The sequence below is a fragment of the Schistocerca piceifrons genome, chromosome 1 (genome assembly GCF_021461385.2).
Source record: "Schistocerca piceifrons isolate TAMUIC-IGC-003096 chromosome 1, iqSchPice1.1, whole genome shotgun sequence".
Classification (NCBI taxonomy): Eukaryota; Metazoa; Arthropoda; class Insecta; order Orthoptera; family Acrididae; genus Schistocerca; species Schistocerca piceifrons.
The window spans coordinates 689,195,459-689,267,547 of NC_060138.1; the positions used below are offsets into that span (position 1 = coordinate 689,195,459).

The 72,089-nt window shown below is 38.4% G+C and overlaps 1 protein-coding gene across 1 annotated transcript; it reads right to left on the reverse strand.

Moving 5' to 3' along the window:
• Positions 1-16,888: 16,888 nt before the first annotated feature.
• LOC124767604 (piggyBac transposable element-derived protein 4-like) lies at positions 16,889-17,790 on the reverse strand. Its single transcript, XM_047249151.1, has 4 exons — positions 17,612-17,790; positions 17,366-17,535; positions 17,209-17,302; positions 16,889-17,132 (listed from the first exon to the last, which is right to left on the reverse strand). Exons 1-4 carry the CDS (start codon positions 17,788-17,790, stop codon positions 16,889-16,891), a joined length of 687 nt encoding a protein of 228 aa, XP_047105107.1.
• Positions 17,791-72,089: the final 54,299 nt, after the last annotated feature.

A 72,089-nucleotide genomic window follows, 5' to 3' on the forward strand; every position in this document is an offset into this window, starting at 1 on the left:
TTTAATTTAATAATAATCTGTGGTCAAAGTAGACCTCTCTTTAAGTTAAGTTAAATGGATAAACCCCTTCACTCCATTTGTCATATTAATTTCAACAAGAACCACACACACGACTCATTTTTCAAGGCCATTATAATCAAATTGTTTACCTCAGTACATCTGAGTTGTGAGCGGGGGGGGGGGGGGGCGAGAGGGGGGCGAGCTGCCTATCGAGAAAATTTATTCTGTACAGACGAGAAGCACAGCATATATTTAGATTTAGCCACTGCCCAGTTTCGCTTTGCAGCTAATAAGATTCCTGACACATAGCTTAGACTTCTGCATTTAGTGTTTAAAATTTCTATTCGATGAAAAACTTCAACAGGCATTAGTAATTAAAAGAGCACTCGAACCTTTGCAAATAATAATAGAATCTTGATGCTTTGGCTGATACTATTCTAGCAATTTCCTTTGAAATGTCAATCACAATTCATAAAACTTGTAATATATACTGCTTTGTTGTTGGACAGTAGGTTACGATTTTTCAATTTCTTTCTAAGCTTTAACCTGCAGCTGTCTGAACAGAGCACTGTGCTTCAATGAATCCCATACTATATTTTCAGATCTTTCATTATTTCAGTAAACTTCGTTACACAACCAGATTAAGTTATGAGTGCTATAATGCAAAACCAGTCATGGAAACTGACAATGGCTGGGAAAGCAGAGTGCTGACCACATGCCCCTCTGTATCCGCATTTGATGATGCAGCTGGTCAGAACTGTTTTTTATTACAATTCATAAACAGTGCTCAAGACTTCTCCTTTATGTATTTGTGAATGTAATTCTGACACTTAGCCACAAATATTTAATTACTCATCATAACAATGGCCTCTGAGATTTTAGGCTGATAATTTGTGCGGGACTACAATGTATTTGATGGGATCAAAAAATGTTTCTGCCAAAGTAGCTGTCCAATAACATATTCATTCACTGTCAAATCTTCAAGACCGACTATGAGGTAAACAAAGACTTGCTTAGTTTAGGAATATACAACTAAATTGAGAAATATTCAGCTGTTTTTATCTGATCCATAATTCCTACAGTAGCCATCAGCTCTAACATTTCATTTTGATTATAGTTTTGAAGCCATTTGTAACCATCTCTTTGTAAACAAGTTTCTGATTGTGCTACATCTGCTCGAACCTATAAATATGTCATAATATTGATAACTTTCACCATTGTTGAATCTCCATATTGAGAGACCCTGTCTCGCCAAAGCCTTTAATGCGCTAATATTCTCAGTATCAGGGTTCGATAGATGAAATTTGTTTCAACCGAAATGATGACATTGATTGACCAATGACAATAGTTTCGATATTTTCTAATGCTTAAATGGAATTAATATTAGAAGCGCTTTTAACATGAGTTCACTCTTTTCCATGTTCCCAGTCTGAGGATTCATCATCAGTCAATGTTTTTCCGGTTTTATTGCCAGTCAGTCAGAAGGACTGTTTACTTTAGTTCACACACATCACCACGGATTTGACAAATTCCATTATTATGTTTGTTATGTTGATGGCATGGAATTTTGGATTGCCCATTAAAAACCATATGAAAGACATGGATGTTCTGCATTACTACAAATTTTTCATTTATATTTCAGGTACGTAATATATTTTGAAAATTCAAGGTCGTGTTTGTCAGAGGTAACAAACTGCTTATTAAAATCACTATGATCCTTTTTGTAAAGCAGAAATTTAAGCTGTTTGCTTTGGAGTATACAATTCAAGCACTACGTCCTTCGATTTGCGTTGTAGTTCTTAAGTTGGCTCAAACAAGAATAGTACTTTCACTATTCTCAATTACCGAAAATGTTTTAAAAAGCTAAAAACTAGCTGATTTTATAGTACACTTATGATTTTCATTGTGAGATGCATCGAAATGTCCATCATTGAAGACTCTAAAGTATATACGTTTCAAAGATAGTGCATGATTCTCTTATGTTTTCAGCTACCGAATTGCGCCTTTTATTTTCTCCTAATTTTCGTTTTGCTTCTCACCGCAAATCTATCCATATCTGTTTTAAGTATTACTACAATCAAATTTTCTATAATGAAAGACTCTTCCACGTATTGTAGAAAGTATCTCACTTAATTATAATATTCTTGGATAACTGAGATAAATTGCACTTGATAATACAACAATACAAGTATCGAAGGAAAGAAAAACGTTTACTAATATTCTTATGCTATAAGTGCATCAGAAAATTGGCTAGCCGCAGCTAAAGACAAACAGTCTGATGAAAATTAAGTTCACTAATTCTTTTTATACCGTAAAATTGGAGCGTGAAGTGTCAGATAATAAGGGCTTAATAGCTTTAAAACCACTTTTACTGTTTATCTGTTGTAAGGTCTCAGAATAAACATTCAATTTCCCAAAATTAAAAAAAATAAGTGTAACGCTTTTCTGTGCCATATATTCTCATTTGTGTTTCAGTTTATTTATCTGGATCATATATTTTCATAATAACAAGTGTTTGTACACTGAGAGAGCATTGGCAGAGCTGTTCCAGCCAGAACAGCTGCTACACCTTGAGTAAGCTGTTGTCCCATTTGGGACGGCAGCGTTCAAATATATATAAGGCAGCTGTTACACTAGAAGGATATGTTAGTAACGGACACAAGTACCTGACACTGCTGCCATACTTTGGATTAGCTACACAACCATTTAGGAGAGGGGGCTGCTCTCCAGTGTCGAAGCACTTGGGTAATTGTTTGGAAGAGCAGTCCTCCCAGAAGTAGAAGGAAACTTGCACTAAGACATAAGTACGCAGGGTGGGGAAAATATGGGAACACCACAAACACAGCACATCACATTGCTTCATACAGAGTAGGAAAACCGTGGGGATGCAAAGTAGCTTCCAGTCGTCTCGAAATGGATAAATACAGGTCCTATACGGTTTTCAAGAGAATCTTATACTATTCTTTCTGCAAAATAGTGACAGTTTCAGGTGATGAAGACGGAGGTAGATAGCAATCATGTACCCTTCTCTCAAAACTAGACCAGGAAGGCTCAATAATATTGACATCTGGCGAAGCAGTGGCCAGGGGGAATTTGACAGTTCATTCTCATGCTCACAGAACCAGATCTGGACGATGTGAGCTATGTGAACAGAGACTCTCTCGTCTTGGAGCACAGCATCACCATTGGAAAACAAGCATTGTCCGTGGGATGGATCTGACCAGCCAAAATGGTCACGGAAGACTCGGCATGTAACCTCTGTGTGTGACACAGTACTCATTAAAGCCTGTGCTATGGTAAGTGAGCGGGGTTCACCTTATGAGAAAGGATTTTCGTATAGTTATCGACCGCGTGTACCTGAATGGTGGCAAATCAGACTTGCATCCACTCTGTAATAACAATGATCCATCAAGCAAGTTCGAAATTCAATTACACGTCAGGATGGACCAAAAGCAACCCAGAAGATGCTACTAATGTGATAATAATACGGTCGCCTGCCTAATTAGGCATTAACTGAGTTTCTTCCCTGTACAAGTTGGTATATATTCATGCAAAACACCAAGTAGTAACACTGCATAATATAGTAGAATTTTAGAACCAGAAAATCTATTGCACTGATAGTTTCACATTCTGTACTGATATGGAAAAACCATGAATTCATAACACTACACTATAATGTATACTACAAAACTTTATACCGTCTATTAATCCAATTAAAATCGGGCATAGGTTACCCTAGAAATAGCACTTTTGTGCCATACACAAAATGTGCTTGTATCGATGCGGCGGTTGGCGGGCAGCGAGGTGGTGAGGCACAGAGCACACATACAGTCACAGCTGTGGCTCTAGATGTATCAGCACTTTAATTCTTCTTAGCATCGCAGTACTTTTCCATTTAGTGCCCATGGAATTTTGCCATGCTGTATGGGCGTTGGAACAGCATACCCGAGGTTCAGTGAAGCTATGTCTTCCAGGAGATCCTCCTTGCTCCAGAAGGTGTTGCTCAAACCAATGCCGAACACCAACTACTACTGCTGAGCCCTTTGTGCCGGGCAGTGCCCACTTGCATTTTCCTGTGCTCCCCTGCCATCCACTTTTTACCGCTCCCTTACAGACAGGGTATTCACCCAAGGTTTTGCATTCTACATATCCTAACACATTGCCTACGTATGGACCAGACGCACAGTTACAATTTTAAACATCTTACAACAGTTTAAAAATTTGTTACATTTCAATTCTATTACAATATTGCTTGACATTTGACATAAACATTAATATTCACACTGAAATTTGTTTACATATTTCTTAACACAATGGTATGAAACAAAAAAAAATGAAATCAGAAAATTAATTGAAACTTCCTGGCAGATTAAAACTGTGTGCCCGACCGAGACTCGAACTCGGGACCTTTGCCTCTCGCGGGCAAGTGCTCTACCAACTGAGCTACCGAAGCACGACTCATGCCCGGTCCTCACAGCTTTACTTCTGCCAAAGCTGTGAGGACCGGTTGTGAGTCATGCTTCGGTAGCTCAGTTGGTAGAGCACTTGCCCGCGAAAGGCAAAGGTCCCTAGTTCGAGTGTTGGTCGGGCACACAGTTTTAATCTGCCAGGAAGTTTCATATCAGTGCACACTCCGCTGCAGAGTGAAAATCTCATTCTGGAGAACATTAATTACACAAGTGTATCGAAAAATCAGAAGAAAAAATATTATTTATGTGTACAATAGTACAGCATCGTTGTTGTTACACATGCCCCTGTTTTCAGTAAATTTTACTAAGTGCAAATTTGATGGGAACACTGAACTTTATATTTATACAGGGGTTCTGAATCTTTGTGTGAGTGTACCATCATCAACTTTTATATCACAAAACTTCCTTTTACTCACATTATATAGGTCTACACTTTTTAATATATCGGGAACATTTACCTATCATTTGCTTAAGTGCATTTGGCACATTACAACCTCCTATCACAACATGATTTGAGTAGCAAATTACTTATTATTATTAAATTTCTCAGAGAAATAAAATCAAAATATGGAACACAAACACTTAACTACAAAGCATATACAAATACCTATATACACTATAAAACAATTTGTTGCTGCTTGCATTGAATGGCAGTCCATTTCCTTATCTACTAATAAACACTCAATACTATTTAGAAAAATCTCTGCATATATTTTCTGCCAATTATTCAGATTTGGGCAGTCCATTTCGCATCATTTTATCACATCACCTGTACCACACTTACAATTCTGCTTTGACTATTTATCTGACCACTTTGGTGTTTGGCAGTCCTTTATATCACGGCTCACGTACTGCCCACTTTGATTTTTGGCAGTCCCATCTTTTATTTGGCTTGGGGAATTTGCTTTTTCTTTTCAGCCCTTTTTTCCATACACCTTTACATTTATAGTACATTTGGTAATCTGAAACTTACATAAGTACATTAGCACACTGACAATGGTATACATATATTTACAAATACTGGTTACATTTAGAATAAAATAATTTCATCGTTAGATACAGCACACTTACTACAGATTGCTTTCTGAGTGGAGTTAGGTCACTCACTCCTAGGAACATACAGTTGCAGGTCCACAACGTTTCTTACACCTAAATGTCTCTTGGATTTTGGGTAGATCAGGTAGTAAGAATTATCATGTGGAATGTTCTGTATTATATATGGTCCATTATAAATATATTTAAATTTGGAAATTTCATGGTTCAGTTCACTAGTTTTTTCATGGGTTTTTAAAAGAACATAATCCCCAAATTTAAATTTTGAAACTTTCAGGTTTTTATCATGTCTTTTAGATCTAGATTCAGCTTTTTGCTTTGCCCTTTTTCTGACTGATTCTTTCTTTTGACTCAACCCCATGCTTGTACAAGGTGGAAACTCTAGTTTTTCCTCAATTAAACTTTTACTTTTGGTGCCTAACAAAATTTCTTCCGGTGGGAATCCAGTAGACTCATGATGTAAGGTGTTCATGACATTCTCAAAGTCCAATATAAATCTGCCCCAGGCTCTAAATCATGCCCCTTCCTGTTTTTTCCACAACGCACCTTGGTTGACTGTGACATTGTCCCAAGATACGTTCCTGACCTGTGAACCATTTATATCTGGTGGCTTTCTAGGTTTCTGGGGTTCAAAGTCTTTACTTACTTCAACACTTTGCAAAATAGACACTGAGTCGTCAGGTGGCTCTTTCTTTCTGGGTTGAGTCTTAACATCTGGGTTTTGCTTTGAAGCTTTGTTATCAGTAGGTAAAATATCGCAGTTAGTCGTATTTCCATTGCTTTCACTAGTACCGAAATACTCGTCATCTGAACTATCGGCAGCATCCGACCATTCTGGATCGCTTTTAGGTTCTAACATAAAAGCTTTTCTGAGACAGGCACTAAGTTCTTCCTCTGCATTTTCGTCAGGCTTTGATTTTAACTCAATATCCTCTTTTGACAAAACGGCCTCATTATCAGCTTTACTCACATCCACTGTTACTTCATATTTAGTGTAATGCTCGTGAACTTCAGTTACTCGTAGGTAATTACTTGCCCCTTCCCCACGGTGCCTTTCGGTAACAGCTTGTTCTGTTGGCGGATCGTTAACAGAAGCTACTTCCTCGTCGATGCTTAGGATTTCATCCTCCAATTCCTTCCTATCTTTAACCATCGTCCGATTGGCAGCACGCGTACTTTGCGTGGCGCTATTTACTCTCTCCTCTTTAAATTCGGGCCAGTTCATCGTATCGACGTTCCTATTATTTCCTTTTCCACTAATTAATATCCTTGCCTCATATTCCTTCTTAAAATCCTCCCACTCACATAGCTTGAGGCCCTTGTACAGATCGTCGATCTGCACACGCCAGTCAGTTACTTCTGCTAATTCATTCTTGCCATTTACTTCATTGTTAACACTGCTAACCGCACCTCTCTGTGTATTCACTGTTCCATCCACTATTTCCTTCGCCACAGAATTACCACTCGTAATGTATTCGCCAGCTCTTATGGCAATGTTCGTACCTAATTCTGCCGCCTTGTTAGCGGCTTCTCTATGAACAGCTGATCTGCTAGACTGGGCCGTTGCCCTCTGATGCTCCCCTCGCCTGTTAAGATGTAGAGCACTGCGCGGCGAAGATGAATCATCTGCGCACGCACCTGACGCTTGTTTTGCAACAACACACTGCCTCATTCCACGCCTGTCCCTAAGCTGTCTCATAACTTTACTGTCAGTCCGGTAATGTTTCTTAAATCGGGGCCGGTATGTTTTGTCCACTTCCGTTTGGCCCGCAACGTTCGCGGAAATCAGTTTTCCGCGTCGTTATTATTTTGCGCGGTGTATCCTCTACCGTGACCTGGATAACCCCCTCTTCCTCTTCCTCTGCCTCTACCTCTCTGTATCATGTTGACGCGAAAACCATCGCCGTCATTCCTCTCGTCATTATTGCGGTTATTCCTGTTACTAAAATTCTGATAATTGGCACGACTTTCGCGTCAGTGGTCTTCGTCTTCGACCCTTTCGAGAAACTCTTGGAAGCTGTGATGATTGCTTCCCACATATCTCTTCGAATCTTCTGGAAGCTTTTTATATAGCTCCCATACGATTTCAGAATCGGATCTTGTCCCTCTTAAATGTGTCAACTTTTGGTACCAATATTCGCAGAAATCTTTCAAAGAATTCCAGCCCCTGTTACCATTAAGTTTGGCCATGATAAACTCGTACCGCAAATGATCCTGTTTTTGTTTGGACCAGCATTCTTCCTTAAAATTTTGTTTAAACTCTTCGAACGTCATTAGTTCGGTATTCAAGTTAATTCCCCAGTACTTAGCGTCACCTGCTAAGGCGTTAATTACTACGTTTATCTTCTCCTGACCAGATAAGTGTTTAGGAAACATTCTCTCGCAATTTTTGATGAAATCCAACGGATGCCAGCCGTTATGTTTTTTGGCGGGATCGAAGCGCTCCTCACCTTCCAACAGTTTCGTAAGTGGCGTGCCATTACGGACAACATCAGGCCTATCTTTGATTTTACTCTCGAGATCGAAAATTTTGCCTTGAATTTTCGATGTATTTTGTTCACACTTTTGTACACATCCAGTAACTTTTTCGCCTAAATCCCTTTCAGTATCTGAAACTGCCTTTTTCAACTGTGAGTTTCCATGTTGGCATTCGTTTACGATCTCAGTTTTAAGACCGAAAACTTTTTCGTCTACTTTTGTTTCAAATACAGGCTCTACTTTCTCTTGGATGTTGAGAATTTCAACATAAAACCTACTGTTAATGTTGTCAATTTCCCCCTGCATAGTATTCATATTTTTATTAATTGTGTCAATTTCAGATTTCATAATATTTATTGCAGAATTAAAATTACCCACTTTTTGTTCTACCTGTTCTATTTGTTTACTAATTTTAATTCCTTCTTCTTCGATCTGTGCTTTAAGCTGACCATTCTGTGTTTTGAGCTGATCAACGTGTGTTGAGCTGACTATTTTGTCCTGCAATTTGTTTGGTTACTCGTTCAAATAAGTCGTTCATGCTTAAAATTTTCACACTGTCTTGTTCTACGGAATCGGTGCATTTCGATCCTACTTCAAAATTTTCTTTCAGTTCTTTCTTTATCTGTGGTGAATCAAACATGTTAGCGGATTCGTTCACATACCCACTATCGTCTACAAAGCCATCCTCTACTTCCTGTTTTATTCCTTGCTGTGTTCGAGGCGATCTCGACATTTCAATCTGTTCGTTAACATGTTCGTGGTATTGTATGTACGCCAATTGTCTACCGCTAACGCCATCTGTTATCTGCCCGCGTAAACTCCTGCCATTGCCAGCCGCATCTTCCATTACGCACGGCACATCTACTGTGTCTACGTTCTTGCCCATACTGAACGCAAATTACACCTCACTACCGTGCTTGACGTTCACTGCTATTTGCTTTACTGAGTATTATTGCAATTCGTGCCACTGAACATCCACTGTTCGGTATTCACTTTAATTTGTGACCGAAAGTAACTGGATGTCCTGCCACCTGGAAGCCACTTGTAACCTCTGCACGTGACACAGTACTCGTTAAAGCCTGTGCTATGGTAAGTGAGCGGGGTTCACCTTATGAGAAAGGTTGCTAGAGAAAAAATGAAGACCTTGGATTTCAGCGCCCAGCAATCGTTGTAGCACCATGCCTATGGTAGGGTCACACACATCAGTGGTAACAGTCAGTTGAAAATCTGGGATAGAATGTGCGAGCGTGATGCGTTAGCGAAACACTCTTTGGTGCGTTCAAAAACATTTAACATATCCTCGGTCCATTCAATCTTCATTTTACCATTTTTGTTTTGATTTTATGACGCATCTGCGAGTGATGCTTCTAATGCTGTAAGGTAACTGCTTGTATTGTGTGGCGTCGCTAGAAATTTAAAATTCCGAGGAAACGTCGGTGTTTGTGGTAAGTTAATGGTAGTGGGAGCTGTTGTATGGCGTCTTCACTGTCTGGCGTTGGTTTGATGCCTGTGACACTGCTAAGTTTCCAAGGAAGTTGACTTACTTTTGATGTAGTTGAGATTTTTCATGAGTGATCAACACAGCGCTGTTTTGTAAAGTTCTCAGAACTTGATAGAGGTGTACCTCATGTTCCTCATGGGTGACAGAATAAGGATGTCACTGACCTATATATAGTAGTGATCGGAGTGGAAGAGGATGTTGTCAATGAATAGTTTCCAAATCTGTGCTGCGTTTTCCAACCTGTAAAACATGAAAAGGTATTTGTACGGGGTGAAGACTGTGATAATTGCTACTTTCGCGATTTCATCGTCGTGCATAGGGAATTGTAAATAGGTTTTTATACATTTAACTACAATAAAGGTGGATATGCCTGCCAGTGTATGAGTAAAATCTTGTGTATTTGGTACTGAGTAAATGTCATGCAGTTTACAGATGTTGAGATCAATGTAACCGACTCAAAGGGGCTAGTGCCATCTTTCTTTTGTACTAATTTGATGAGCAATGACCACAAGCTGTCGGACAGATGGACAATGTCAGCTTCCAGTATCTCATCAGTCGCTTTTTTAGCAGCATACAAGTTAGCCAAGCTAGTCGGCCATGCTTTATACTTTACAGGTGTACCATTTGTTGTTAAGATTCGGTGCACAGTGGATTGTACGTGCTCTAGTCTTCATTATGTTGGGCTTTCAGAATAAAGTGGAGGCAGTACACAAGGTGAAGCAGATAGTGTGGTAGTAACGTTCGTGCTATGCAACAGAGTCAGTGGTGTGGACATGTGCGTGCATGTGTCCATGTGATGTTTGGTGCCGTGTGTGGTGATGACTGCCACAGCTGTTAACAAACTGATGGGTGGGCAGTCGAAGTGTTATTGATGTGGCCGAGCGGTTCTAGGCGCTACAAAAAAAATGGTTCAAATGGCTCTGAGCACTATGGGACTTATCATCTATGGTCATCAGTCCCCTAGAACTTAGAACTACTTAAACCTAACTAACCTAAGGACATCACACAACACCCAGTCATCACAAGGCAGAGAAAATCCCTGACCCCGCCGGGAATCGAACACGGGAACCCGGGCGTGGGAAGCGAGAACGCTACCTCACGACCACGAGCTGCGGACTAGGCGCTGCAGTCTGGAACCGTGCAACCGCTACGCTCGCAGGTTCAAATCCTGCCTCGGGCATGGATGTATGTGATGTCCTTAGGTTAGTTAAGTTTAAGTAGTTCTAAGTTCTAGGGGACTGATGACCTCAGGAGTTAAGTCCCATAGTGCTCAGAGCCATTTGAACCATTTGTTATCGATGTATTGGAGTAGGGAAGCATTTTTTCACACAGAATGTATCATATTCATCAGACTGTTATCAAAATGCTAATGCATTACAAGATGTTTCTGTGTCATCGTGACACACTCACGGAGTATGGAGTCATACATAGAACTGTTGTCGAGTTACCAGGCAGTTGTGATGGTAGGCGGGACTCCGAAATGACGACGAAAATCGATGCCCAACACACATTCGGTGACATTGGTGATGTAGAATATTCATGTGAGTTGGTGTTGACTTGAGAGGTATAGATTTCATGTCATGGATCACACATTCTGATTGTGGGGTTGCTAACTGCATGCTGTTGGAGTGGTTACATGCTCTCAGCTGTTGCTGTGTCATTTCATGGTACGGAGAATATCAGAACCAGTGTTGACAAGGAAGTATATACCAGAATTCAGATCGTGGAGGTATTACCTGTATCCTCGGTGAGCATTCGAGGAGGTGTGTATTTGTGACACAAGTAGCAGATGGTGGCGACTTGATGTAGTTTTGCAAGTCAGAATGCCTGTAATTCTTCACACTTGCTGTTTGAGAAATTGTAAGGGGCATGGCATTTGCTTGAAGCATTGCCGAACTGGTTGAAGTACCACTAGTCTAGTAACTTTGAATCAGCTACTGCACCCTTCGTTGCATTGTTCGGTGCTGCCACTGTGCAGTGAAGGTGGCATCACTGTCAGTGAAATTTGGCTGCGCTCAGCACTGTCCAGCACATGGAGGGGGTTGTCAATTTGTAGAGTGCTGTGTGGGTGCTGTGGCTACCTGGTTGATACTGTGCCTATCCTGTAATAACATAAACAAACTATCTGCGAGCGCCAAGCGTTTTCCAGCGGCTCTGTGTCATGTGGTATTAGTCTTATCTGTATCTGCTTCCTTAGTTTGATGATGCAGGGCGTCCATAAAGTGGATCGTAGATGGTGCCAAAGTTTCGATGGTGTCTCGTCTTTGAGCTGTTCACCATGCAGAGTTTGTTTAATTGCTGCTCTGGTGTTTGTATAATCTTTGCCAAACCATAGCACCAGCTGTTCTGTTCCATAGTACTCTCAGTTGAGACACAAGTTTGGGTGAATGCGAATGTCTGAAGGGTGGTGTTATCACTGTCGTCCAGTTCAGTGTTGAAAGCATGGGAGGTTGTGCCGAGGTAACGAATGCAGAGCCCAGTGCATCATCATGCCCAACAGTTTGTGCCTGCATGCATGAGATGGGCGTGAGTTCAGACACATCATACAACGTGGGAGGAGTGGACAATGTGTGAAATATATCACAGTCAATGGCGAGTTCCACTTCATTGGTTGGTACACGCTGATATGGATAGTAACTTATTGTTCAGGGATGCGAATGTGGGATGCATAAACGTTTGGGCAAAACATGTTTAACAGTAGACACAATTGTTTCATGAAATTGTTTGTTATTAGACTCAGTTACCACATGTTGATTCACTGCATTGGGGTGTGAATTCGCAGTGTAATATTGTTCAACGTCTAGCAATAGGCTGTCTGTTGTCAGCTATTGTTGTGACGAGCTATTTGTTGTTCCAGCAGTTGGTGTATCATTTAACTTTGTGCAGCACTTAAATTATATCACTGGATTGTTTTGAGCACAGTAATTACACTGTCAGTGCATTTCACACGAGGTTTATCCAGATGGGATGGTGTGTGCAGCTGGTGGCATTGCAAATTCAACAAAAGATGCTTGCATTGTTGATAGATAGCAGACCGTTCATGATGAAAATTCGGTTACTGCTTGTCACGGTGTATGGAAGATTACTATTTTGCTAGAATTCACTATGAGGCGGTAAGAATACACTATTAACAAGACGAGAAGGACGATATAGAAATGAAAAGTACAATACAAGAAGCACATCTGTATATACAGACACAGCCCAGAACACACTCCAGTCTTTGGTCTAGTCACAGATGTTGCAGTCCTTACTCACTAGCTGTGTTTGTAGGTTTTTATACCCTCACCCACTTAGCTCCTACATGATGCACTCATAACTGCACAGAACACTGTTCTGACTATGACCGACAAGTGCAAGCATGCCTGAATCTAAGCCAGGGCCATAAGATGTGAGTTCTTCAGACACAAGTTCTGCTCAAAACTAAGAACAAGCTGAAGCAGTACAAGTACCTAACACTGATGATTTGACAGGACCTGTAATTAGTACTAAAAATTCGTCAGTTTCATGTGTTTCTGATGCAACTACTGAAATTGCAACAATAGAAGAAACTGTAATCACGTCAATTTCGCCAGACCTTCTTGGAAACTATGTTGGAAAATGGCGTGAAAAAATAGGTTGAAACATGCAATTGCTGTTAATATGGTGAGGTCCTGGACTTCATTGAAAAGCCAACAGTTGCATACACATTTCAACCAGAGTGAGACACAGACTCCACCAAGATGATAGAATTGTCAAGGGGGCAGCTAATGGAGAAATGGTTTTGGTGCACATTAGCAAATAGTTAAAAAGTTGTACAGACTTAGTTGGCTTATTCTCCTTCTAGAGCATCATTGTTTTACGTCTGTTGTTGTTTGAGAATGCATACTCACCAAATGCGTGAAAGCTTTACTCCTTTGACAGGTTTAATATAAGTGGAAACTGAACTCCATGATCAGCAACTGTGAATCGGGTGCTATACGCAACCAAAAGGTTTGCAGACGGAAGGAATTGGAAACAATACAGCAGAAAGGACAAACTATTGATAAAAAAGAGCAAGAAGTAGTGGCAAATGAAATAGAAAAGGCTTTAAATTCTAACCAGAATGTTTGATATAATAAGATTCCTGGCAAAACAAAATTTGGCCCTATGTGGCCAAAGGGAAGATCTCGCTAGTGCCAACAGAGGCAACTTTACAGAACCGATGCATCGATGGGACAGTATGATCCTGTTCTCCTAGAATATTTTGTAAGACTAAAAGTGGGCCAAAAAATTTAAATTACATGCCACAAGAAATTCAAGACAAGTTTATTGAAATTGTAGGGAATAAAGTTCGCCAAAAATTATAGTTCAGGTTCAGAAGGCCAAGTATTATTCCATGATGTTCGACGTACCTCAGATATTTCTCACAAAGATCAAACAAGCAAGTATTACGAGCTGTGATGATAGAATCCTTAAGTATGGGTAATGGTATCTCTTATAAGTTTCATAAAAACAAAACAGCTGATGGTAAAAATGAGATGATGCTAAGTAAGCTCAACACTCTTGCACTTGACATTATGAGTTGTAGACAGCAAGCTTATGACAATGCTGCTACAGTGGCAGGAAGACAGCCAGGTGTAAAGCAAAGAATAAAATATATCTATCCTAATGCTGTATTTGTGCCCTGCTTAAACCACTCATTGAATCTAGTTTGTTTGTGGGCAGTTCTAGTGGAGATGGATTTGGTGACTTTCTTTGGCATATTAGAATGATGTTATGCTTTCTTTTCTGTTCCACATACTACTGGCAGGTCCTGTTGCTGCTTCAGGCAAGAGTTTGAAGAAGATTCAGGACACACTTTGGAGCACAAGAAGTGATGCAGCAAACATGACACGAAACATTACAACGACGTTTTGACAATGCTGCAGAAGCTAACAGAAATAGGCGAAAGCTTGATCATATGAACAGATGCAGGAACTTTGTTAGTCACAATGCGGTCATTTTCGTTTGTATGTTTCTGGGGTCTCTGGCAAATGGTGCAGTATGAAATAAATGACGAACAAAATTATTTGTAAAATGAGGTACTTAACCTTAGTAGTAGGGCAACAAGGACATCAGCACGAATTATAAGTGGGGGGTTGCCTACATTCAGGGGTAGGTATACATTCAATTCCAAACACATTGTTCTCTTTAGAGGTCTTTGACCTATTGTTCTGCTAAGAGGATTATGACCCTTAGGGATAATCTTTGGTTTTGATTGACAGGTCCTTAATTTATTTTTCCTCCACCCCTCCCCTCCCCCTCCTGCTCCCAACCCACCAAGAAACCTCCAACCCTCCCCCTTTCTCATCTCTGATACAGGTACACTTTCAGTTCAGAGTTATTTGAATAGCCCCCCCCCCACTCTATTAATCTGATTTTCTACTTAATTAAATTGGTTTGTTAACTAATCCCTCCTCCTCTGGTAAACCCCCAACCCTCCCTTTCCCTCTTCCCTTCTCCTACCTGGAAACTGGCGGAAAAAAGACTCAGCTGATTGGCTATTTGGTGGGAAATCGATTGCAGTGTATGGAATATTTCTTAAACAATTTAGACAATGTGTGGAATATTGTTTATTTATTTATAGTAGTGTATGGAATATAGTTTATTTATTTATTTAAAGAATTTGGTGGGAAATCAGTTGCAGTGTATAGAATATTGTTTAAACAATTTAGACAATGTGTGCAACATTGTTTATTTAAGTAGTTTATGGGATACAAGCGATGTTTGTAATATAATTTATTCATTTAGTTAAAGAATTTGTCGGGAAACTGACTGTAATTGGGATACTGTTTATTTGAACAGTTTGTTGTACAAGGCAGTATGGAATATTTAAACAATTGTGGCGCTTTTTTATTCCGATTGCCCTGGGAAACATTGAGTGGGCCTAGTTTATAACTGCTGCCAGAGTCAGGGATATTAAGACTCTTACTTTTTATTTCCCTCACTTTTCGAAGCACACTGGTGTATAAGCACAAATGGAAAAATCAGAACAACTGCATACCTAAAATTTCATGACATACTTCGAAACTCACTACCGCTTTCTGCAGACGGAAAAATTACGAAAATTTCAGCGGCAAACTATCCTATACAGATCGAAAGACATAAATACATACTGCACTGACAGTTAAACCCTGCAAAAGGGGTCTACTTATCATGAATGGAATGAAATGTGGTACAGTAGCCACCGTTTGAGATCTCCTGTTTGTGTGTCTATCGTCAGGACGTCGTCACGAAGGTCAAAAGAGCCTATTGTCCTAATTACAGATCATGTTACTTAATTCCACCGACCATCGACAGAATATCGGCCTCCTTTGATCTCCGCCCCCCAAACAAAGCATCAAGTGGGGTATTCGGTTGATCGGCAAATTCCAGACTCGCTTCATGTCTTTGTCTCTCTCAAGAGGCCACTCCCTGTTTGTATGTGTGAACCAACGTCTCCAAACACGAAGACGGTGGTTTTCATCTCTCCTCAGAATTCGATATTCTTTTTTTACTTTATATCACTGACCACCTGCTCCATTGACTCAATACATGTATATTTAATAGAATCACTACATATGCTCGATGCCGGCACACAGATGGTATTTGTTTTCGATACATTGGAAGAGACTGATGCGGTAAAAATCTTATTGGGTTCTCTGTCGGATGCAGTTAGTGCATCTTAATAGTCTGTAGTTTTTCTCTGTTGGATGGTACAAAATAACAATGATAGAATGTATAAGTGACAGACGTGAATGCACCCTGCGAAACGCAGATTTCCTTTGGACTGTAGTACCTGTATGTAGCTTGGAAATGCATCGAAATGCAGTAGCATTTTAGTCGTCCTTCTTCCTGTATGATGTAGAGTCTTCCTAATTTTCCCAATAAGAAACACCACCGTAATTGTTCATACTGTCTTTTATCTCTTTCATGCACAGGGGTATGAGACAAGTTTCGACCCTTATTGCACAAGACTTTTATTTGTTGAACAAATTTATAAAAAACTGGTTAAAAGTTGTATAATTACATTAGAATAAAAGTATTAATAGACATTATGATATATTTCAAAAGAGTCTTTCGAAAACAGAGGTCGTACATTATGTGTACCACCAACCTTCATGTTACATTGCAGTATTGGATGCAGTATCTGTTCTTGCATAAATAGAGGGGCCTGCCACTTCCTAAGCAGAGAAGTACTCACACTTTTGGGCACATGAGGTTTCTTTTTGCTAATCCCTACTGTATTGCTCAGGCACCTGCCTCTCTTTCTTGAAGCAACCAGGGTGTTGCTCACAAGATTCTGGACACTTCTCTCCAAACGTTCTTCATCGTCATTGTTTCAGGCTTCAGTTCCTTGTGCAGCGCAAAGGCATTCATGACACTTGCATCAATAAAGTACCAGAAGATACTAAGCCACGATACTCTTCCTATCAGTTTCATATGTTGACTTCCTTTGATCAAATTTACCAACACACTTCATAGTTTCAATGTAATCAGCTAGCAGTAGAGGGCAAGGCAGCTTTGTCACGGTTCCATCCTTTTCTTTCCACTGTACTACTGTTGTGGTTCTTGGGTCATGAAAGCTTGACAATAAATGCACTGTTCTTTTGTCCTGCAGTTTTACAATACACAACCCATTGACACTTGTAGCCCTGTCATATTCATTACATTTCAATTCTTTGTCTTGTTTCAGCTTATGTAGATTCTTTCTTCATATATTGACAGTACCACATGCATGTAATTTGTTTCCCTTTCAGATCCTCTATCAGTTGTACACTGGTAAAATAGCTGAAAACTCTATGTCTTTTTTCCCCTTCAAGACCTGTCAGAAGCTCCTTTAGTACCCTCTATCCAAGGCATTTTTCCGTTACGTTGCCCATTTTACCAGTATGAACATCGAATTTTAGTGCATAACCAGACTTGTCTGCTAACATCCACACTTTGTAGCCTCTTTTGATTGTTTTTTTTCTAGGTAAGATTTGTTTCAAGGATGACCTGCCTTTGAATTTGATCATTGACTCATCTACACCTACATATTCACTCAGATGATAGGCACTTTTGAAATTGTCATTCCGCCATAGACAAAAACGGTTGTAAGTTGTACAGCTTATCGTAACCCTCCTCACCTCACTTTGGCATGCAGCTGTTGCCATTTAGATGCAAATTAGACAAAAGCCACCCAAAACGATTAACAATCGTCATTGAACTAATGAAGGTATCATGAAGATTTGGCTCAGATCTCCAGTAATCCCTGTAACTGGCCTGTGGTTTTATGCCCATGAGAATGTTTAAGCCAAGAAAAGTTTCCATCTCCCTACATGTATTGTGCTTTTAAGGTTTCCCGTTTTTCTGGAACTCCTGTTCAGCATAAAGATTAGTCTGTATAACAATCCACTGATTTACATCATCAGATATGAGCAATTTGAACAAATTATAGGGAGTGGAATCCTCTAAGACTGTTACATGCGCAACAGCACCAGATGCTGAGGAAAAAGGTGGAAGTTGTTTGGGTTTTTCTGTTTTTCTGCACAAGCTGTTACATCTGTGGGAGTTGTATTTTAGTCACCTGCATTATGTGCTGGTACTTGCTCTGGATCAGCAGCTGAACTGGATACAGTTCCACCAGAACAGTGACATGACAAGTCCATTGTTTGATTGTGTATTTTCTCTTGAGAATCACTTTTGTCTGAAGAGCTTCTTTCAGAAATAACGATTCCTGAATGTAGTACACAGTAACCTGGGTCGTCATCACTAAAATCTGCATCTTCGTCCAACGAACTCTGACCTGAAGGTATTTCAGCATGGAGTATTGCCATTATCTCATCATCTTTCAGTACTTCCCTAAAGCATTCATTGTAAACTGACATGGAAGATAACGCCTCAAATTACATATATGAACTACAGTTACACTCGCATGCAATTTATTGCACAGACAATGAACAAAATGTGTAATACTACTTGTTATTCAAAGCAGCGTCTCAGTGGAGGAACGTTGATACTTGGCGGTACATATTTTGGATTCTGAATTATTCACGAAATACTCGTCTTCTGCAGAATATATCTAAGAACTGTGAGTTCTAGAGTGATTCTGAATGTATAACAGTCATTATCTTACCTGTAATAAACAGCTGAATTAACAATGTATCACGTAAAGGCGGAAACAATTACGCACTGAATCGCACTGAACAAAAGCCAGCAACACTGCGCACACTGCAGGAAACAACAATCGCGACAGACGGACTGCATGGAGCAACGCTACTTCTGACCTCTCTCTGTCATAGTGGGAACTACCAAATTACGTACAGTGGGTGGTTCAGAAAACATACTTTCATACTGAATGGGTCAGGATTTCACAATTAAGTGATACATTTTTTGTACCTCCACACACTGAAGCAAGGACGAATGGTGCTACACACGTTGTTCCACCTATCCTGAAAGAGTTATACTACCTCGTGTTGCAGGAGAAAGTTTCGTTTTGGCGCAGACCTTACACTTCATACACCGTTGGCGGAGACAGTACAACATGTTCCCATTTCCATCGAGTGGCCGAAACACGGTCCTGTCGCACTAACTCAGCTTACTCTGTTTTTACACAGGTTGCAGATGGTGGTAGATATGGCATTCTCTGACTTCTGCTCAGTTTCGACTTAAATTTGAACGATCACAAAGCAAAGCTACAGGGGTGGCGGAGAGAGGCTGAGAAGCAGTTACAAGATGCATAGCGACTTTCTAAAACCACTTTGGAGTTTTACTGTAGCAGATAGGTACGAAAAAGGTGACTCGTTTCGAGATATGAAAGTGCCACTAATATGATTCACTAGTGGCCGTAATCATTAAAAGACATCTCCATTGGCTCCAATGCAGGTATGTGGTTGAATGGAAAACTTGATTCCAAAGCGCCTACAGCGTTTCAACTAGAAAGCGTAACACTATCCGCGACTCTTGTGTGTACCTGTTGAACCAAGGCTGCTTTTTACACAGCGTGACCGTAACATAGTCATTGTGTTCGTGTTTTTAACATCACGGTCGTTATGGGTAAGTATGATGGCGGAGGTAGAATCCTTCCGTGGTCAGCTTCGTTGGCGGAGCTACGGCATGTTCCCATTTCCACCGAGTGGTCGAAAGTAGTTCCTGTTGCATTATCTGTTTCTATACGGATTGCAGAAGGTGGTGGACATAGCGTTCTCCGACTTCTGTTCAGTTCCGACTTAAATTGCGACGATTACATGGATGAAGCTGCAAGGAGGCGGGGCAGAGATTGAGGAAGAGTTACAGGATGCAGAGGAATTGTCTAAGACGACGTTGGAGTTTTGCTGTAGCAGGTATGTTCGAAAAAGGTTTCGAGGTACGAGAGCGGCACGAAATTATTCACCAGTGGCTGTAATAATTAAATGACGTGTCCATAGGATCCAACGCAAGTACGCGGTTGAATGAAGGGTCTTGATTCCAAATCGCTGACAGCGTTTCTACCGGAAAGCGTTACACTATCAGCGGCTCTTGTGTGTGAATGTAGAACCAAGACCACTTTTTATGCAGGGTGATGGTAACATAGTCGTTGTGATCATGTTTTTAATAGCGCGGTCCTTACGCGTAATATATGTTGCCGGCAGTAGAATCCTTCTGTGGTCAGCTTCAAATGTCGATTCTCAATAATGTTCCTCGAAAAGAACATCGTCTTCCTTCCAGGGATTCCCGTTAGGATCAATTTAATTCATTAGCCTATCAATTTGATATCAGCGACATGCCGCCTGGCGGAAGTAGCCGATGGCTAGGGCACCAGGGATATGATTCTCCACTTGATGTTTTTTTCATTGTGGCGTTATCTTTTAACATTTCAATTTTGCACCTATACAGGGAGAGCAAACCATTGTAATAAAATCAAATGTGTTACCGAATTTATAAAGTGATACGTAGTATGAAATTTATATTTACAACTTCTCTGTGCTATTACCTTAAGAGTCTTCATATGTGGTGAGACGTTTGGTTACCTTAAGAGAGAGTTCGAAAATGAGGAGGCGTCCTGTGACAGTGGTAGATCTTAGCACTCCGTCAGGAGCCGAAAATGAGTTTAATGTTCTAGTTCTGTGATGCATGACGTAACGGATAAGAAAAGATATTTTTCTACCTGATGAAAGAATACTTAGAGGGAATATAGCCTATGCCATAGTCCTGTACAGGATTTTTACAAGTAACGTTAATTTAACTACGTGAAAACGCGTGCATTGTCCGATTTCTTCTATCTTCGAAAACGACTCGTATAAACAGGAGGAAATTCATGCGAAATTCTAGGTGTATGGCCAACAACATCGTTGCCTCGGATTGGATGAAGGTGGTCTCTTAAACTGATGGGTCTATGTCGGGGTGGAATTGTTTAGAACTACTGCATATGTCCAAGCTGCAGCTGCTTGTTTCGCAGTGCACTGCGGCTGCCTGCAAGAGCGGTCACGAGGAGTCAGCGTCCGGAAGTAATGGATAACACAGCCTTTAGCGTGAACAAAGAATGCGCCTACCTGTCTGATATTGCCTATGGCAGCAAGGGCTGGCGAAATGTCGAGTGTGCTGGCTGAGTGTGACAGAAGAGGACGTGTTTGTGTTGTTTGAGAGAAAATTCAAAATGATGGATGTTTGCGTTGGATGTATTAATAACATCCGAATCCCTAGCACTCCAATTATCCCTGGATGCCCCCCTAATTCGTCAACAGAAATATGTAAAATAAATGAAGTAGTTTTATCTAATCCACCTACACATAAAGTGAAACATGTAAATGAAGTTTTTATGATTACTGGTTACAAAAAAAGAAAATATCGTGATGTACGTCTTCTAGAAAGAGTCATGAAATGAAAGATAATGTAGTTAATGTTAAATTGTTAAGTACGGGTATTACATGTAAAAGTTGGTTAAATAAAGAAAAATTTATTGATTAAAAATTTATATACAAAATTAAAAATCTAGACTTTCATTTTTTATCTCTCTGTTATCCTAAGGATATTTATCTATATTTGTAAATCAGTCAACTGATGACTGTGAATTATTCACTTCATTTAATTGGTGAACAAATGTGCATTGTTTACGATTATTTCAAAAAACAGAACGAAGTTTATTATATCACTCAATAATCGTTCTTGGGTGTGATCATTCAAAATATAGAAATAATTTTGAAAAAATACAGCATTTAAATTTTCTTCCATAATTAATTCCTAACATTTCCAAAAAATTTGGATGTATATTGTGAATATAGTGCAGTTATATTGTAATCCTTTTCATTCTGTTTAATTACATAATATTTCAGTTGACAATTACAATCAAAAGGTTTTAAAAGAACAAGTGTTACTTTTAATTTTTGGTTAAATGTTGGGGTATAAATGGGGTGGTACCGTATTTTTTCATTTTAATTAATCTTTTAAATTTTTGTATGTTCATCTTTACATTCAATCCTATCATATTTTAATTTGATTGTTTCATTTTTTATTTATTTATTTTTTGTATACAATTACCTTTGTTGTTTATTTTTCATAGAAAGTAAGTATTTCTTGTTTAATTTTATATTTGCCATATTTTATTGGTGATAAAACTTTGCTTGTAAACAATTTTTAAAAATATTTCAGCTTTGTCTTTTTAGGTGATAAAATTAATGAATATAATTTGCTTGATTGTTAAATATAGTTGACTTTTCATTTCGTTTAATATCTTCACATTGAAGGGGTCTAGTTTTTCAAAATATATTTGTGTTTTTCTCATCAATATGTTTCAAGATTTATGCATTTTATTTTGTTTTCTAAAATTTCTGCATAATTTTTACTTTAAACCTGGGATTATAATTTTCATCAATAATCATTAATACCTGTTTATCGTTATATGAAAGCTTGCTGTTGATGATATCTGTAAATAAGTTAATTTATAACCAGAAAAATTTAGTGAACAAAACTAGCTTTTCCCTTATTAAATTTTTTTCTATATTAACGGAAGCGATTCAGACTCAAAGGATTGAAACTCGTGAAATTGAGAAATCCACTGATAATTTAATTTACAGATGCCACAAAAGATGTTATAGGCCAATATGTAGACAATTTTTAAATGAATATCATAAAAAACTCTACAATAATAAGCGAATTCATTATGCATGTTGAAAATAAGATTACGCCTGTTAATGCAAGGTCATTTAAAACGAATTCCAAGTGATCAACATTAAAAGACTGTTTCTAAACTATTATTACCTATGAAAAAAGATGAGCAAAGTGAATGTGGCAACACATCTTAAAACAATTTATTAATTGTGAAATTAAAGTATGTGATAGAATTTAAATCATTCCATAGAGTAAATTACTCTGGCCGCAGTGGCCGTGCAGTTCTAGGCACAACAGTCTGTAGCCAAGTGACCGCTACTGGCGCAGGTTCGAATCCTGCCTCGGGCATGGATGTGTGTGATGTCCTTAGGTTAGTTAGGTTTAATTAGTTCTAAGTTCTAGGCGACTGATGACCTCGGAAGTTAAGTTGTATAGTGCTCAGAGCCATTTGAACCATTTTTGTAAATGAAAAAAATGGCTTATAGCACATACCAAGTATAAATAATCTCTTCAAACTTAACATCTTTAGAAAAATTATATCAAATAAATTTATAAATTCTGTTAATGTACTTTTTCTGTTATGTACCTATGATAATGTATCTATTTTATTTTCCAGAATGTATATTTTATCATCTGTGGACTAAATGCCTTTTTATTAACTGCAACTGAATAAATTTCATGTTTATTGCTTTGTATTAAATTCATGATTCTATATTGTTCCCTATTATTCAACAAACAGCATCTATTACCTTGCAAAATTGTTTAAGTTTTACAATATATTTTTTGCTACTTAAGAATTTATTGTCCTCAATATCAGCAATTTTATAAGCAAATGTATTTGATACAAAAGTTTTCTGAGTGTGGTACTATGTCATAATGTATAAAACTACTACTGGTGGAGAAAAAATACAGCATTTCGGCCATGGTTGCAGCGGCTTTCCTCTGGGGATGCTGGTGCGTTCTAGCTATGCAGTGTCCTTTATATTTTGTTGTTACTGTTCACTGCACATGCCATTATGTCGTAATATTAAAAAGATAGTTCGTTTCATTGGTCACTTAAGAAAGAAGGAGAGGAAACTTTATTTTAATAGGTTGTTGCGATGGAGGGAGAACGTAACATCTTTTGTCTATTGGCTCTTGTGTTATGTGCCATGGTTGGTCGTCACCATTGAATGAGAAGTTGGCTGCTGTCTACCAAATGCTAGACGTTGGTTGTCTGGTGGCAGTTACTCGCCGATAGTGCTCGTGCCCCATGTTCACAGTTCGTTCTGTTGGGCTCTGATTGCTGGCAGCCAAGATGGGACAATCCTGAGCCCATCCTCCCTGTTCTTGTTATTAGGGTGTTTAAGTATTTCGATGGCGTCTCTGGTTTTGCGATTCGTCATAACCGGCTCCTTGGCCAACACACAGGGTTCGCTGAATTTTATTTCACTTCCACAGTCTTGCTGATGTTCTGCCACTGCAGATTTGTTGTGTTGCCCTAGATGAGTATAGCACTTGTGTCCCTGAATGCGCTTTGTTATTGGCCTGCCAGTCTCTCCACATTCACATTCCACATTTTACATGCCTGCAGTGTGTAATGCATCCATCTTGTCCTTAGTGGAGCCTAGCACGTCCTGGATCCTGCGACCACTATAGAAGACAGGCTGCACCCCAACCTGGTGAATATGTTTGCCTATTCGATCAGTAACATTTTTCACATAAGGTCAGCGCATTGTTGGCTGCGGTTTGTCTATTTCTTGCTTATCTTTCTTGCTTGTGTTTGTCGACAAGGCTGTGTGGATCGACTTACGGCTGTCGCCATTGGCTAGAAACATTGTGCGTAGCCTTTTAAGCTCAGGTGCTATGTTTTGAGCATCACTTAGGCACTGCGCATGGATTGCCAAAGAACAGATGACCGAGTTCTTCTGCGCTGGGTAGTGGTAGGATTGGGCTTTCAGATATCTGTCTGTATGTGTAGGTTTGCAATATACTCTGTGCCCCAGTGTACCCTCCATTGTCCTGTATACTTCGATGTCTAGAAATGGAATTGCACCATTCTCCTCTAATTCGAGTGTGAACTGTATCTTTCCATGCATGTTGTTCAAATATTCTTGAAACTTGCGTAGCTCCATTTCACCATGAGGCCAAACAGCGAACGCGTTGCCCATGTATCTGAACCAGCGAGGTGGGCGTAAAGGAGCTGAACCAAGGGCCATTGCTTCAAAGGCTTCCATGAATATGTTGGCTGCCTGTGGAGGCAGGGGAGACCCCATTACTATTTCATCTGTCTGCTAATAATATTTTCCTTGCCATTTGAAGTACGTTAAGTCAGGCACAACTCAACCAGGTCGCATATGTCTGGTGGGACATGCTCCTGAAGGATGTAGATAGTTTCATCTACTGGTACGTTCGTAAATAGTGATTTCGCGTCAAAACTGACCGTGATGTGCATAGGTAGTAGTTTTATACTTATGATGCGGTACCACACCCAGAAATTTTTATGTAGACTGACTCTGGCCACGGAATCCTACATAATTACAAATGTATTTGATCTCAAACCACAAAATTCTTCCTTTTTTTCCATGATATTCCTCTTTCATTTTGCCTTAAACTTTTTTATTTACTTGTGGAATGTTAGATACATATTATATGTTGGATAATCACTTTATCAAATTTATAAGTCACTTTTTCATATCCTGAGAAGAAACTTCAATTTATATATTATACATATAACTGACAATATCTTGATAAGAAAGCTCAATATTTTTTGTATAATTTGGTTTTGTAAAATAGTGGTGAAAACTGCATGTTAATTCTTTAGTTTAATAAAGTATATTATACCAATATAAATTGGTTTGTTGAACATAATTCTGGATTTATTCAACTAAATTTTTGATTAAGTATTGCTCTTCCTCTAAAATTTAATTTTGCTCTAAGTTTCTCATACTAATTTTCATTTGAATCCAAGTTTATCTCAAGTACAGCAGCTGTTTACCTTCAGTAAGTGATATTAGCACTTCATTTCAGCAGATTAGGAAACATTCACACCAAATGTGTTGAGTCCTGTCTACTTGTCCGCTTAGCTTTTCTGAAAGTACTAGCCGGGCTGTATGTCTTCAGTTTCTTACTGCTATTCAGGATCAGCCAATTTTGTGCCCATCTGATAAGAGGGGGCATAGTCTAAAAAAAGTAAATCAAATGTTCTGTCACTTACATGTAGGGTAGAATCTGATATTGTGCACATTGCATTTATACAACCTTTTGCACTCTACATGTTTTCTGAGGATAAATAATTTATTGTAATTGTGATTTGTTCTAGTAGGATCCTAGTAAAAATGATTAGTTTGACATGTTAAACTGACTTGAAGCAAAACAACACAATACTTCATTTTATGGAAAACCCTTAAGTGTAGGTTGTCAATGAGAGGGTCATTTTAAACTTTTGTAGGTGTGAGAATTCCATTGTGGAAATAACATTAGGCTGCCACACATACACATGCTATATGGTACATGTACCATGAGGGTTTGCACTAAATGATGGTGATGCTGATCCAAGATAGTTCACAAATAGGAGTTTTTGTAAGTAGCTGGTGTCTATCTTTTCAGCATAATTTGTTGTTGACTGAGGTTGTAGGAAGACGGGACACAATCTCAATGATGAAATTAGATTTTAATCATATGGAACTACAACCATCTTTGCTAAAATCTTAATTTGCATATTGTAAATTTGTGCAGTTGAATTAATTATATATATTCTGCTATTCACTGATGTTTTCTGAGTTTCTTTAATAGTTTCTGACCCCAGACATTACTTTATCAGACATTGTTTTTGTTGTTTGTGTTGGATATTAACAGGGAATTGTATGTCCTATGCCACTAATATTAAACTATCGAATTTTGTGACCCATTATCCTGGAAACTTTTTAAGATACCATCTTACAATTTATTGAATTCACCTTTCTAGCTACACTGAACTAGAATTATTACTAAAATTGTATTGTGGGGCATGTTATCTTTTTTTCCAAACACTCAATTTTTTGACAGAGTTTTGTAAATAAGTGAACATAAAAACAAAACAACTTAGGTCATTTTAATTATTCTAGTTCCATATTGGCTGTTTATCACACTTGGCATGGTGTGAAAATTTCATGTCTCTGGCATCAGTCCTTTTTTTAGAAAATGGGTCATTTATTGCAAAAAATGTAGTTCAGAGATATTGAGGTTTAAAACTTTTTTATTTCAAATTCTTATTCAGACCTTCATTTCTGCGCCTTTTAAGAACTAGAATTGAACTGGCCCATAATCTGTATCTTCTTCAGTGTCACAACAGTCCAGTGCTTGCCTCCTCTTTTCTTTCTTGCTTCTTTTGTCATTTGGTCAGCAGCTAACTCTGCTTTCCATACATGAAGTTCATCCAGTTCCCACAGTCCTTTAGCTGCGTTCTGTCCAAATCTAACCCCTAACTTCTCCAGAACCTTACGTTTTTCATAGTTCTCACCATTAAGAGTTATTACAGAATCAGACACTGCTAATGTTAGAGTCATAAGGCCAACAAATACTTTTGTAGGCACACAGCACCACACAACATTATTTAAGGATTCATTCACATTCTGTGTCTTCCCATGTAAACACTTCTTTAGTAGCTCAGTATTTGCCAAATCTCTGTAAATAGCTTTGATTGCCTCCATTACTGCCAAAGGAAGACAATGTTTATGTGTAAATTCACAAAGGGTGCCAGAAAATTCAGCTTGCCAATAGTTACTCCAAGTGTTTGGTGGAGGTGGACACAAAGCATGGCATGGCTTTTCGTCAGTTGATATTCGATGAAAGAAAGTGCTCCACACAGCTCTTTTCATCTTCTCTAAATTGTCACAGTTATCTCTAATTGCCTTCCCATAATACTGCTGTCAGTTTACTAGAAAAATAGCCAATAATCACACTACTGTCTACGAAAACTAGTATCAGAAACAAAGGACTGATTTGATTATTTGTAACGCCAACTTCTGAGACGTTGCAGTAGGCACAAAACAAAGCAATTCACAGCCTTCTAGACTGTGTAGTTCCCAAGATATGACTACTCAACTGTGGCAGTATATGCCTAGCTGTGAAAATGTTACATGTCAACATTCAACATATTATTTGAACGTTTAACAACTGTCTGATTTTAATACGAGGGCGGTTCAGAAAGTAACCTCCGATTGGTCACAGTGCGGGTTGTGGGGGGAGTAGCGACGCCATCTGTGCGTTCACGCACTCAACAGGTCAGTCGGCATCAAGTGGTGGTCGAGTGAACGTCGTACCTGCGCTAGTTTAGTTTTTGTGGCAGTTTGAAATGTGTGCTGCAATAGAAAACCCCGCCAACTGTGAAGTGCGTGCTGTCATAAGGTTTTTCACAGCCAAAGGATATTCTGCAGCAGCTATTCATCGTGAGCTTTGTGCCGTGTACGGACCAAGAGTTATGAGTGAAGGAGTTGTCCATGAATGGGTACGTTTATTTAAAAGTGGACGAGAAAACGTTCATGATGAAGAGAGGAGTGGTAGACCATCATTGGTGACTGACGAACTCGTTCAGACAGTTGATGCAAAAGTTCGTGAAAATCGACGTTTCTCAATGTCGGAGTCGTCTACCGGTTTTCCACAGATTTCTAAGACTCTCTTGTACGAGATAGTGACAGCAAGATTGGGTTACCGTAAGTTCTGTGCACGATGGGTGCCCAAAATTCTTACCGACCACCACAAAACTCAAAGAATGGCCTCTGCATTAGACTTTCTGTCACGTTATGAGGACGAAGGAGAACCATTGTTAAACAGAATCGTGACCGGTGACGAAACCTGGATTAAGTACGTGAACCCTGAGACAAAAGAACAATCAAAGATGTGGGCACATTCAAATTCGCCTACCAAACCAAGAAAGGCCTCGCAAGATTTTTCTGCCAGAAAACTGATGGCAACGGTGTTTTGGGATGCCAAAGGGGTGTTGTTGGTTGAATTCATGGAACGTGGTACGACAATTAATCAAGACGTGTACTGTGAAACAATAAAAAAGTTACGACGGGCTATACAGAACAAACGCCGTGGTATGCTGACTTCCGGTATCGTTTTTTTGCACGATAACACCCGTCCTCACTCTGCTCGCAGAACAACGGCCCTTCTTGAGTCCTTCAAGTGGGACGTTATCAACCATCCACCTTACAGCCCAGACCTGGCGCCAAGTGATTATCACCTCTTCATGCATTTGAAGAAATGGCTCGGGTCACAGCGGTTTGATGACGACGAAGAGCTCAAAGCTGCGGTCACAGGCTGGCTCCAGGCACAAGCGGGTGATTTTTATGCAGAAGGAATTTCAAAGCTTGTGAAGAGATACGATAAGTGCCTCAATTGCTATGGAGACTATGTAGAAAAATAGTGCAAAGATGTAGTTGTAAGATGTATATATTAAAATATTTGTATTTAACTTGGTGTATTTTTTTAAATCAACTGGAGGTTACTTTCTGAACGGCCCTCGTATATTATATATACCAAAATGACCAGGAAAGTCTAAATTACATTATGGAGAAGAAAACAGAAAATGTAAAATTTTAACGAATTTCACATACAATGTCCCCTTAAGTTATTGTTTCATGCAGCTCAAGGTGATAGGAATGAGGATGCTGTAAATTGTTGATAGGATATGTGGTATTCGCTGAAACAAATGGTTTTTGGTTATATCTGGTTTTTCCCGTGCCAGTTTAACCTGGCTATTGAAACTGCTTAGAATAACCAGAGTAGAAGGACAAAGACAGCACCACCTCACTCTGCATTGTTGCCAGATTTATTCAAGATGTCGGATCCAAGATGGCCACCATAGATGCGGCAACATCAAATTGACATCATGGTGAGAAGTCCAAATTTTCACAGGAAAATAGGTCACTTGACTACCTCCACTAACCTAACTCCCCCCTACTCTCCCTTCCCCATCCCATCCCATCCCCTCCCCACCCTTGCACTCCCATCGCTTCTCCATCTGGAAATTGTCAGGAAAAGGACTCAGTCTGTGCTAGGCTGCTGGATAGGGTGCACAGCAGTCTTTATTTGGTGTGCACTGTGGTATATTGTTTACGTAAACAGCTTGAGTTACCATTGATCAAGCACTAGACAGTAGCTCCATTCACTTTGTTCACCTTGAGGTGCTTAGTCCAGCTGATCTAGTTCACAACAGCGCCATGAGAAAGTGCTGTTGGCGTTCCTCCTCCTGTACCCTTCCTTTGCCATGACATAATCCAAGAGAGCGGTCTAGGAAAAATGGTGGGTTATTCACATGTAGTTACACTGTCACAGACTGCTTCAATGTATATGAAAAACTTTCCCGTGCTTCTCCATTCGCGCAGGCTGCCCAGAGTTGGGGTGTGCTGGAGGGATTTGGAACCACCGATGTCTGTGCTGGATGCTGGAAGAACCCACACACCAGCACTAGCATGTAGTAGCCACTGGTTGGCCACGTGCTAAACACTTCCTGTCATGCTGGAAATACCCACAGCCTCCCGAGCTCAGCCCTTCTGCACAGATATCATTTATCGTTGAACACGAACTGCCTCAGGAGTTATTACGTCTAGTGTTTAACCAATGTGCGAAATATTGTCACATATATATCTCGAAGACGACACAGGAATTAAGTGTGCCACTGCACAAAAAGAGAGACAGTGACAGAGAGTTTTGCAGATGACACAAAAATATTTACACAATTTGCGATGTAAATACAAGGCTTATTTCGATGAATACTAGCACCACACTTGAACATAGACTCTAAAAAGATTGTGGTACACTTGTGAAACCTCCCTGAGACACTTCATGCGCATTTTTGGAGGTACCACATCTTTCCCTTGTCCTTGAGCATGAGCTGCTTCAGGAGTTATTAAATCCAATTGAATATGTCTCTAAATATACTTCCAAAGAGATGGCTGCACAATAGTTTCCCTCAGTTTTGTAATGCGTGCCGTCACACTTGAACAAAGACTATAAAGATCATGGCACAATTGTGAAATCTCCCAGAGGTACATCATGCACTTCTGTGGGAAATATCACATCCTTTCCTCGTCTTTGAGCAAGAGCTGCATATGATTTCAGTCCGTTGGTAGCCGTAAGATGAATAAAAGATGTTTTTAGGTGGAAAATTATGTCCAGTCATAATAACGGAATAGATTTTGATATTTCCAGAGCCACAGTTGTTAGGAAGGGGTATTACCGATACTTCCCTTATTGTTGAATGTCATCATATTGAGGTTTCAGTCGTAATATTTAATTATAAGTAGAGTTATAAGTACGTTGCTCGTTTCCTAGGACGATAATGCTTGGTGTATTGGACTGCATGGTGGAGAGTAGTATATTTATGAAAGTTCTGGGACAAAAGGCATTTTGGCTTAAAAATTGCAGGATGCAAACCAAGATTCTAATTTCACAGTTTTCCCCGACCAAAAAATCTCATTTACCTGTATCCAACAAAAAACATTCTGTATAAATACAACAAAAACAATTTGGCCAACAAAGTTGAGTTATTTAAAAACTTGGAAAATTATAGTAAAGGAAATATTAATGTAACTAAAAAGAAAAAAAGGAAATTTTTAAAATTTAAATTCTAAAACATGAATTTGGCTATCTTTATTTGTTTTTTCTTTTACAATGGTAAATAAATTGTATTCCTAAAATTTTATCTAATTTATGTCAGCCCCCAGTAGCTGAATGGTCAGTGCAACAGAATGTCAATCCTAAGGGCCCGGGTTCGATTCCCAGCTGGGTCAGAGATTTTCTCTGCTCAGGGACTGGGTGTTGTGGTGTCCTAATCATCGTCATTTAAACCCAATCGACACGCAGGTCGCCAAAGTGGCGTCAACTCGACAGAACTGCACCTGGCGAACGGTCTACCCGATGGGAGGCCCTCGCCACATGGCATTTACATTTACATTTTTCTGTCATTTATCATCATCATTGGTAAATATTTTAGTAAAATGATCTGGAAGAGTAATTTTTTATTTATCATCTAAAGGTAATAAAATTTTACCACAAAATTAAGTAGGTAAAATTTCAACTTTTGAAATAACATATGATTTATGTTTTTAAAGTTCTGATAATTTAATGAATATTTTGAATAAGCATTACTATAACTTTTAAGTTCAGATAATAGATTTTCAATGCTACCAGTCACGTTTATTTAAATTATAGGAATTATAAACTAAAACTTTTTGCAAATGTTTGGTAAACATTTGGAGAGCGTTTTAATTTTCTGAATAGCTGAAGTTCACAGTTTTTATTTTATCAAGTTTGCTGAAAATATTTCTAAAGGAAATGAAAACAAGAAATTAAAAGTTGTTTAATTTTCCTAATTTATTTTTCATTTATGTAATTAGAAATTTGCAGTAGGTATTCTGTGTTGTGAATGATAAGTAAACCTTTTTTGGAATATATAATATCAAATGCAATTGCATCATGTGAAATATTTTTATTGAAGAATGCATATAATCTCATTGTTGTTTTTTGAGTAGTTAAAACATTAATACTAATAGACACATTAATTACATAAATATCATAGTTTTGAATAAAATGGAATGGGCTTAAATTTACATCATTATTTAATTGGTTATTTTTTTTAAATCTCTACAAGAATCATAAGCTTTTAACAAGTCATTTGGTGATTCAAGATTCCATAGTTCTTTGAGGAAAACCTTCATTTCTTCCATTCTTTAGATAAAAATATTGTAATTTAACATGATCAAATAATGAAGAATCAAGTAATTGTTTATTTTTTCGATTAGCTTGAGAAACAACAAAAATTTAATAAGGCATATCAAATTCTGTGGAATTATAATAACTAGTAATATCTAGTTCAAAATTTCTTTATCCTTGTAAACCAGCAAATTCAATTGTTAGGAGTTCAAAGACAGATATTGGAATTTCTGGAGTTTTTGTCTTTCTTGCTCTATTTCAAGTGGATATTCTGGTTCATATTTAACAACAGGAACATGAATTTCCATACTTTTGACAACAAAATTTTACATTCTTTTGGAAGTGGAGAATTATCATTTTCAGTAGTACAGTGAAGAATAGAATCTTGATCCTTTCTCAAACTCCAATTAAAAATTAACAGTTAAATCACCTTCAACATTATCTTTAAGAAATACACCAAACAATTCTAAAGGAGAAAGAATTTAATGTTGTTTAGTTTCAATTTTTCCATTGTTAAGAATATGTCCTTCCATATTTAAGTCATTAGAAAGGGAAGAAGTTAATAGAGTAAGACTTGAAGAAAAAATAAATAGACATTATATTCTAGATAAAATATTATTCCCTTTTTTAATTGTAATAACATAAAACAATTTTAAAAATGTAATTAGCAATTACTTTAATATTTGATTTATCACCATATGCAAAAAAATCAGTTCCATCTGTGTGAACAACATAAAAAGTCCTATAATGTTATGAAAAATTAGAACGAATCCAACGATCACCAATAATAATATTTACTTCTGTTTCCTTGTTGGGAAGATTTAAATGATTTTACGTATTCTCATAATCGGGAAATCTGTCAAATTTATAGCTTTGGATTTGGTTCGTGATTTATTAAGGAAACAATTTATTAATTCTAAGACAACTTTTCCATAAAAACCATTACAGTAAATTATACTATCATTTTCATTAGTTATAGTTATTTCTACATTCTGAATTGTACCGAAAATTGGATTTTTATAACGTGATTTGGTTCATAAATTATTGGACCACCAAATATAGAATTAGTATAAATGAAGCAATAATATTAGTTACTCGCTGAAAATGATCATTATCTTTCACAAACTTTCCATATGCAAATAAAATGTTATATTAATTAATTCAAACAGAATGATTTGAGAAACATCTTAAGCAAAAGTTGTTTTAATTAGGTTCAATAGTTTCATTATTAAACGCTAAAACTCTTGCAATATTATTTTCTTTTATATCTATACATATTTTTATATCACTTTCGATAACAATTCTACTTAAAATTTCAATCTCCTTTAATATGAATATTTGGATTTTTCGAATGCATAACTTTTCTAAATTTTTCAAACTACATTGACCAACAGGAATTTCTATTGTTTCTATATCACAGTAAAGTTTCAAAGAGCATTGCACAAAGATAGCGATGGCATATCCACAATAAATAAGGAAGCGGGATGGGAGGAGATCAAAAACGAAATAGTTGAAATAGCAAAAGAAAATTGTCTCGTGAAAAGAGTAAGAAGACATCCATGGTGGGACAATGAATGTGATGAGAACCTGGAGAAGAGACAGAAATTGTGGCAGAAATGGAACTCCACAAAAGATCCTCAAGATCTTGACAATTTTAAAATCCAGAGAAGAGAAACAGCTAAGCTTTTCCGTAATAAAAAAAAGAAGACAATTTCAGGATAACCTAGAACAGATTGAGGAAGACTTTAAAAGAAATAATTCTAGAGGTTTCTACAAAACTTTTAGAAAACAGCTAACCAAATACCAATCCCCAAATTTATGTTTTAAAGATGAAGAGAACAAGCTAGGTTTGACAAACAAGACTAATTGTGAAATATTAGCAAAATATTTCGAGAATCTACTAAATTGTGAACCACCCAAAGATAAAATGAGTTTTGAAAACCACCGAAATACTAATACCGAGTCAAAAGCTCCAGACGCTGAAGAAATAAAACACATAATACACAGTCTAAAAAACAATAAAGCCCCAGGTGAAGACTCCATAGTACCAGAAATCCTAAAAATAATGGATACCAACCTCCCACAAGTTTTGGAACATATGTTTAAGAAGATCTGGGACGAAGAAAGAATTCCTGAAGACTGGCAGTGTGCCCTGATACACCCACTACACAAAAAGGGGGATAAGATGAATGTTAATAATTATAGAGGGATCTCGCTACTACCAGTAGGATACAAAATTTTGTCAAGGAAATTACTTCAAATCGTGGAGCCAGTTCTGGATAAAAAAATAGGTGAATATCAAGCAGGTTTTAGACAAGGTAGATCCTGTGTTGAACAAATATTTAACCTGAAAACACTAATTCGTTACAGAATCTCAAGAGGCCAGAGATTTGCAATAGTATTTGTAGATTTCAAAAAAGCATACGACTCGGTAGATAGAGAAACATTACTGAAAGTATTGGAAGAATTTGGGGTCGATACGAAAACAATTCAAATTATCAAACAGACGCTAACAAACAGTAAGGCCAAAGTTAAATTTATGGGTGAAATTTCAAGGAAGTTCGAAATTAAAACAGGTGTTAGACAAGGTGATGGTTTATCCCCAATCCTCTTCAACTGCGTACTGGAAAAGATATTGAGAATATGGAAAGAAGAACTCAAAGGCACCATGAATGACATCAGAATTGGAACAAAAAAAGAAAAAATAGAAGTGGACTGTTTAGCTTTTGCAGACGATCTGGCAATAGTTACAGAAAACGAAGAAATAGCTCAGAACTACCTGGAGAAACTACAAGAAGTTTCGGCCAGAGCTGGACTGCAGATTTCATTTGAAAAAACCGTGTATATGTCTAATCATAGAAATAACAAGAAAAATCTTATTACTAAATACGGCAATATTAAGAGAGTAGAAAAATTTAAGTATTTAGGTGAAATAATTCAAGTGAATGGTTTAGACAAGAGTGCAAACCAGGCGAGAGCAAGGAAAATGGAATTTGCTTTTCAAAAAACCAAAGACATATATAACAAAAAAAACATTTCGATTCAAGCTAAATTAAGACATTATAAAACTGTCATTAGACCAGAATGCCTGTATGCATCGGAGTGCCTAACTCTTAACAAAAAGGGGGAAATAGAAAACATGGAAAAGAAAGAAAGGAAAATTTTGAGAAAAATATTAGGACCGAGAAAGATTGGAGAAGAGTACAAGCTAAAGAGTAATAAGGAAATATACAAAACTATTGAGAAAGTGAGTGAGGCAATGCGTAAACGCAGACTAACGTTTTATGGTCACCTGTCGAGGATGGATGGAAACAGACTAACAAGAAAAGTGTTTGAACATAGTAACAGGAACGAAAAAACCAACAATAAATGGATACAGATGGTGAAAAAGGATTTGGCCTATTTTAATGTCACCCGTGAGTCAATCAGGGACAGGGAAAAGTTTAGACAAATAGTGAACGAAATTAAGTGTTTTCCAGAAGAAACGAAACTAAAGAATAATAACAGGAAATGGTCGGAAGAGCGGAGGAGGAACCACTCGAAAATGATGAGGAAATATTGGGAAGAGAGAAAAAAAGATCAAAAAGCCGGGCAAGTGAATTGTTGAACGTGGTCCAAAGATGGCCGAAATCGAAAGAAGAAGACAGTAAAGTTTATTATTTTTTGATATAATATTTGGAGTTAACTAAGATGGAGAAAAACCAACTTGTGAAATATTTTTATAAGTTTCTCTTATTGGAACACTTAATCTTTTTCTCAGAGCGCATGAATTATCACTCAATTGAAATAATTTACTCATTGATATTAGAAAAAATTATGTAAATAAATGATGGATAGAGAACCAAGAAAAAGATTTCCAGACAAGAAGTTAAAAAAATAAACATGGTAAACGTTTACCAAACACTATTCAATGTACAACCATAGAACCAGGTAGTTGTGGAAAACAAACACATAGATCGATAACTATATTCTAGCTCGAGAATGGTTAAAGTGGAAAACTTAATCATTTGTATGTTTATTCAGAAAGTTTAGTTCAATCAAAATATCAAGAATTTGTAAAAAGATGTGAAAAAATTGAAGATGAAATCATGAAAAAATTTGTGCTTTCATTGAAAATAAAGACATTATTCCATTAGATGGATCCAAAGATAAATTAGTTGTAGTTTATGATGACTTCATTCTAGAAAAACAGGAAATAGTAAGAGAATATGTTACTAGAGGAAGACATAAAGAAATATATTATTTTTTTAAGTTAGACATATCCAAATATACCAAAACAATTAGTGGGAGCTAAGTTTAATTTTTTTAAATATTTTTAGACAAGATGATACAAATTGAAATCATATTTTTCATTAATTCGTTGGTGGAAATTTAAAGTTTGATGGATTTGAAAAAATATGTAGTAAATGCTGAAATAAAGATAAATTAGGTGTTGTAACAATACATATGACAAGAAAAATTAATGAAGATAAATATTGAGAAAAGATTAAGAATTTTTGGTAAGTTGAATAACAATTGAATATAGTCTTTCAGTGTAAACATTAAATGTAAACATTGAACATAAACACTGAACAGAAATAATAAACATAAACACTGATTAAAAATATCGAACATAAATGATAAACTTAAACATAAAATGTAAAATAAAAAATTATTATCTCATTTTTTATTCTTAATAAATCGACGCAAAATACAATCCATAAAGTGTTAAAAAAGCCGAACGAAATAAAGGTAAAAGAATAATTAAAAGAATGTTTTAGGAAATGCAAAAACAACAAAGAACAGAATATGATAAATTTAAAAAAGATAAACTAGTGAAAAAGCTAACCAGGGAATTGAAGGATTAGGAGAAAATGTTTTAAAGGCAGCTGAAGGAAATAAAGAAGTTGGAAAACAACTTCTTATAACTGAAATTATTTAGAAGAGTTTCATGATATTCCACAACACTAATGGGTTGGTGATAATCCAGCTAAATAAAACTACACATTAAGCGAATCAGGAGTAAATTGTTTGTTAGAGAGTTATGAAAAAGAAAGATGATTAAAAGTAGAGATATTAAAAAAAATTCGGTGAAACAACGTTAGAGTTTTTTAATCAGAGTGAAGATAATGTTTTTAGATTAAGACCTGTTGGACAGTTTAAATAAATTGGAAAATTACAAGTACAATTCAATGGTGATACATTAATTTTTGTGAAAAGGAATCTGAAGGAACAGTTCTATTACTGAAACTTTTAACTAGAAAACAAATAACTATGTATCGTTTCGGAACAGAATTTGATTTACAAAACCATGCAAAGAATTTTTCAGCTCATGTGCTGTATATAGTGAAAGTAATCCAAATACAATAAAATCACACAAAGGTAATGAATATAGCAATTTGATTAAAACAATTGTTGAAGTATATTTTCCTAGTTTTTCAGAAAGAAATCTTAATGATATATTAGAAAGGTATATATATGAAAGGTTTCGTTAATATGTATTCAGAAAAACCAATCGAATATATATGAATGGATGATGTTCATCAATTAATCGACAGATTAGCAGTAATTCATGGAGAAGAGGTAGCTGAAAATAAAAAATTTCATAACGAAAAAGTAGGAATAACTCAAGTGTAGACAAATAAATTTAGTGATTTTATCATTAATGATCCAAAAGGAATTATTGTGTAATCCAATTTTTGAGTAATTTACCATACATGTTTTGGAAAAGGGAAACATTTGAATAAGGATTACTTAATACTTTAATTAACAAATTATCATTCAAAATGCAACTTCCAGGTTATAAATTTTGTTGTCCGGGAACCAAATTAGAAGAAAGATTTGCTAGAGGTAATAAAGGAATTAATCCATTAGATGAAGCTTGAAACGATCATGATATTTCTTATAGAGATAATAAAGACTCAGAAAAAAAGACATTGATCAGATTAAAAAACTTCAATTATTTGCAAAAGAAAGAATACATGCCAGCGATTCTTCATTAGCAGAAAAAATAGCTGCAACTGCAGTTGGAGGATTATGTATGGAAAACTAAAAAAGGAATAGTTTTCAATGTTGATAAGAATGGATGGGAATTATAAAAATTCTTTATTATTTTTTAATCTATCCAAATAAATAACTTTTCGAATGATTATACTTTGTTATCTAGTGGCAAAACTAAACCAAAATCAATTAAACTTGAACTCAATAATGATTAATGAAATATTATAGAACCATTTTTAAGTGATATCCAAATAAGAAAGAAAGAGGAAAAATTGGTGGAAATTTACTTGTTTCACAAACCATACCTGTTGTGAAAAAGATTGTTGAATATTTAACGAACAAAATAGAAATAAAACATGAAGGTAGATTTTTTACCGTTATTATTAGGTGCATTACCTTATTTAGCAATAATTGGTTCATTGCTGGTGGAACTGCAGCAATGGCAAATGCAGTTATAAATAGGAAAAAAGTTGATAAAGAATTAGAAGAACAAAAAAGATATAATTTGGGAATGGAAGAGAAAGGAAAAGGAGTAAAAATATTTCAAAGAAATAATCGAAAAATTTAATAATTATTTATCTAATTTTCACATAGAAGAATTAGTTAAACAATTAAAAATTAATTATATACATGCTATTTTTATTATTTATAAATTACTTAATGAACCAAAAAAATTTGGAATGTGGACTATTAAATTTAGAAACTTCTGATCATGTTAGAAATCATAGGATTTGTTATTATAAAAATGAAGATATAAATTTTGGTTTTTGATTCATTTGGAGGAAATAGTCCAACAACTCGTTAACTGTCTGCAAAAAATTATGTTTACTATGATATTGGGAGAAGCAAAACAGTGATGTAGTAATTTGTAGACATTTGTATTTGTTTGTTTTAAAACTATTATGTGCAAATTATAAGTTTAATCATATTTTAAATTTACTGTATGGACATTTTTGCAACTAAACTCAATAACTGTTTAGGAAAAATAAAAGATTTGCAATCATAAGATCCAATAATGAATAATGAATTAATTTCAAAGATCAAACATTTCAGTCTTCAGTAGACTCAAAGTAGTTAATGTAGTTAAATAATTACAGAAAGAATTAAATATCATTTTTAAACTAGCTAAATATTGTATTGATTTAAAAAATAAAAGAACAGTTAATGTTAACGATCCACTTGAAGATTTGAGTGCAGTTAGTAAAAGATGTTTGGAAATAAGGCTCTCAGAACCTGAACAACAGTATGTAAATGTGTCAATGGTCAAAACATGCTCCTGTTGCACTAACTCAGGTCGTTCTGTTTCTACACGGGTTGCAGAAGGTGGTGGATATATCTTTCTCATACTTCTGCTCAGTTCTGACATAATTGGAACGATCACATGTGCAAAGCTGTAGAAATGGGAACAGTTGCATAACGCGTAGGGGGTGACTAAAACCACGTTTGAATGTCACTGTAGCATTTAGGTTCAGGAAAAGTGACTCGTTTCGAGATATGGCAGAAATATGATTCACTTGTGGGTGTCATCTGATGTAGGTATGTGCTTGAATAGAGAGACCAGATTCCAAATCATTGACATCATTTCTAGCAGCTAGTGCAACACTAGAGATCTTAGAAGCTAGTGTACATTTTTCTTCTTATGACTTCAATCAGCACATCATCTACTACTACTGTTTGTGTTCCTTCTCAATCAGTCATCACCTATAACTCAGTGGATATACCACAGAACCTCTGATATAGTATTAAGACAGAATGCACTACAAATACTATTGAATTATCTAGTTTGGGTGGTGTGAGGGAGTCGCAAATACCACTTACAATCCATATTTCATAGGCGAATCACTTTCACAATGGAGTAATTTTATCACGTGGTTGCATCGTGGGCTGGTAATACGCATTCCTACGATCACCGTCACGATAACTGTTTGGAAAAAAACCCACCTTATTCAGAGTTAATGTCGTACCTTGATTTGTAAAGCAGGCATAGCGTTTAACATGGATACTTGTGTGCACCTGTACAACAAAGACCGCTTATCACAGTAACATGCAGTAGTTGCTGCGTTTGGCTTTTTCTTTAACATCTGACTGATTAGGTCTCTCTTTCTAGGACACAGTGGTAGGACTCGCAAGAGAAAACTAAGAGACATTTACACCCATCGTTGATTTTCGGTGAGTATTATTTCGTATCGCTGGCAATCAATTACTGATGAAGTATTATACTTAGTAGTAGTAGGGAACGCGTGATATGTTCGCATTTTAGCATCAGGCTTTATAAATTATTTGCTTGTGGAAAGGAAATGACCATGTCCAGTCGTACTGAGGGTATGTATTTGACTAGGAGTACTGTGATAACAAAGGGAAGAGTATGTCAAGTCGTAAGAAAGGTAGTCATTTTCTATTTCCAGAGCCACTACCAACAGCACGGTGTATTTCCGATACTTTACTGATTGTCCAATGCCGTTCAATTGATAACGAGATAGTAACATTTAATTATAAGTATAATGGTAAAAATTATATGTGACCAGTTTTCAACAATGATTCCGTGCATGCATGGTCTGTGGTGGGAATGATTCACGTTCTCCATTAACGGCAGCAGCCGACTGAATGCAGAGGCCTGTTGGAGTGTAGGAATGTATCTTTACGTCCTCTAGACGACCGAATAGCGAACTAATACTTAGCATGTGTTGGGTGACTTTCGTGGTCAAGTGGAAATTGGAGAAGATTGTGTGTGGAGATGCGTTTCCGCTGGACTGTTATTCCCTCCCATGTTAATTTGTTTGGTTGGTTGCTTCTGCACATTTCGAGCTTTTATTTGGTTGAGGGACGATCGATTGTGGTGTGTGCATCTAGCATGTGGAAGACACGTTTGTCAGTTCTCTAGACCTGGGAAAGACCTTAGTTGGCTTGTAAATTATAGGGATGATTTGGAATCTGTTACATCACCGACATCGGTATTCGAAACTGGATATAACAGTTTCCTCTACATGTTTCTAGTTACTCAGTGGTTTACAGCAAGCTACACCTCGCTAAGGTTTGGGGTTTGTAGAGAAATAATTTCCAGTCCATATGTTGGGAATTATGTTGCGCTAGCGATCGGTAGGATGCCGCGTAGTACTTGATATCGCGAAGTACCGCGAAAATGGTATAATATTATGGCCAAAATACGTGTGTTCTTGTTATCCCCAAGTCTGAAGATATGCGTAGAAAAGCGAGCAAGCGAGGGGCAGGAACAGTAATGCGTTTGTGCGGAGGGGAAACGAGTGCACGGTGATTCCCTAGGACTGAGGAGCATCATGACATATAGCCGCTGTGAGTGTAGGCATAACATAATTTTTTTTTGGGTACTGTACAGATGTAAGAGATAACTGCACTGTTTGTGTAAAATGTGTATGTATTGTATTGTAAAGTTGCTGTGGCATACGTTATGTAAAATGTGTATATATTGCATTGTAAAGTTACTATGGTTTATGTTATGGCGTGACTAGGAAGATGACTGTGTGTCTATCTTGAGGGACGTATAGATTCAACACATTGATAACCACGAGGGTATGAGCGAGATTTTTTACGTGGAAAATAATGTGCGCTATAGATACTGAGTTTCGTTCCAGAAGCACTGTCGCCAAGAGGAGACATTACCTGTACGTCGATTGGAGTCAGACTGTAGCAGCAATAGTAACATTCAATTGTAGTTACACAGATAAATAACTCCCTGGATTCTAATATTCTTGTGAGTCTCGTATGTACACTACTGGCCATTAAAATTGCTACACCACGAAGATGATGTGCTACGGACGCGAAATTTAACCGACAGGAAGAAGATGCTGCGATATGCAAATGATTAGCTTTTCAGAGCATTCATACAAGGTTGGCGCCGGTGGCGACACCTACACGTGCTGACATGACGAAGGTTTCCAAGCGATTTCTCATACACAAACAACAGTTAACCGGCGTTGCCTGGTGAAACGTTGTTGTGATGCCTCGTGTAAGGAGGAGAAATGCGTACCATCACGTTTCCGACTTTGATAAAGGTCGGATTGTAGCCTATCGCGATTGCGGTTTATCGTATCGCGACATTGCTGCTCGGGGTTGGTCGATATCCAATGGCTGTTAGCAGAATATGCAATCGGTGGGTGCAGGAGGGTTATACGGAACGCCGTGCTGCATCCCAATGGCCAGCACTAGCAGTCGAGATCACAGGCATCTTATCCGCATGGCTGTAACGGATCGTGCAGCCACTTCTTGATCCCTGAGTCAGCAGATGGGGACGTCTGCAAGTCAACAACCATCTGCACGAACAGTTCGATGACGTTTTCAGCAGCATGGACTATCAGCTTGGAGACCATGGCTGCGGTTACCCTTGACGCTGCATCACAGACAGGAGTGCCTGCAATGGTGTACTCAACGACGACCCTGGGTGCACGAATGGCAAAACGTCATTTTGTCAGATGAATCCAGGTTCTGTTTACAGCGTCATGATGGTCGCATCCATGCTTGGCATCATCGCAATGAACACACATTGAAAGCGTGTATTCGTCATCGCCATACTGGCATATCACCCAGCGTGATCTTATGGGGTGCTATTGGTTACACGTCTCGGTCACCTCTTGTTCGCATTGAGGGCACTTTGAACAGTGGACGTTACATTTGAGATGTGTTACGACCCATGGCTCTACCCTTCATTCGATCCCTGTGAAACCCTACATTTCAGCAGGATAACGCACTACCGCATGTTGCAGGTCATGTACGGGCTTTTCTGGATACAGAAAATTTCCGCCTGCTGCCCTGGCCAGCACATTCTCCAGATCTCTCACCAACTGAAAACGTCCAATACGCCAATCACTGCTTTTGATGAACTGTGGTATCGTGTTGAAGCTGTACCAGTACACGCCATACAAGCTCTGTTTGACTCAATGCCCAGGTGTATCAAGGCCGTTATTACGGCCAGAGGTGGTTGTTCTGGGTACTGATTTCTCAGGATCTATGCACCCAAATTGCATGAAAATGTGATCACATGTCAGTTCTAGTATAATATATTTGTCCAATGAATACCCGTTTATCATCTGCATTTCTTCTTGGTGTATCAACTTTAATGGTCAGTAGTGTATTTTATGACCTGTAGACAGCTTTGCTGGTTTAACTGTCAATGCCATTTAGCGATCTGTGAAAATAATTTTACCGCTGAAAGTCCCGTCGGCAGAGGGAAAGAAAAGGCGGAAGGTGCTTCGATACCAGCGGCATCAGTAATTCGGCGAGTAAACTCTATAAGAGGCAATGATAATGCTCGATTCAATGACATCCTATGTGCTGTGATGTAGGAGCCTGTACATAAAAGTGAGAACATTTGCGTATGCTGAGAGCAGGGAGACTATCATGTTAGGTCAGCGAGGAAGACTGCATTTGGTGTTATTTTCGTAAACACATTCTGTTAGGGCGAAAATTTCCGAGCATACATCAAGAAAGCGAGCGTTAACTATTTCTGGGACATTGTACAATTCCCAAGAGGTCGACTGGGCTGTTATTTTTTACAAAGCCATTTGACGTAAGAATAACGTTGAGAACGTTTTAGATGGCGAGTCGCCACGCAGACGTTACGCGGCGAGATGTAAGTGACGCTAGGTGTGCTGGCACTGCTGAACAAGTCATGCATGGTCTGTTACAAACGCCTGGGAGAAAGCAGCTTATGGTATTCTGGAATGGATTTCTGCAGCGTCGATCGGCAACTAGCTCTTTGCCGGGCCGCATGTAGGGGGAGGGTTCACGTTGTCAGCATTGACCACACGTGTGCGCGGCCCTGCTTAGAGCATCTGCACTCTGTAAATAAGTCTTCGCTCCCATCCGATTGCGACATCAACAGCACCTGGATGCAACTTTCTCCTGTGTTCAGCGGCGGCTCATGGCTGCGCTCCCGCCCCATCATGTCAGCATGTGTGTCTAGGTGAATATGTATTTGGATGGGAATTTCTCAGAAATCAAGTATGAACGAGATGTCCCCACCTCATGCGTATGGGCATTGGTGCATGGTTTGACAGCTGACGACCACATCTCTTTGCAGTTTGGTGGATGGGGTGTGGGGGGTTGGAGTTTGTACACCTTGATTGCATTATTTTATTATTTTGTGAGCGGGCCTGTAAGCTGTGCTGTTCACTATTTGGACAGTTTACGAGTACTGGGTGTGTCTACACATCACTGTGCTGCATTATTTAGGAACAAAACTGTTCAAATATGTGTGAAATCTTATGGTACTTAACTGCTAAGGTCATCAGTCCCTAAGCTTACACATTGCTTAACCTAAATTATCCGAAGGACAAACCTCACACCCATGCCTGAGGGAGGACTTGAGCCTGTGCCGGGACCAGCCGCACAGTCCATGACTGCAGCGCCTTAGACCGCTCAGCTAATCCCACGCGGCTATTTAGGATCAGTTTGCAGGTCTGTACTGAAATTATTTCGGAAAATCAGGAATTGTCTGGGTGTCTGCTGACTGTTTATTGTGGATGAAAATGCATCAGGGTGAGTGTTTTGCGTCAGAGTGATAAATATACTCCATCCCTAAACAAAATGTTCCAAACTAAATACAATGCACTCCTTCCTTACTCTCCCCAGCAGCCCCGTGCAGCCTGAGTCATTTTCGCGCCATTTTCCGCCTACAGACCACCATCTGGGATTAGGTCACAGGAGGGATGACAGTACCCTCTGGTGGTAGTAATGTGTACTGTGTCTGTTGGAATCTAGATCTCTTGATGGAGACATTACTTGCAAAATAATAAATACTTATTTTTAGCATAGCCAGAGTCATTTTCCCAACATTTCGCCCCACCATCTTGGATGACATCATGCACTGTGCACGTTAGTACACGATAGCGCGTTAGTGTACATTAGTACACGTTAGCCCGCCAACATGGGTTGGTAAGGGAATGTGGCAGTCGGTTGAGGATTGTGGTGCAGACTTTAACTATTTCCCTCCAAGTCCAGGTGGGCGTGGCACTCGCGAAAAATCATTCCGAGTCCATGGTAGCGTTCTCAGGTGGTGTCAATATGTACTAGGCCTTGTGGTGAAGACACTGTTTACCGCCATCTTGGATTATGTCAAAGATGAGAGTGTCCTCTGGTGGTGGCGATGTGTACTAAGTCAGTTGGAGTCCAGAACTCATGATGAAGACACTGGATGGTCATACTGCATGAAAATGATTAAATTAAGACTTATGTCCATGTCCTTTTCCCATGAATCCTTAGGAGGAGATGGGGGTAGGGTGACTTAGTTTGTAGAGATAACTGGTGAGATGCATTATCCAATTGGAATTTGAACTTCCCATCTTTTTTCTGGGGGAGATGGCGGTCAGGTGACTGAGGTTAGTACAAGTGTCATTCCTTCCGCTCCATTTTCTCAGATTAGCGGAGTTGTACGAAATGATCTTTGTTTACAGCCAAAATTCAAACTTGTCGCCAGTTTGTAGGAAGAGGTGGCGGTCGAGTGACTTAGGTTAGTGGAGGTAGGCCAAGTGAGCTATTTTCCAGCGATTTTCTTAGGTTAGTAGGGATAACTGTGCTGTTATGCATTATCCTGTTGGAATTCAAACTTGGCGCCAGTTTGTAGGAGAAGGTGGCGGTCGGATGACTTAGGTTATTACAAGTGACCGATCTTCCCGCAATTTTCTTAGGTTGGTAGCGAAACACCAAGTGACATTTGTTTACCACCAAAATTTAAACTTGGTGCCGGTTCGTAGGAGGAAATGGCAGTCAGTGAAGTGAGCTATCTTCTAGCGATTTTCTTTGCTTAGTGGAGATAACCATGGTGTGATGCATTACCCTCTTGAAATTTGAACATCCAGCCATTTTTTCTGGAGGAGGGGGACATGGCACTTACCCACCAGGATTCAAACTTGTCACCCAAATACCCCATCTTTAATGACGTCATGGCCGCCATGTTGGATGGTGTCATGCACTGTTGCCAAGTCTACACGACGACATTTGGATGACGTCATCGCTGCCATCTTGGATACATCTGGCAACAATGAAGAGTGACATAGAATCACACTTGCCCAAATACTTTTGTTGTTGTTGTTACTATCCTATCAAGCGGTACAGCCTTTCCTCCCTCATTCTTCATCCTGGTGTAGCTGAGAGAACCATTCAACTTAGTAATTCTTACTACTTTTAAATAAGAAAATACACTTAGCAGACCTGTAGTGGACAGGGTCTCCATAACCGTGGCAGTATAAATCCACTTCGAAATTTGAAATTCCAATTGTCATTTCATATGTCATCAGTTGCAATCGCGATGGCAAATAAGAATAGATTTGGATTATTTACTGAAATTTTGCGTAAAAACCTAACACTGTGCATGCAAACTACTGTGCAAGGTTGGGTTTTTTTTTAATTTCGAGTTTTTTTAAAGAAAGTGAAGCAAATTGTTTGGATGCCATATTAACAACTTAATTAATAATTCCCATGGCACGTCTTCTGAAGCACCATTTGTGATGTCTTCAAGGTGTGACATTCCGCTCCAGATATAATAACTCCTGAAGCAGTTAATGAAAGGTACCTAAAGAAAAGTGCACTGGAAGGCTGGAGCAGTTTAGAGTCCATGGGAGAATGAAATATCTCAGGTTAGTTCCCATGTCATCTGCGAAGCAAACTACAGATCTCTCTCTCTCTCTCTCTTTGTATGCAACGATCTTTTTTAAAAATTATTTTGAGTCAGCTGACTGGCAGTTTTGTGATTTTGTCAATTTGCGTGTGAGTGTCAGGTAGCTACCATGTCTGCCTTATATCCAATACATACGATCACGTGACCGGAAATTAATTATTTATTAATTTCAGCAATATCTCTGGATCGATTTTCAGTCAGGCATTTGCCTTGGAAGTAGTTCTCGCATGCGTTTGTATTCCACAGGCGTTTACCAGGTAAACGCTGATTTGTTTCCACATCTGTCTGACCACGACTGACGGCGCATGCAGGCCCGTCAGGACACGAGGAGAAACAGAGAAAGAGCACATATTTCTACGTACTTAGAAGTTAACTCCACCATTACCATTGTGTAGTTAAACCCTCTTGTCGTTTTTAGCATGGGGCCTATCAGGTTAGATGCAGCTGGTTGTCTCAGTTTTGTTGCCACAGTAGGGTGCATGGGCGCCTGTGTTCTAGCTGTGCTTGGTTTTGCCCTCTGACAGTCCTTACGGATAGACAGTATCTTTCGGACGCGTCTCTCCATATTTCCGAAGTGCCACAGGCTCTATGTCTTTAAGAAACACATCTTTGCACTAAAATGTGCGTAGCTAAGATGTGTATACCAATCAACTTGTTTATTAATTCTTCTGACACACATGCTGCCCATGTTTATTCTGAATAACAGGATGCCCTCCTGCAGAAGGTTATTGATATCTACTGTTACTCCACGCCGTCTCAATTTTTCTAACGGTGCTCCTACCGCCTCATTGTGTTGTGCCTGTGAAATCTCCCTAATTAGAAAATCACCCACGTAATATGTGTTTCTTTCCTTCAGTTTGTCACTCAGTATTGTGCCCAAATCTCTACTAAATACTGCTGAGGAGATTTCAAGACCGAATGGTAGTCTTTCAAACTGAAAACACCAGCCAAAAGCAATAAAGGCAGTGTACTTACGACATTTCGGCGCCTATTCTACCTACCAGAAACTTAATGTGAGGTCAATCGAAGGAAAGATTGATACTCTATGAAATTTTTGTAGAAGTTCCTGAAGCTGTTCTGATCTATCCATTTCCGCAACAATTACTGCATTAATTTGTCTGTAGTCAATGACAAACCAGATACTGCCGTCCTTTTTGTCTACTACTAGCAGTGGACTATTGTATGTCAATGAGTCTTGCTAAGTTACACCATCATCTATCATCTCCTGCAGCTCCAGAAAAATCCCTCTTCCTGTAACCTAGTGGGATTCCGTATGGTGAGGCTCGGAAAGTATGTGAGTTTTTAAATGAAACTGGTACTTGAAGTACTTAACAGAGCCAGATTTTGGCAACAATATTTCGGCATTGTGCAGCAGTATGACCTGCAGTTTCACCTTCTCTGTCTTTGTGATCAGTCCAGTTAATTTCATGTCTAATACCTGCTGAATTTCTAAAACTGCGACCTTATTCCTGTCTCTTGTATCTTTTCGCCTAATACTCCTCGGATGCTAGTCAAGTGAGTATTTAACTGTGTTCTCGATATGCAGTTTGAGACAACTCGAGGAAATCTGTCCCTTTGTAGCTTCTCCTCAAACTGAATGGTGATATCATCCTTCTCCCCTAATGTGTCCTGTCTGTGTCCCATGTCAATTTTTTTTTATTTTCACTAAAGAGTCTATGCCTATCATTATCCCTGTGGATAATTTTGGTACTATGAAGAATTTTACTTCTAGTCTGCTCTTGGCATGGAAATTCCAATCTGGTTCATCTACTGATATCGGTACATTTTCTCAACATTGTGCCATCTGTTTTGGTTTCCTGAATGTGGGTGTATTCATATTTTTTGAACATGTGTTACATTATTATTCAGAGATAACTGATAGCTGACTGCCACTATCTAAAATTGCTCCCACTTTGATCTCGCACACCAAATTTTGTATGATTGGATACAAGTCATGGTTGCTCTTTGTTGCCGTTGTCTTTACTTATAGTTCTGGAAAGCCATCATAATCTAAGTCATGTTATTAAAATAACACTGACCGCTTTTTCCCATTTTTGTAATGAAATACTTCAAAGCAACGCACATTTTACGAATAGTGTGCTCACTTGGTACACACAGTAATTTTGTGCTGTCATTGTTAGACATCCACTGTACTGCTGAATGGCACTAACCCTAATCTGGAAATATTTTTATGAAGTGACATAACAGTGAAGTACAATACTTGATTAGCTTTAAAAGATTAAAGATTTGTCAGCTATTTCTCTGAAGTAACAAAAGACAAAGGAAATTCTGGTAATGCTAATAAGTTAAAAACATAACAACAATTAATTTGTAGTATACAATAAAATAGAAAGTAGCTGATATGTTGTATTTGTGTACATAATATGTTTTTATCTGTGTATAGCCCTTGAAAGTGGACAAATTAACACCAAAAACAGAATTCTTCGACCTTAGTTTTCACCCTTTAGCACTGACTCGTGGTAATGCCCAAATCCTGGTACACTCCCCAATTACAACATAATTTTTGAGCAGGGATTCAAAAATGTAGAATCATTAAGAGGATACTGGTGATTTTTTATAATATTCAACCACTTACCAGTTTTTGAGAAAAGTAATCAATGGTGGACAGACTAAGTTTTCTTTATTTGCTTGTTTAATTTACTATTTCGATAGTATGTATCTTGAAATTCAGAGAGTGAAAAATCTTCAGCCTTTGTTCGATTTTTAGTTTTATTACAGGAAATACTAAGAAAAAAAGAGTTATTTCAGAAACTGGTTAGTATTGGGATAAAGAAAGGGCCACCCCACTCTGCATTGTTGCCAAATTAATTCAAGATGGTGGATCCAAGATGGTCGCCATAGACAGATCAATGTTGCCATGACACTGTGGTGTGAGGTTCAAATTTTAGCGGGAAAATAGGTAAATTGGGCTACTGCCACTAACGTAACTCCCTAACTCCAACCCCCTCCCCTCACTTTCCCCCTCCCATGCCTTCTCCTTCCCTCCTCACTTCTTCTCTCTCCTCCCCACCCCTCCCCTCCCTGCCCCTGTCTGGAAATTGGTGGGAAAGCACTCAGTCTCTGCTGCATTGCTGGATAGGATGGACATAGGTCTTTATTTTGTATACATTGCGGTGTATTGTCTATTTAAAGAATTAGAGTTGTCATTGATCGAGTAGTAGACAGTAGGTCCATCCAGTGTGTTCACGTTGACGTACAGAGGGCACCGTTGGTCCTCCCCCTTGCCTCCCTGTCCTCTTCCCCACTTGTGATGTAATCCAAGATGGTGGTCTGGGGAAAAATGGTAGCAAATTAACTCAGTCTGTGCCTAGCTGCTGAACTGGGAGAACTCACAATTGTAGGGTAATACAGCATGCACAAGGCATTGTTCAAACAATTTGTTTAAGAATATCATTTATTTCAGTAATACACCTCAAAATTGACGCTGGTGTTTTAAAAGCTTTAGACAATGTTAAATACATGTAGCACAATTTCATTCCAATCACGTAAGAAACCACATAGTTACATTGTAACATATTGCTTAAAAGTACATGAAAAACTTCCTCATGTCTGGCCACCCACCCGGGCTGCCCGTAGTTGGAGTGCGCTGAAGGGATTTGGAACTGCTGATATCCATACAGGCCACTGGAAGAAGTCACGCACCATGCTTGCAGCTCCGGCGTATTGTAGCCACAGGGCGGCCGTGCACTAAGCACTTCCTGTCATGATGGAAATACTCAACAGCCTCTCTACCTCACTCCTGGCTCACGGATACCATTTTTCATTGAACATGAACTAACTCAGTAGTTATTACATTTGGTGTTTAACAAATGTGCGGAATATTGACACATATATATCTTGAAGACATCACGGGAACTAAATGTATGACTGCACAACCAGAGAGCCAGAGAGAGAGAGAGGGAGAGAGAGCGAGAGCTTTGCAGATGATGCAAGAATACTTAAACAATTTGCTATGTAAAGACACTCTTTATTCGGAGAATACCGCCACCACACTTAAGCACAGGCTCCAAAAAGGTCATGGCACACTTGTGAAACCCCCCTGAGGCACTCTGCATGTTTTTGTGGAAAATACCACAGCACATCCTTCCCTTGTCTTTGATCACAAGCTGCATCAGGAGTTATTAAATCCAATTGAATGTATCGCTAAAAACAATAGTTTGCTTCAGTTTTGCAGTATATACCTTTTCACTTTAACACAGACTCTAAAAAGTATATATATACACTAATCACTTGGTTCCACTGAGAAATTCATCAATGGGGTAGAAGGAGTTGGCCACCGATAAATCTATTATGCTTCTCTTACCCTGAATTTCATTGGTTGTTAAGCTTTTTATGGCTGCTGGCAAGTGTTCCTGAATAATGAACACCTTTTTGTACTAGAGTAAGTGACTTTAAATCCTTGTGAAGATTATTCTTATTTCTAATATTGATTCCATGAATTGAGCTGTTGATTTGAAAAGTTGATATATTTTTAATGACAAATTTCATTAAGGAATAAATATATTGGGAAGCAGTAGTTAGTATCCCTAGTTCCCTAAACATGCTTCTGCTAGATACTCTTGAGTGCACACCACATATAACTCTTGCTGCACGTTTTTGTGCCCAGAAAACTTTAGCTTGGCTTGATGAATTACCCCAAAAAATAATCCCATATGACATTATGGAATGAAAGTAAGCATAGAATGCCAGCTTTTTCATTTTTATATCACCTATGTCTGACATAGTTCGCCTTGCAAATAGAGATTTGTTAAGATGTTTCAGCAGTTCTGTGGTGTGCTCCTCCCTGTTGAATTTATTATCAAGCTGTAATCCCAAGAATTTAATACTGACCACTTCTTCTATCTACTTGTCATCGTATGTTAGGCATATACTCGTGGGACACACCTTGCAAGTTCTGAACTGCATGTAGTGTGTTTTTTCAAAATTTAGTGACAAAGAATTGGCTGGGAACCAGTTATTAATGTTCACAAATATTTTTATTAGCCGATATTTCAAGACCACTCTTTATTTGCTATTTATTGCAATGTTTGTATCATTGGCAAACAAAACGAACTTGGCATATGGTAATGTTACTGATGAAAGGTCATCTATATACACAAGAAAAACTAAGGGCCCTAAAATGGAACCTTGTGGGACCCCACATGTCATTAGTTCCGAGTTGGATGATGCCTTGTAGCTTAATACAAGTCTGTTTCCTAATAACACCCTTTGTTTCCTGCCAGAGATATAAAATTTGTACCACTTAGCAGCATTTTCTGTTACAACATAATATTATAATTTACTTAAAAGAATATTGTGATTTACACAGTCAAATGCCTTTGCAGATCACAAAATATACCAGTTGCCTGCAATTTTTTGCATAATGATTTAAGCACATTTTCACTGTAAGTGTAATTAGCCTTCTCAGTATCAGAACCCTTTAGTAATCCGAACTGCGACTTTCACAGTATGTTATTTGAGACAAGATGGTTATAAAGCCGATTGTACATTACTTCTCTAAAATTTTTGAGAATGCTGGCAAAAGTAAAATTGGACGGAAATTTGATGCCATTTCTTTATCTCCCTTCTTAAACAGTGGCTTAACTTTAGCATATTTCAACCATTCAGGAAATATTCCACTGATAAACGACTGGTTACACAGAAAGCTTAATATGTTACTTAACTCAGAATCACATTATTTAATTAACTTTGTTGATACTTCGTCATACCCACTAGATGTTTTTGATTTTAAAGATTTTATGATGGAAATTATTTCTGCTGGGGTAGTGATTGTCAAATTCATATTATTGGAAGTTACTTGAAATGTCTGGTCTGAGGTATTCCATAGCAGCATCTACAGAACCTGACAACCCTATCTTTTCAGTAACAGTTATAAAATGTTTGTTAAAAAGTTCTGCAACATTATACACATCTGTTACCAATGTATCATTAACTCTTAACGTTATTTGCCCTCTTCATGTCTGGTTCTACCAGTCTCCTCCTTCACTATATCCCATATTGTCTTTATTTTGTTATCTGATATAACTATCTTTTCCTTGGAATATATTTGCTTTGATGCCCATATTACAGTCTTTAATATTTTGCCATATTTCTTGTAATGTGCTATAGCATCAACATCAGAACTGTTTCGGACAGACACATACAGTTTTCTTTTTGTTTTACAAGAAACCCCTATTCCTTGAGTAATCCATGGCTTCTTTGTAGACTCTGGTCTAACCTTTGTTAGTTTTGGGAGAAAACAGTGTTCAAATAAGGTAAGCACTATATTAGCAAAAGTGTTATATTTTTCATTCATGCCATGAGTATTGTTACAGTGAATGTCTCTGATGAGTGTCCTAAAATAATCAATTTTTGGCTTATTGATAGCCCTCTTCAGCTCAGATTTAAAAGATTTTATATCCTGTTTAGTATTAACATTTAACAGAAGGAACTGCATGCCATGGTCTGAGAGGCCATTGACTATTGGTTTTGTAATATAATTTTGTTCATTGGACTTTTCTATAAAGATATTATCAATGGCTGTTTGTGAGCAATTGGCTACCCTTTACAGTGGGAATTAAGTTGAATGATAGTGTTACTAACTCAGATAAGTTCTTATTGGGAGAGGCTTTAAGGAAATCTAGATTCAAATCACCAGCAACCACTATTTCTTTGTGTTTGGTTGATACATGGGCCAGTACAGCTTCAAGGTGGTTTATGAACAGATTAAAGTTACCTGCAGGTTCTCAATATACAATTAATATTATGAAGGACTTTTTGTGAAATTTTACTTCTGTTGCACATGCTTCCATATGCTGTTCTAGGCAAAATTTATGAATGTCTATGTTCTTAAATTTATGACAGTTCCTGATGACTGTGGCAACTTCTCCTTTCTCCATTTCTGCTCTACAAAAGTGATATGCTAACCTAAACCCTTGTTGTTGTTGTGGTCTTCAGTCCTGAGACTGGTTTGATGCAGCTCTCCATGCTACTCTATCCTGTGCGAGCTTCTTCATCTCCCAGTACCTACTGCAGCCTACATCCTTCTGAATCTGCTTAGTGTATTCATCTCTTGGTCTCCCTCTACGATTTTTACCCTCCAGGCTGCCCTCCAGTACTATATCGGTGATCTCTTGATGCCTCAGAACATGTCCTACCAACCGATCCCTTCTTCTAGTCAAGTTATGCCACAAACTCCTCTTCTCCTCAATTCTATTCAATACCTCCTCATTAGATATGTGATCTACCCATCTAATCTTCAGCATTCTTCTGTAGCACCACATTTCGAAAGCTTCTATTCTCTTCTTGTCTAAACTATTTATCGTTCATGTTTCACTACCATACATGGCTACACTCCATACAAATACTTTCAGAAACGACTTCCTGACACTTAAATCAATACTCAATGTTAACAAATTTCTCTTCTTCAGAAACGCTTTCCTTGCCATTGCCAGTCTACATTTTATATCCTGTCTACTTCGACCATCATCAATTATTTTGCTCCCCAAATAGCAAAACTCCTTTACTATTTTAAGTGTCTCATTTCCTAATCTAATTCTCTCAGCATCACCCGACTTAATTCGACTACAATCCATTACCCTCGTTTTGCTTTTGTTGATGTTCGTCTTATACCCTCCTTTCAAGACACTGTCCATTCCATTCAACTGCTCTTCAAGTCCTTTGCTGTCTCTGACAGAACTACAATGTCATCGGCGAACCTCAAAGTTTTTATTTCTTCTCCATGGATTTTAATATCTACTCCAAACTTTTCTTTTGTTTCCTTTACTGCTTGTTCAGTATACAGATTGAATAGCATTGGGGAGAGGCTACAAAACCTAAACCCTGTAACACTTGAAAGTTCTATACCAGTGGTCACATGATGTTCAGAGAGGCAGATTATCTCAGCTGGGTTTGAAGACTCTAATTCATATATGCAGATAATTAATTCATTATTTTTATTTCTCAATCTTCGAATATTTTGATGCAATAAAGATAGCTGACATTTCACATTGACTGAATTATAATTGGGTAGAGTTGAAATATCTGCTGACTGTTGAAAATTCTTAACCAATAGCTATTTATGCTGATGTAATAAGCTAGAATTATGTTTTTGGTTCCTTTCTCAAACTGAAGGTTTGTCTCAGTCCTAACATCTCTTAAAATTTGGTTTCTTTCTGTCCTCCCTACGCTAAAAAAGAGTCTTTTCTAAACCCTATAACCACTGGTATTTTATCACTCATGACAGTGCCTCCCCCCTTTAACTTTCCTGCTAGTTTCCCAGCCAGTTTACCCTTCCCTTTCCTGTTTAAGTGAAGGCCATGCCTAGTATAATCCCACCTATTGAGAGAATCAACAGGAACCATACCAATGTGTGACCCTGCACCCGACATAAGCTGCCGATCCAACTCCAAATTAACTCTTTTGACAGACGAGTTCAAATGAGGTCGGTCATGGCGCCCAAGAACAGATACAAACTCAACACTAGTATGCTTCGATGCTGATGCAATCTTTGCCAGGTCACACTCTACACTATACCCAGGATCTCTGTCTGTACCTACCCCACCCACTATAACCATGGTGTCTTCCTTAGTGAAATCTTTGCAAAGTGATCCTAAATCCTCTGTCACCTGCTCCAGACCACTACCAGGATTAAAAAAATTGGTGACCTGGTATTCTGATCCTATTTCATCCTGCAAAAGCTGGCCAACACCTCTTCCATGGGAACTACTTAACAACAACACTTTGTTTCACTTTACTGATTTCCCTACATTCTTACTTTTCAATTTGCTGCTGAAAGTTTGTTGTGGCCTGTCTACACCTGCAACTGCTTGAAGTTCACCAGCTTCTAACTGAAGCAACAGGTCAAATCTATTTTCTACATTCCCCACGAAGCTGTCAGACAATGTTCTAGATCTGTTCCTCCTGTTGCCTGTTGCCACTTCCCACCTCTCTTTACCCTTCTCCCTCCTTAACCTGTCAAGATCTCCCCTGGCCTTGTCTACCTCATCCTGAAGGGCGACAATTGTCCTGTCCTGTTCCAGTATCTTCCTATCTCTACTACATATCCTACAAAACCACTGATGAATCTCATTTACTTGCCCTGTTTCCACGCCACTACAGTCACCTACATGGAAAAAACTACAGCACCCGCCACACCAAAGCCCCGACCTAACCTCTAGAAACACAAAACTGTAAAGAGTTGTAGCAATATGGAATGTCCTGAGTGATTAGAAACTTATTTCGTCTGTGAAGATCTCTATGTGAAAACTCGAAATCAAAGGAATTGTTCCACTCGTATTTTATTCTTTTTAACGAATACCGATATCAATAGTATAACGGGTTTCAAATCGTCCTTCTAGTTTAAAATGTCAACTTATAATCAGCCATATGTGTTTCTCATGTCTAGAGAACCGGGAAGCGTCTCTTCCACCTGTTTTTCACCATCTAGATGCACACAATACACATCACAAACGATGTTCTCTCAAGCAAATAATGATGGAAAACGTGTAGAATGACAGCACAAGCAGTTAGCTGCTCAATTTACATGGGAGAGAATGATATTCCAGCTCTAACACTCGCCCATATTGAATGTTAGCAAATTTCCATTCAGAATACTCGCACCACACACGATCACGAAGGCTACCCAAGATATATTGAGCATTAGTTTGCTATTCACCCTAGAGCGCTATACGATTAGGTCAGCTGCATTCTTGTATCCCAGCCTCGCCAGTTTGGGTGGCTTCCTTCATAAACTGGAAATGTCAGTCATTCCAGCCACGGGATACATCTGCGGTAGTAAATTTAATAAAATTCTGGGAAAAAGGACATTTTGGATTAAAAATTCCAGGTTACAAACCAAGATTCTAATTTCACAGTTTTCTCCAACCAAAAAAAATCCCATTTGCCTAAATCGAAAAAGCCAAATTCTCATTTTCTCATTTAAAAATTTTCAAATCTAATAAATTTTATTCTTTATAAATAAGAACCATCAAACCTTGAATCTCAAAGGCACATTTCGACTGAAAACATTTTAATGACAACGATATTCGAATTTCTTTCTATATAAATACAATGAAAAATAAGTGATCAACAAACATGAACTATTTAAGAACTTAGAAAATTATAGTAAAGGAAAGTATGGATTGAGTTATAAGGATTTAGAAAATTATTTTAAAGAAAATCGTTATTCAAATGTATCTCGAGAAGATCTGTTGGAATTTATTGATTATTATAGTAGGTAAGAAAAGGATAATGAAGAGAGAACTAAAATATAAAACTTTAAAAGAACTTCAATCTGTTGCTAATGCAGAAAATTTAAAGAATTATTCCAAACTTAATAAACAAAAATTAATCGATTTTGTTATAAATCCTATTGCCAACATAAATAACCGTGATAATGATAATGAACTGAATACAAAATATTTAAAAGCATTTCATCAAATCCATAAAACGAAAAAAATAAGAAAATATTCTTAACTTAGAAAAAGTCAATTAATTGATCTTATCAAAAACCTGATGGTAAAATTGTTAAAGATAATGATTTGTGTAAAAAATCTTTAAATGAGAACATAATTAATAATAACCTTAAGAAGAAAAATATTAATAACAATAATGAGAACTATTTTCAAAACACTCCTAGTAGGTAAAAATTAAGAAATTCAATAACAAAAATAAACAGAAAAATTTACTAGGTTTCAGTTTTGTAGATGATAAAGATTTTTTCAAATCACCTAATGGGAATCATAGAAAAGTTTCTGCTTTTAAATCAAGAATAATAACTTATGGAATTAATAATAATGATAATATTGTTGAACCACAAGAATTTTTTAATCAGATTAAAGAAGAAATAATCACCAAATTAGAGGCTATTTTAATGCAGAGAAGAGAAATTAAATTAGCTTGTGGTCTGCATTTAGTGCACACCACTGCTGAAATCTTCATGTGAGCCAAAGCAAGCTCAGCACATTTATCATGAACCAGTGCAGACAATGTGTCAGGTGTAAAATTCTCAGTGTACACTCTCACTAGATAGCCATTGACTAAATCTGCCATCACCTTGTAAAGAAGTAGGAAATCAGCTCCAATGATCAGACCACTAACATCAGCAAGAATGAACTTCCACAATGGGCAGAAGGAAGGGCAGGAATGCAGTGAAACTTCATGTTCGACATATGTGTTGATGGAAATATTGTTTGTTGCAGTCAACGTATGGGATGTGGCTGAAGTTGGTTCAGAGCATAGATGCCACGAGAAAACACTGATTTCCAAGCCAGAGTTGAATAGAAATTTGTAACCAGTGTTCCTGTCCTTGATAAACAGCCTGCTGGAATGTTGTAGCACTGCGATCATCGCATTGCTGCAATGCAGGACACTGGCTGTGGTCAGGCATGTTTCGCTTGGATGATGAGTGGGAATGGCCACTGATGCTCGTCGCTTCCGTTTGGATATACATATGGTGCAGGACACTTTTTTACGTTAGCGCCAAACCTTTTGTGAAACCAAGTGGGAGAGTTAACTTTGTTACTAGTGAAATTTGGTTTTTTGCGCCCTAGAGATCTGTTGTGGGATGCGAACTGACGCTGAAGTTCAAGACAGGCATCACTTGCGTGTCTTGTACACGTTGTGGCACAGCATGCATCAGAGCTAGTTTTTTCCACTCTAGTCACGTGTGTTACCAGGTCACTAGTTGTTACACTGAAGGGTATGTGCGGTTTGGGGTCGCTCTCAGATGCACACAATAAGTGATCATAATGAACTCTTTCTACAGGGTAAGTAGTCAGAGTGTCCACCCTCTTCGCTAAATCTGGCAGTGACAAATTAGTTTCTGCAGCTAACACAGGACGTAACTTCGTGGGCAGCTTGTTGAGCCATATAAGACATAAAGGAGTCTCAGTCTACAAGTCTTTGCATGCAAATGATCATAATTCTCATAGCACTTCTAAAGTCTTCAAATGCACATAGGTTTGGGATGAGCGCCAGGTTTTATTGTTCAGTTACAGCCTGTTTCAAGTCAGCATACGATTGTTTATGCTCCGCACTTTTGATGTGATCAGAATCTATTTGTGCTAACAGTAACGCATATTTCTCAAAGTCACGATGCACTTGGTGTTTTTAAAATGTTGTTTCCACTGTAATAAACTACAATTCGCGGTTTGTTGACCAAAATTTGCGGCAGTTTCACATTACCAATGTTTATTGGAGACAAAGCATAAGGCAGGTCCAGATTGGCATGATGACTTATTTGCTCAGCCGTGAGCGAGGTAGAAGCTGTTGCTTGATGACGTCGGAAATGGCTCCAAAGTAGAATGGAACAGTGATGAATCTGACTCTGTTGTCACTGGTTTACCCATGTTCTTGTTGGGGTCACCAATGTAGGAGATAATGAAAGGAACTACGAACAAATAACTCAGTCATATAGCACAGACAATGATTTATTAAGCATCAAAACACTTGCGAGGCGTGCAGATGCATATACCCTCAAAACACGTTGAAGAAGCCATCAACACATCTCAAAGAAGTTCGTACACAGTCATTTCACTGGAGTTAATCGATTAGTCGATATTGTGGTCACAACACGATCATACCGGTGAGGTATTTTAGCCACTATTATATCAGTATGTGTTAGCTTACCCAGTGACTCTTTCATTGTTTTTGTTGCTGCAACTGCTTGGTTATGATATACATCATTGGCACCTCCTACAATTACTTCATAGTCTTTTGACGATAATTTCTTGCATTAGATTTCACTGTTCTCTCCATTTTGAACACGTCTGCTGCATCATCTGTTTTCATTTCTATAGCCAGTCCTCTTGCGAAACTATCCAACAAAATTTTTATGTTATTAGGTACCAGTAGCATAATTTTTGTAGCACCTTTGTTTTATGTTGATGAAGGCAATTTGTCATAGTTTTATTTGGAGTATGTCCTGTTTGTACTGACCCTTGGTGATCGCTGTCGTTGGCTTCATGAGTTAGAGCAGAATATCCGTACTCATATTCAGGAATTGTACAAAAATTAGTGACAGAGCAACTACTCACATTTGTGCTGTTCGTTTTCTTATGAGGTGGTCGAGGTGTAATCTATTCTGTGCTGCTTTTGTGAGAATATGATTGCTTTGTGGAACTGGATGGCTTTCCGTTTGTTATCTCGCCAATTTCTGTTGTAGAATCAGCAGAGTAAACTTCATCTTCGTTCACAATATCGGCTCTTGTCCTACATTCCTCACATTTCCAGTTCGCGAACTATTTCATGTCTTCTGACAGGTATGAGTCCACTTTACCATGTCGAAAGTCAAATTGTACCCTGGAGTCGATGCACTTGACATCACTTTTCACATTTTTTCTTGCACTGTTTATGACACGACATTTTGTGAGTTGAAATTCTTGAGCTAGTATCTACTATTTTTTCACTATATATTGTGCTCTAATTTTCTGTTCTAATATCCACAAGGTCATCACACATTTGAAAATATGTGTTTCTTCTATTAGTGCCACAATAATTTCGTTTTTAGAGTATTTTTTAATTTTAATGTTCAATTCTTTAGGTCACTTTTGCACAAAAAGATCTTTTCCATTTTGAAGTTGCGTTGGCATATTGAAGAATGGAATATTGTTCTACATTTAACCCATGTTATACATTTATAAGCTCGCTTTTCAGTGTAGTGATATGTGGTTCCTATGCAGGCAATCACCTTATCGTATTTTTTGTTGTCTTCAGCTTCTATTTTGATTAGTTTTGTTGTAATATGATATATCAAGCAACATTTTCATTGTAAACCCGAACTCTATGCAGTTTATACACTTTTTCTCCCAGTTCATTTGTTTAGTATCAGGCATATCGTACTCTCAATTTACACTAGCCGTCAATTCCTGCAGAAAGTAGGGTGAAATGTTCTGGGATCCCGCAAATACAAATAGAGTTGACATGAATGTAGCTTAGTCCAGCTAGGGAAGAAACGTTAGCGACAGCTTTCAACCAGGACCAAATCCTGCCCATTCACCTTCTCCACAGGACCGAGTGCTCGGTCTGCTACCAAAAGGGTAGCCATTACAGTCCAAAGTATTTACGCAATGCATGAATTTTTTGGTCTGTGCTGTATCACAGTCTAACATAACAGTTGTGAAACTCTGTCTCGTTTTTGTTATCCATGGCGACAGTAACGCACCAAGAGGTCAGCAAGCGACACTTTGGAATTTGATATCAGATGAGTGTGGATGCTAATGTTTATACTGATTTGTACCATTGTTTTTACAATAGGGTGTGCATGTATGGCCATAAAAATCAGCAATGACTAAAAACTGACACCACATTTGTCATTCGTTAGTTTCCTGAGGAACTTGGGAGGTACAAAATGGTACATTACAGAACAGTTTATTTAAGATTCTTTCATAACGTCCAGATATTTGCTGAAAAATGTTGTTTTCCTTTAATAACAAAAATTGCTATTAAACACCAGGAGACCTGACTTTTTGCAGAAAGAAGTTGTATATCTACCCAGCAAAGCGGACATTTGTTCGCTACACTTTCAGCCAAATCGGTGAATGTGAGACGTAAGAAACGTGTATGGAATACAGACCCTGCATTATTTAATGTTCCAAATAAGCCAGCACACCTCTAGGTGAGTGTAAAGACACACAGAAGTGACTATAATATGTTGAAAGCAATAAAACTGTTTCCCAATAAAGATGAAACCGAGTCCACAATTGCTGCTACATTTGAGTTGCAAACGACAAGTTTCAGCAACACACTTGCGTTTAAGGCAAAATTAATTACATTTTCAGAAAATTTTCGTGTATTAGGAAATGAAGTGTAAAAATGAGCGAATCATTAGACACCAAAACTAATTTTTATCTGCTGAGAAAAGAGCCTATCATAAGAGGATTCAAAAGAGGTACATGCTTCTCATGCATGAAGTATATGTCTATATTCGTTTGCTTTCAGCGGAGAAAGCTGCAATTATGTACATATTTGAAAGTATTTTTTGTGAATAAGATACAGCATATATCATTGAATCAGTGGGATTTGGCAGTTTTTACTTTTATTTCACATTAATTCTTGTCTCTTCGTAATTTATTAACGCATAGAACGCAACAACGTAACAACTACTCCGTTAATTAAGTAGTAAAATAATTAAAAACAAACATTATCCTTACAATGAGTGTGAGCATCTGCTTTCTCACCGCTTGGAGCGCTATTGTCGCTCCAGCTGTCAAAACAGTAACAACCCTTGCATCACAGAGTGTCATGACTGTGTTTACTAGACTGTGGCCGTACGGTCTAACATAATAGTCACGACACTCCCTCTCATAGTTTGTTACCCACAGCAGCAGCAGCGCCCCCAACAGCCAGCAAGCGACATTGACGCTTGAGTGCGAATACAACTTTTATGTTGATTTTTAACTTAATTTTTACGATAGGGAGTGTGTGTAGTGCCACAAAAATCATGATAACTAAAAAATGATACCACATTTACCATCATTTAGTTTCCTAAGCACCCTGGGAGGAACGAAATGGGACATTACAGGTCAGTTTTTTTTACGACATTCTTCTACTTTACAGACATTTTCTAAACAATGTCGTTTTCCGTTCATAACAAAAAATTCTATTGAATGCCAAAGACCCGACCTTTTGCAGAAAGCTGTCATACATCTGCCCAACAAAGCAGGGTTTTGTTCGCTACATTTTCTGCTAAATACGTGAATGTGGAATGGAGGAAAGCGGTGTGGAATGTAATACCTACATTATTTAACGTATCAAATAAGTCACTACAACTGTAGCTGAAGGGAAAGCCAGACGCGATAATAAGTTGTCAAAAGCAATAAAACTGTTTCCTAACACAGAAGAAACCAATTCCAAGTTACTGTTGCTAAATTTAAGCCACATAAACCAAGAAACTTCAACACATTTGCTTTTGAAACAAAAGTAATTATATTTTCTAAAATATTAGTGTATTAGAAAGTCGATTGAAGTGTAAGAATTGACGAATTATTAGACTCCATAAAAAATTTTAAGTGTGAAGGAAAGTGCTTATGACAATACCAATAGACAACAGAAATGCATGTTTTTCATGTACGAAATATCTGTTTTTATTCTTTCGCTTTCAGTGCAGCAAATATACACATATTTGGAAGTATTTCTTCCCTAAAAAGTTGTAGCTCGTATCACTGACTCAGTGTGCTTCAGCTGTTTTCAACTGTATTTCACAGTAATTCATGTCTCTTAGTGATTTACTTCTCTTGGCTATTTAAGCAAAAATATAACAACTATTTTGTTAATTATGTGGAAAATAATAAAAAATAAACATTATCCTTATGGCACATGTGACTGACTGCTTTCTCATGACTAGTGTCACTCCAGCTGCCAAACAGTAACACCTTTCGCACCAGAATGTGTCATGATTGTATGTATTAGACTGTGCCCATACAGTCAACAGTGCACAGTCCTTGCTCCTCACACATCACTTTTTAGTGTACGTGTTTTATCTCATTTGCTTGTTTGTACTTGCAGTGTTTTGAAATTTGAAATACAAATGAGTGCCTTTAAAAGTGAAATTTGCAGGTATGAGTACAATAGTCACGAGAGTGCAAAGTAGTGTATTTCTAAAATCCCACCATAGCAGCGGAACGAAATCATACCTGCTATTAGAAATCGTGCGTCATAATGTGAAATATTTTCAAAATTAAAATATCAGATCACACACTACAAACAATAGGTTTAGGCTAGGTTGGAAGGCGATAATTTGGTGGGTTCTATTTAAATAAAAGAATTGATGTAAATGCAGTGACCAGGACCTCGGCGAATAGAAATCGGTCCAGACAGAGAAATTTTCAGCAACTTCAAGCTAAAGTGTCTTAGTCAATTGTGTAAAATAAGTTAAGAGGTACAAAGCTTTAATTTTATGCACTGTACATGCCTAAATAAGTAGCAAGTAATATATAAAATATCACAATAGCTAGGTGGTTAAACCATAAGCATAAATGTGGGCATCTGCTTAACAACAAACTCTGTCACTATTGCCGTTATTACTTAACGCTTTCCTAAAGAGCCACACTTCATATGCTTTCCACACTTCATATGCTCTACCCTGTCAAAGAGTTGTTTCCGGCTCAGTGAGAGAAACTGAGAAAAATGAATTTACTTCCCCAACTGACGTTACAAGCTTATTATAAGTCGGCTCAATTAATTTCTGTACCCTGTGTAAAATGCAGATTTAAAAGACAGCTCAGGCGCTACAGTTTCGCTTTATGACTCACATAACTGCTGCAAATCTTTAAGATCTCAGTAAGTGGTGCGTAGTATATACATGAGTAGTTTGTGTAGTTGCTGCAACAGTATTGAGTCAGATTTGAACACGAAAGTCTTTAAAATGTGCTATCGCAAAACCGTTGCCCTATTTCCATGTGACATCTGTGTCATAGCACATGATCTGCACGAAAAGTATATTTTCAGCACTTTCTCGAAATAGTTTCACCCCCATCTACATTCCTTTCATTAAAGGCCACTCTTCCTCTAAACACATCCAGCAGGCCAGCTCATTTTACGTGTGTTAATGTGGTGTGGTGGCTGCACTGACTGTTGGATGACTTAACAAAAGGATGTAGCCAAGATTTTGTTAAACGGGAGAGAGGCAGTAGAGGGTCTGATTCGTAAAAAGAAGAACTTAAAAAGGCTCTTTTATTCTGGAAACACATTTATTTATTTTATGTATATAATTTGCTTTCGAGAGGCCTTCGCGAAATATAAAATCAGGCAAGAAAAACTGACTTTAAAAGAGTATGTATATGTAAGTAATATCCAAATGTGCAGATGAATAGTTCCTTATTTGATAATATGGTAACTTCACTCAATTAATGAACGAATTAAAATTCCAATGTAATGTATTGCCTCTTTGCTAAACAAATACAGCTTAGTCTTCTGATATAAGGTTCATTTGCCAAAGGGTATTAAAAGTCAGACAGACATTTAAAAGCAAATTAAAAGAATTTGTGAATGACAACTCCTTCTACTCAATAGATGAATTCTTAGATATGAAGTAGTAACTGTAAAAAAAAATAATTAATTATTTTGTGTAAAGAAAACTTACGTTAAAGTGACACATTCCAGATCATTAAAAATGTTGTATTCATGAACTAATGTATGTATGTATTGCCGAGCAGGAGAACCTTAAGTTGTGTTGAATAACTTATGAAGTTAAATAAGTTCCAGTCTCTTTTGACAAAAGCTCTTTTCTCCTACTACAATCTCACATTTAAATTTACGACTCACCTGAAAACAAGGCACAATTTCTTCATCACATCAAAACATCTTAAGTTCCTCAATGCAATCTCAAATTTTATTATAATGTCTTTCTTTTCATTAAAATTCCTCCATTTCCATAAGTGACTACGAACTTTTTAAAATGATTATTTCAACATGAAAGATGGCGGTGCTTTCCACGCAGGTAATACCCATCAGGCATTTCCTCTTTCATTTTGTTTTCGTGATTATCGTACAATTTCATTCGATTTTGGTGCATCTAATTTCCCTGATTGATATTAATCTGATGGGCTACTAGGGTTAGGATGTACCACTGATTGATCTCACAGTACTTGCATGACTTGAGTAGCAATAGTGTAATTAAACTCAGCTGTAGAGACAGATCGATGGACGCTGGAGGTGACCATAGCATTATGGCAGCTTTAGAACTTTCCCCGAGCAGCAAGCGATTTTGCAGAACCTTCTCATTACTAGCCTTCCTTTGTAGTCACCAAGATGGACCATCAGCCCTGCAGAGCAATGGTTTACGGGCCGCCATTCTGGCGGTCGGCCTTGTTCCGCTAGCTGAGGGAGGGAACACCGTGGCAGAATGTGAAATGACACTTCTTTAGAAACTGGCTGCACCATGCATTCTGGCGCCGGCCTAACCACTTTATTAGCGAGTGGACGTGGTGTGGGAGTCTGGTCTCCTTATCCCGTGTGCGGATCGAAGTAAAGCCGCTTTGCGCCGGGGCCCAGTTAACGTGTTTCTTACAAGAATAGCGTATCTTGTAAAATAGGACAGCGAATTTCTCCAGATGTCGCGTTTCTTAGATGTCGCTACGCCTCAACAAAACGGCGCCCACTAAATCGTTTTGAGGACGAGACGGAGCTTCTTTTCGCTAGGAAGCTTGCCCCATCTTGTGAAATGCGCCGGGGGTTTGGTTGCAGGATCTCCAGGCATTGTGTGCTATTTTTTCAGAGAGCAAAATGTGTATTGCACTGCAGTGATTGTTTGAGAAAGATCGGGTCTGCTTGCTTGAGAACATCATTGGCACGGTAACCATTGCAGGGCTCTGAAAGGTTTATTCAAGAACACTGGGGGGAATGGCTGTTTTTCAGAAGGTTTTGAGCTACAGTAGAGGCTAGGACATGCTTCTCAACCGTCGTGGAGTACAGTAGCTAGAGCTCTTCCGTTTCTATATAGAGAGAGCAGTTAGTTGTAAACACATCTGGACTCCTGGGTGCCTATTCTGTATCTTTACGCCATTGTGCCGATCGTTTCGGTACTCAAGAGCACCGAATGGTCTAGTACTCGAATTAGAGTCCCATCTTTATTCAGTATGCATTTCGGTAGCGATACCATTCGGATATAGAGAACCGAAGCGCTGTTGTCGGTTCGCGTCGCGCAAGTCAATCAAAAGCAAGCGGCCGCACATCCGTGCATGCGCAATGCAGAGCGCACAGTGCCACGAACACAAAGCAGCTAGCAGACGACACAGGCGCGCTATTCTTTGCAGTACCGAACTTGCGTTTTCGCAGTACGAAGTGTCGCTAAAATACCAGCGGAAATGTCGGACGAAAATGATTCTCAGCTGAAATGCATAGAAATTTTTACAGTTTCCCTGACCGCATGTTTCCATGCATGCATAATAACGATAGCGTTTTTGACTGTATGCTGCAGATTGTCGTAAATTCCGCATTATGTCATCTTATTCTCATTCACACTGACGCCATGTTTTGGATTTTACGTTTCGGAAAATGAGTTAGGAATAGTGTGTAGTACCACATTCACTGATACATCTATAAAAACACCCGAGAAATTGATTGAGAGTTTCAAAGAATAAGAAGATAAACAGAATATGGTTATAACTCGCTCCTAGAGATCCAAATGATTAAGTAGCCCATTTCCCTATATGATACGTCAACGATTTCGGTCTTAAAAACAAAATTGAAAATACGCGTTTTCGAGAGCTCCTGCAGTTCATCGAAGTTTATAACATGCATCTCATGAATGAAAATGTTTCGTATATGGTGCTACAGTCTAAAAATATTACGGCGGAGGTCTTTCATCTCTGTCTACTGTTGTTGAGGAGTCGATCGCAGATAAAGACTTGTGACAAGCAAGATTATGAAGATGACTGCTGCTAGTTACATTCCCAGTAATTTAAGTTTTGCTCTTAGATTCCTGTGTAACTGCATACTCGGAAATCTCTACATATTCGGAAAAAAATGGTGAATTACTTCTGACAAGAAAAAATATAAAGGTCACTGTCGGTTGTTTCACTCACAGCAATTTCATCTCCAACAATTTCATATTTCGTATTTTAAACACACAGAAACCATGAACTCATTACTGAAGAAGTGCTCTCTTACATGCAAGTAATATTGTAGAAAAATCTTAACTTACACGAATAACAATGTCTCAAAATGTGTTGCATATATGAAGAGGAAAAAAATATTTGTGCATCCATCCATGCGCGAACCCGTATCCTTGCGTGTAGCACTCCCGCACGCTAACCACATGCTGAAAAGTTATACTATTGTGGAGGAACGTAGGCTGACTTTGTTGCCAAACGATGCTGCGTAAGTCAGAAACGCGTAATAAGTTGGAAGGTTTCTAATATCAGACTTCACGTAATTGCTTTCCAATGTTACTTGAAAGTTGTAAACACGTTTCGATAATTACTAACTAAACCATTTGCGGGAAAAAGTACACAAAGTCTCTAGTAACGTCAGTACACACTCATGCAATATACGTAAGCCAAGCCGATGTCTTGCTATTTAATGATCTTTAAACTCCTATTTGCATTAAAATAACACGTATTTTGAGAGAACATTGACCGAAAACGTTTTCTTTTTGGATGTAATCATTCACAGTAACAACCTAACCTAACTATATTTCTAACAAAGGAAAATAGTCTATTATGAACTCACTTTCCAACCGGATGCGTCCTCTGGTGATTCTTTAGTAACAGAATCACTAAATCCAAAGCTAAAGTCGCCAAATATGTTTAAAATAACAAATTGTACGTGTACATAAACCACGACTCACCGATCGATAGGGCCACAACGAAATCCAAAACCTCTCGGTACAATTGTCGTAAAATCGGTGGGAGGACCGCTAGATAACAGGTCTCAGAAGCTTACTGAATAGGATATTTCGACAAAGAACCGAAAATGACGTCACTACCGAAACGAACCAACTACACCGATCGATATGAACGATACAGAATAGGGCCCCTGGGCGAAATTTTATATTTTCGGCGACGTGAGACTGTCACCGGCGGACGTGGCGCCATCTCCCACAGTACGACATGCCACTGACCCTAGTAGCTTTGGCAGCGCTCGCACGCATCTCGTCTTTCACCAGCTAGATCGGTAATATTGCGCAGCTTCAGCAAATTCAGAAGCCTATCAATCGTTTTCCCAGCCACCTTTTTTTTTTTTTATAGCAACCTTGTAATTGCAGTAGTTACTCCCAGTGTCCATTGCATGCTTAATTATATTTTGACGCGAGAGACGAATCGGTGGAACGATAAAGCACAGTGTGCTTGCCTAGACTGGTATTCTGCTGCTCACAGTAGCCAGTCTGATCTACACATAAATGCTAGTCAGGGTCTCCAACTCTATTGCCAACCAACCTGAGTTCATGTTAATGAAATGTTACACAGCTGAAGCTTCTGTTTATGTTTGTTCTCTCTTAACCTAGGTATTAGGAAGTCTCTTTGTGATGCTGTAGGTCCTTGTTATTAATTTTTCAACGACACCTATTCTCATTCCCGATGATGTCATTTATTTCGTTGTGGGTTTGAAGGAACTAAATTAACTGTATGCCAAGTTAGTTAATTCATTAGGTAATCCACAAAGGGGCCACTATTTAACGACTCTCAGATTTCCTGGCACTATTGATAAACGTGGCACCTCTTGAGTGTGGTGTTTACGGCTTTTTAGTCGTTTGGCAGATGGAGAACTGTCGCCACCATAGGCTAGCTTGCATATTGACGACCCTCCAGTGATCGAATTTTGCCCTCGGTTTCCTCTGATAACAGTAATCAGTCCATAATTACATATGTGTTTTTCTTTTTGTGTTTCAGTCCTTTTTAGTTCCATGATAGTAGAAAAAAATTATCTTCTGGTATGGAACATATTTATAAGTGTTCATGTTTTGGTTTTATGGGTTCTGTACCACATGCACGAGTTTGGCAGTTCAGCGTTACTACCTGCGTTGCAAAAAGTCTTGTTTGGTGGGGCAATTGTGTGTTTTTGTTTAGTATATTTGAGAGTCAGATATTATTAGGTGTTCTCACATATGCATGGCTTTTGTTTTGTGTTCAGTTTTTTTATTCTCCTTTTGGGTCATGCAAAATAATTTCTTTTTTATTGTCCATTGTCGTGAATGTGACGAGGAGTAAAGCAAAGTTACTTCATGGCCTATGTCTCGTAGACTCGGAAATACGATGGAACAGTGACGTCAACCCTTCTGGTGACGTGTTGGACGGGTTTCCCACGGGGCTGTCAGGTCCAAACACGTATCGATAGATGATGCAGGATCGAAACAGGGAATTAACAGGGGTGATGAGTCTGATGATGGAGACGACCGTGGCCATTTAGACGTATTAGTGATGAGTAGAAATTCGAAAATGGAGATAGAAGGCAGACTCACCGGCAAGAAAACACCGTGGGTATGGGACGAAGAAGCGGAAAAACAATTTCAGGTATGAAGTTGGCTCTCCTTCAGGTACCAATACTGTCACACCCAAACCTAGCAGAGGACTTCTGAATGGTGACAGTCAGTGCGTATTCTGGGCTTGGTGTGATGATTTTTCAAGGATACATGGAAAGAGGTAACTTCGTATGGAAAACTATAGCATTTGGTAACCGAGCACTCACAAAAACAAAAAGAACTACTCTGTGACCGAGTTAGAGGCGCTCGCCGTGGTGTGAGGGTTCGAGAAGTTTAGGTATCTTTTGTTTGGACGTAGAACCAAGGTCCACGAAGCTCTGGAATTCCTGCTCACGGCGAAAATGTCTCATAAACGCCTCACCAGACGGGCTCTCCTGCTTCAGGATTACGATTTCGAGATAATCCATATTAAAGATAGCACCAATGTAATAGTTGATGCTCTGTCTCGGTCTCCCTTTGGCTTTGAGGAAGCCAACGATAATGAGCTAGAGGGAGACCTCTTTTGCATTTATTACATGCGGAAAGTCGCATTCGAAAAGAATGTCGCGATGAGTATGCGGAGGATCAGCGAGGAGCAGGAAAAAGATTCAGGGCTCCTGAAACTTAATGAGAGGTGGAAGGACAGGAGAGAGGCTGTGATCTGGCAGTTCTGCCTTCTTAGGAAGGGAATACTATTTCACAGGGGAAGCATGGAGGATTCCCAATGGCGCCTCTGCCTACCGGAGCACCTTATAAAGAAAGTTGTCTGACACATTCATTATAGTTCTGGGCACATTGGAGCTAGGAAGTGTTACTTGAAGTTGCGGACCCTTGCGCACTTCAACAAAAAGGAGAGGAGAATTCGCCGCATCCTGTCGGTGTGCAAGTCATGCCAAAACGCAAAACACACCACCACAAGCATGCAGGCACCCCTCTTCCCCATTGTACCTCGGAAACATCTAGTGGTGACTGATGTCATGGGCCCTTTACCTCACACCAAAAGAGGGTACTGTTACATCATTTTCTTCGTGGAGCTTACCTCGAAATTCGTAACGCTGACACCTCTTAAGAGGGCGACAGCCAGTGTCACGGGCTCTAACTAACGATTTCCTGCCACACGTGGGACACGTCAAGAAGATTGTCTCAGACAACGGTCCACAGTTTCAATCGGGGAGATGGAAGGAGGTCAACCTGTGTTTGTCTCCTCCCATTATCCAAGTTCGAATCCCGTGGAACGCGTGATAAAGGAACCGAGTAATCTCTGCAAGATATACTGGAATAAGCAACATACGACGTGGGACATTTTCCTGTATGACTTTCAGGAGATACTCAATGAGGTGCCCCGCGGCATGACACAACTTGCACCTGTGACACTATTGAGGAATCGGCAGCCAAAGGACCTGATTAGAACCATTGCTGATTACCCCGCGAGGACGCGGGAACAACATAAGAGATTGGTGGAGGAAGCACTCCATAGAATTCAGGCAGCCACACGCACTAGGAAAATTCGGGCTGACAAGACTGCACGAGTGCGACAGTTCCACTTTGGAGACAAAGTCTTGGTGAAATCCTTCCGGCTGTCTAATAAGGTGAGACAGCAGTGCCACAAGTTCTTCACAGTGTATAACGGGCATTTCCGAATGCGAAGAATCGCTCACGAGAACGCCCTAGAATTGGAATCATTGAAGATGAAAAGGTCGATCAGCCTTCACCACCTTTGTTATGTGAAGCACTTCATAGAATAGGTTCTTCGTAATGTATCAAACATCTGTTTCGTAGTAGAAGTTCTAGGTATTGTTTTTTATGTTTTGTAAATGTAATTGTGTAAACATTAGGTGCTATATAGGGTTTATTTTTGTCTGTATGGGTTGAGTGAAAACAAGATTGTGATGGCATTTGTGTCTGACCACTGTACTTTATCTTTGTCATTTTTCAGCGACACATCCATCTTAAAGTTGTGTTTTTTTTGTTTGCTTTTTGTTCCGTGACTGCTTTTCTCATGGAGCTCTGATTTGGAATGCGAACGCCATAATTATAAGTGGGTACTTATTGGTGTTTGGGCGAATGCATTCTCTTACTGGTGTCATGACTGATGGATGGGTGATTTTGGCCTTTGGGTCATGACTGATTTCGGCCTTTGCATCCTTGATGGGAGAATCGTCATCTGGCATGTGTAAAACCTGAGCCGGTCTTGTGTTTCTGGTAGTGTTGTGGGGTGCTTACCACTCTTACGAATGCTTATGACAGTGAGTGGGGCACATATTCATTGTGGTGCACCTATCTCCTGATCATTTTCGAGTGCGCAGGGGCACGCCCTTTTTTGTGATGTTTTTTCGAGTG

Excerpts from the sequence above, each read along its gene's own strand:
- LOC124767604 (XM_047249151.1), bottom strand. The coding sequence starts at position 17,790 with ATGGAAACTTTTCTTGGCTTAAACATTCTCATGGGCATAAAACCACAG. Across the intron at positions 17,303-17,365 it reads AAAATTCGATGTTCATACTG|GTCTTGAAGGGGAAAAAAGA; the intron begins GTAAAATGGGCA and ends AGCTTCTGACAG. Across the intron at positions 17,133-17,208 it reads AAACAAATTACATGCATGTG|GGCTACAAGTGTCAATGGGT; the intron begins GTACTGTCAATA and ends TGAATATGACAG.